Source organism: Rutidosis leptorrhynchoides, chromosome 4 (genome assembly GCF_046630445.1).
Source record: "Rutidosis leptorrhynchoides isolate AG116_Rl617_1_P2 chromosome 4, CSIRO_AGI_Rlap_v1, whole genome shotgun sequence".
Taxonomy (NCBI): Eukaryota; Viridiplantae; Streptophyta; class Magnoliopsida; order Asterales; family Asteraceae; genus Rutidosis; species Rutidosis leptorrhynchoides.
Window position 1 is genome coordinate 429,919,392 of NC_092336.1, and position 72,089 is coordinate 429,991,480.

General features: G+C 32.2%; 2 protein-coding genes across 2 annotated transcripts; one reads left to right on the plus strand and one right to left on the minus strand.

Moving 5' to 3' along the window:
* The first annotated feature begins 37,584 nt into the window (after positions 1-37,584).
* On the plus strand, positions 37,585-40,309 carry LOC139842092 (BTB/POZ domain-containing protein At5g03250-like). The gene is made up of 4 exons (XM_071832268.1): positions 37,585-37,643; positions 37,885-37,954; positions 38,174-39,367; positions 39,932-40,309. Exons 1-4 carry the CDS (start codon positions 37,585-37,587, stop codon positions 40,307-40,309), a joined length of 1,701 nt encoding a protein of 566 aa, XP_071688369.1.
* Positions 40,310-40,796: 487 nt separating this feature from the next.
* LOC139844279 (cytokinin riboside 5'-monophosphate phosphoribohydrolase LOG3-like) lies at positions 40,797-45,112 on the minus strand. The gene is made up of 7 exons (XM_071834496.1): positions 44,715-45,112; positions 44,254-44,351; positions 44,068-44,098; positions 42,908-43,007; positions 41,603-41,673; positions 41,377-41,520; positions 40,797-41,131 (listed from the first exon to the last, which is right to left on the minus strand). Exons 1-7 carry the CDS (start codon positions 44,832-44,834, stop codon positions 41,051-41,053), a joined length of 645 nt encoding a protein of 214 aa, XP_071690597.1. The 5' UTR covers positions 44,835-45,112; the 3' UTR covers positions 40,797-41,050.
* Positions 45,113-72,089: the final 26,977 nt, after the last annotated feature.

Genomic DNA, 72,089 nt, shown 5'->3' on the forward strand with positions numbered 1-72,089 from the left:
ATGCAAAAACAACCGCGCCTAATTCCAAATCATGCGTCGTATAATTCTGCTCGTGAATCTTCAATTGTCTAGACGCATAAGCAATTACTTTCGTTCGTTGCATTATTACACAACCGAGACCTTGCTTTGAGGCGTCACAATATATCACAAAATCATCATTCCCTTCAGGTAATGACAATATAGGTGCCGTAGTTAACTTTTTCTTCAACAATTGAAACGCTTTTTCTTGTTCATCCTTCCATTCAAATTTCCTCCCTTTATGCGTTAATGCAGTCAAGGGTTTTGCTATTTTGGAAAAATCTTGGATGAATCTCCTGTAATAACCAGCTAGCCCTAAAAATTGGCGTGTGTGTTTCGGAGTTTTCAGGGTTTCCCACTTTTCAACGGTTTCAATCTTTGCTGGATCCACCTGAATACCTTCTTTGTTCACTATGTGACCGAGGAATTGAACTTCTTCCAACCAAAATGCACACTTTGAAAACTTAGCGTACAGTTTTTCTTTTCTCAGCAACTCTAGCACTTTTCTCAAATGTTCTTCATGTTCTTGATCATTATTCAAGTAAATAAGTATGTCATCGATGAAAACAATGACAAACTTGTCAAAATATGGCCCACACACTCGGTTCATGAGGTCCATGAACACAGCTGATTCATGAGGTCCATGTTTGATATTGTGTGATAGATGTCTACCTCTAGCACAAATCTCATTGACTCGCCTAATAATAACGAAGAGTCGAATATATATTGGACTGATTCACAAGTTCCCGAAGAGGAACCGGAAGAAGAATCAGAACCGGAAGAAGAATCAGAACCGGAAGAGGAGGAACCAGAGGAGGAAATAGAACCGGTGGGGGAAATAATAAAACGGTTAAGTAAAAGAAAATCCTCAACCAACCGACCAAGGTTAATTATGGTCAATGGTGTTTCCGCCAAGGAAGCAAAATATTGGGAGGATTACCAATTCTCTGATGAATCGGATTCCGACGAGAATTCCGATGCTGTTATAGAAATTACCCCAACTGAATTTAAAAAGGCAAAAGAAAATAATAAGGGAAAGGGCATAAAAATAGAGAAATCTAATTCCAACCCCGATGAACTTTATATGTATCGTCAACCCCCGAAGTCCTTAAGTTATAACAATGACCCGGGAACCTCTAAACCACCAGGTTTTTCTAAACCGTTGTGGAAAACGACAGCTAGTATTAGGGGAACATCATATATCCCTAGAAACTTGGCAAAACGAACCAAAACCGAAGAAGAAGAAATGAGCGAGTTGGAATAAGATAGTTGTATTCGTATGGTGTAATATATGTAATATAGTGTGCTTATTCTTTATGATATATGTAAAAATTGCTTGTATTAATAAGTATTTTTTTTATGAATCTAACTCTTGTCTATTTTACAGTATAACAACACAAAATGGGTAGACAACCCAATATTTTAAGAGACCTACCCGGAGACATGATTGATGAAATCTTGTCTAGAGTCGGTCAGAATTCTTCGGCACAACTATTTACGGCGAAATCAGTTTGTAAGACATTCGAAGAACGTTCCAAGAATGCCTTGGTTTATAAGAGACTTTCGTTTGAAAGATGGGGGATATCACATTGGGAAACCCATAAGTTACGATGTGTTTACTTTGACGCATATATTGCGGGGAACCCAAGTGCTATTTTACGCAACGGGTTAAGAAATTATTTTGACTCAATGTATCCGAACATAGGACTTCATGATTTAGAAAAAGCGGCTAACATGCAACATAAAGAAGCATGTTATGCTTACGGCTTAGTAATGTTCGCTTCTCACCAAAGTGAGAACAAGAACATCGGGCTACAACTATTAAACAAAACATTTCCACAAGTAACGGACTCAGTAGTTGGGGTGAGAAACAAGGTTTTTAGATTGTTACGGGACTGTTGGACATTACGTAACCCTCATCCCTTTGACGACGTTACAACACGCTGTCTTATCAACGGCCATAACGGTTATGTTCCACAAGACCAAGGATGGGAAGTAGTCCTAGTAAAACCAGAATGCATGACTTGTTTCTGGACGTATGAATTACGTGTCTTTATTGCCTTTGCTGAACGACTTATGTACTAGCTAGAATTATCTTCACAACTATCTTGTATCAAAGTTATTGTGTGCTATATTTCATGCTTTATGTAAAATAAACGGTATTGTAAGTTTGTAAAATATTGTATAAAAGTTTGAACGCGAAATATTATTATAATCAGTTTTTCATATAGAATTGTAGTAGTTGAATTGTATATTAGCTACTAAGTATGAACTTAACGGGTAGGTACTACCCGAATTTAAACTTATAAAACGCTAATATGAAGAAAAAGCTTTTATAAATGAGTTCATATTATGCTACGAAATACTATTAACTACTCTTAATATTCTGTATGATTAACTTGTTCCATTTGACTATTTTGAAGGAAATGGCACCGACTACTCGACACACCGTGAATATGAATGAATAGGAATTCCGTACTTTTCTAGCTTCAAACATAGCCGCAGTACAGGCTGCTCTACATACCAACAATAACCTTGGATCTAGCAGTACAGGAAATCGTGTAGGATGCACCTACAAGGAATTCACTGCCTGCAAACCTTTGGAATTTGATGGAACCGAAGGACCGATCGGATTGAAACGATGGACCGAGAAGGTCGAATTGGTGTTTGCCATAAGTAAGTGTACTGAAGAGGACAAAGTGAAGTATGCTACGCATACCTTCACAGGTTCTGCGTTAACATGGTGGAATACCTATCTAGAACAAGTGGGACAAGATGATGCTTACGCACTACCGTGGTCAGCATTCAAGCACTTGATGAACGAGAAGTACCGTCCCAGAACCGAGGTCAATAAGCTTAAGACAGAACTTAGAGGGTTACGAACCCAAGGATTTGATATTACCACGTACGAAAGACGATTCACAAAATTATGCCTATTGTGTCCGGGAGCGTTCGAAGATGAGGAAGAGAAGATCGACGCGTTTGTGAAAGGATTACCGGAAAGAATCCAAGAAGATATAAGTTCACACGAGCCCGCCTCCATACAACAGGCATGTAGAATGGCTTAGATTGAAGAAAGAATTAAAGAACAGACTGCTGAAGATGCCAATGTGAAGCAAGTCAAAAGGAAGTGGGAGGAAAACGGTGATAAGAATCACCAATACAACAACAACAGCAATTACAACAATAATCGCAACAACTATCCCAACAATCGCAACATCAATCGCAACTACAACAAATAGCCCAACAACAACAACAACAACAGAAACTACAACAATTATCTTAACAACAATAATAACCGCAACAACAACAACAATCAGAAGTAGCTATGCCAAAGGTGTGAAAAGTATCACTCGGGTTCTGCACCAAATTTTGCAACAAGTGTAAAAGAAATGGTCATAGCGCGGTGAAGTGTGAGGTCTACGGACCAGGGGTTAACAGAACGAAAGGAACAAATGGTGTCGGAACGAGTAATGGCGGAGCAAGTAGTGTCGGAGCAAGTTATGCCAATGTAGTTTGTTATAAATGTGGAAAACCGGGCCACATTATTAGAAATTGCCGGAACCAGGAGAACACGAATGGACAAGGCCGCGGAAGAGTTTTCAATATTAATGCGGCAGAGGCACGGGAAGACCCGGAGCTTGTTACGGGTACGTTTCTTATTGACAATAAATCTGCTTACATTTTATTTGATTCGGGTACGGATAGAAGCTATATGAGTAGAGATTTTTGTGCTAAATTAAGTTGTCCATTGACGCCTTTGGATAGTAAATTTTTACTCGAATTAGCAAATGGTAAATTAATTTCAGCAGATAATATATGTCGGAATCGAGAAATTAAACTGGTTAGCGAAACATTTAAGACTGACTTGATACCAGTAGAGTTAGGGAGTTTTGATGTGATAATCGGTATGGACTGGTTGAAAGAAGTGAAAGCAGAGATCGTTTGTTACAAAAATGCAATTCGCATTATACGAGAAAAAGGAAAACCCTTAATGGTGTACGGAGAAAAGGGCAACACGAAGCTACATCTTATTAGTAATTTGAAGGCACAAAAACTAATAAGAAAAGGTTGCTATGCTGTTCTAGCACACGTCGAGAAAGTACGAACTGAAGAAAAGAGCATCAATGATGTTCCAGTCGCAAAAGAATTTCCCGATGTATTTTCGAAAGAATTACCGGGATTACCCCCACATCGATCCATTGAATTTCAAATAGATCTTGTACCAGGAGCTGCACCAATAGCTCGTGCTCCTTACAGACTCGCACCCAGCGAGATGAAAGAATTGCAAAGCCAATTACAAGAACTTTTAGAGCGTGGTTTCATTCGACCAAGCACATCACCGTAGGGAGCTCCTGTTTTGTTTGTCAAGAAGAAAGATGGTACATTCAGGTTGTGTATCGACTACCGAGAGTTGAACAAACTTACCATCAAGAATCGCTACCCACTACCAAGAATCGACGACTTATTTGATCAACTACAAGGCTCGTCTGTTTATTCAAAGATTGACTTACGTTCCGGGTATCATCAAATGCGGGTGAAAGAAGATGATATTCCAAAGACTGCTTTCAGAACACGTTACGGTCATTACGAGTTTATGGTCATGCCGTTTGGTTTAACTAATGCACCAGCTGTGTTCATGGACCTTATGAACCAAGTGTGTGGACTATACCTTGACAAGTTTGTCATTGTTTTCATTGATGACATACTTATTTACTCAAAGAATGACCAAGAACACGGTGAACATTTGAGAAAGGTGTTAGAAGTATTGAGGAAGGAAGAATTGTACGCTAAATTTTCAAAGTGTGCATTTTGGTTGGAAGAAGTTCAATTCCTCGGTCACATAGTGAACAAAGAAGGTATTAAGGTGGATCCGGCAAAGATAGAAACTGTTGAAAAGTGGGAAACCCCAAAAACTACGAAACACATACGCCAGTTTTTAGGACTAGCTGGTTACTACAGAAGGTTCTTCCAAGACTTTTCCAGAATAGCGAAACCCTTGACTGCATTAATGCATAAAGGGAAGAAATTTGAATGGAAAGATGAACAAGAGAAAGCGTTTCAGTTATTGAAGAAAAAGCTAACTACGGAACCTATATTGTCATTGCCTGAAGGGAATGATGATTTTGTGATTTATTGTGACGCATCAAAGCAAGGTCTCGATTGTGTATTAATGCAATGAACGAAGGTGATTGCTTATGCGTATAGACAATTGAAGATTCACGAACAAAATTATACGACGCATGATTTGGAATTAGGCGCGGTTGTTTTTGCATTAAAAACTTGGAGGCACTACTTATATGGGGTCAAAAGTATTATATATACCGACCACAAAAGTCTTCAACACATATTTAATCAGAAACAACTGAATATGAGGCAGCGTAGGTGGATTGAATTGTTGAATGATTACGAATTTGAGATTCGTTACCACCCGGGGAAGGCAAATGTGGTAGCCGACGCCTTGAGCAGGAAGGACAGAGAACCCATTCGAGTAAAATCTATGAATATAATGATTCACAATAACCTTACTACTCAAATAAAGGAGGCGCAACAAGGAGTTTTAAAAGAGGGAAATTTAAAGGATGAAATACCCAAAGGATCGGAGAAGCATCTTAATATTCGGGAAGACGGAACCCGGTATTGGGCTAAAAGGATTTGGGTACCAAAATTTGGAGATATGAGAGAAATGGTACTTAGAGAAGCTCATAAAACCAGATACTCAATACATCCTGGAACGGGGAAGATGTACAAGGATCTCAAGAAACATTTTTGGTGGCCGGGTATGAAAGCCGATGTCGCTAAATACGTAGGAGAATGTTTGACGTGTTCTAAGGTCAAAGCTGAGCATCAGAAACCATCAGGTCTACTTCAACAACCCGAAATCCCGGAATGGAAATGGGAAAACATTACCATGGATTTCATCACTAAATTGCCAAGGACTGCAAGTGGTTTTGATACTATTTGGGTAATAGTTGATCGTCTCACCAAATCAGCACACTTCCTGCCAATAAGAGAAGATGACAAGATGGAGAAGTTAGCACGACTGTATTTGAAGGAAGTCGTCTCCAGACATGGAATACCAATCTCTATTATCTCTGATAGGGATGGTAGATTTATTTCAAGATTCTGGCAGACATTACAGCAAGTATTAGGAACTCGTCTAGACATGAGTACTGCCTATCATCCACAAACTGATGGGCAGAGTGAAAGGATGATACAAACGCTTGAAGACATGCTACGAGCATGTGTTATTGATTTCGGAAACAGTTGGGATCGACATCTACCGTTAGCAGAATTTTTCTACAACAACAGCTATCATTCAAGTATTGAGATGGCGCCATTTGAAGCACTTTATAGTAGAAAGTGTAGGTCTCCAATTTGTTGGAGTGAAGTGGGGAATAGACAGATTACGGGTCCGGAGATAATACAAGAAACTACCGAGAAGATCATCCAAATTCAACAACGGTTGAAAACCGCCCAAAGTCGACAAAAGAGCTACGCGGACATTAAAAGAAAAGATATAGAATTTGAAATTGGAGAGATGGTCATGCTTAAAGTTGCACCTTGGAAAGGCGTTGTTCGATTTGGTAAATGAGGGAAATTAAATCCAAGGTATATTGGACCATTCAAGATTATTGATCGTGTCGGACCAGTAGCTTACCGACTTGAATTACCTCAACAACTCGCGGCTGTACATAACACTTTCCACGTCTCGAATTTGAAGAAATGTTTTTCTAAAGAAGATCTCACTATTCCATTAGATGAAATCCAAATCAACAAAAAACTTCAATTCATCGAAGAACCCGTCGAAATAATGGATCGTGAGGTTAAAAGACTTAAGCAAAACAAGATACCAATTGTTAAGGTTCGATGGAATGCTCGTAGAGGACCCGAGTTCACCTGGGAATGAGAAGATCAGATGAAGAAGAAATACCCGCATTTATTTCCAGAAGATACGTCAACACCTCCAACTGCTTAAAATTTCGGGACGAAATTTATTTAACGGGTAGGTATGTAGTGACCCGAACTTTTCCATGTTTATATATATATATTAAATGAAATTGTTATTTTACATGATTAAGTGTTTCCAACATGTTAAGCAATCAAAATTGTTAAGACTTGATTAATTGAAATAGGTTTCATATAGACAATTGACCACCCAAGTTGACCGGCGATTCATGAACGTTAAAACTAGTAAAAACTATATGATGACATATATATGGATATATATATATATATAGTTAACATGATATTATGATAAGTAAACATATCATTAAGTATACTAACAATGAACTACATATGTAAAAACAAGACTACTAACTTAATGATTTTGAAACGAGACATATATGTAACGATTATCGTTGTAACGACATTTAATGAATATATATCATATTAAGATATATTAATACATCATGATATCATGATAATATAATAATTTAAAATCTCATTTGATATTATAAACATTGGGTTAACAACACTTAACAAGATCGTTAACCTAAAGGTTTCAAAACAACACTTACATGTAATGACTAACGATGACTTAACGACTCAGTTAAAATGTATATACATGTAGTGTTTTAATATGTATTCATACACTTTTGAAAGACTTCAAGACACTTATCAAAATACTTCTACTTAACAAAAATTCTTACAATTACATCCGCGTTCAGTTTCATCAACAATTCTACTCGTATGCACCCGTATTCGTACTCGTACAATACACAGCTTTTAGATGTATGTACTATTGGTATATACACTCCAATGATCAGCTATTAGCAGCCCATGTGAGTCACCTAACACATGTGGGAACCATCATTTGGCAACTAGCATGAAATATCTCATAAAATTATAAAAATATGAGTAATCATTCATGACTTATTTACATGAAAACAAAATTACATATCCTTTATATCTAATCCATACACCAACGACCAAAAACACCTACAAACACTTTCATTCCTCAATTTTCTTCATCTAATTGATCTCTCTCAAGTTCTATCTTCAAGTTCTAAGTGTTCTTCATAAATTACAAAAGTTCTAGTTTCATAAAATCAAGAATACTTCCAAGATTGCAAGTTTACTTCCAAGTTTTCTAAATCCATTCCAAGTAATCATCCAAGATCAAGAAACCTTTGTTACTTACAGAAGGTTATCTTTCTAATACAAGTTAATAATCATATTCAAACTTTGATTCAATTTCTATAACTATAACAATCTTATTTCGAGTGAAAATCTTACTTGAACTGTTTTCGTGTCATGATTCTGCTTCAAGAACTTTCAAGCCATCCAAGGATCCTTTGAAGCTAGATCCATTTTTCTCATTTCCAGTAGGTTTATCCAAGGAACTTGAGGTAGTAATGATGTTCATAACATCATTCGATTCATACATAAAAAGCTGTCTTATTCAACGTTATAAACTTGTAATCACTAGAACATAGTTTAGTTAATTCTAAACTTGTTCGCAAATAAAGTTAATCCTTCTAACTATACTTTTAAAATCAACTAAACACATGTTCTATATCTATATGATATGCTAACTTAATGATTTAAAACCCGGAAACACGATAAACACCATAAAACTGGATATACGCCGTCGTAGTAAAACCGGGGGCTGTTTTGGTTGGGATAATTAAAAGCTAAGAAGAACTTTGATTTAAAAGCTATACTTCTGGAAAAATTATTTTTCTTATGAACATGAAACTATATCCAAAAATCATGGTTAAACTCAAAGTGAAAGTATGTTTTTCAAAATGGTCATCAAGATGTCGTTCTTTCGACGGAAATGACTACCTCTTTCAAAAACGACTTGTAACTTGTATTTCCGACTATAAACTTATACTTTTTCTATTTAGATTCATAAAGTTAAGTTCAATACGAAACCGTGGCCACTGGAATCACTCAAAACGGATTAGAAACGAAGAAATGGCGAGTAAAACAAGATTGATAAAAACTACTCATTTTACCTACATGAAAGTTAGTAATAAATCTATTCCAACCATAACCTAATCAACTTATATTGTATATTATGTAATCTTGAGATACCATAGACACGTATACAATGTTTCGACCTATCATGTCGACCCATCTATATATATATTGCGGAACAACCATAGACACTTTATATGTGAATGTTGGAGTTAGCTATACAGGGTTGAGGTTGATTCCAAAATATATATATAGTTTGAGTTGTGATCAATAATGAGATACGTATACACTGGGTCGTGGATTGATTCAAGATAATATTTATCGATTTATTTCTGTACATCTAACTGTGGACAACTAGTTGTAGGTTACTAACGAGGACAGCTGACGTAATAAACTTAAAACATCAAAATGTATTAAAAGTATTGTAAATATATTTTGAACATACTTTGATATATATGTATATATTGTTATAGGTTCGTGAATCAACCAGTGGCCAAGTCTTACTTCCCGACGAAGTAAAAATCTGTGAAAGTGAGTTATAGTCCCACTTTTAAAATCTAATATTTTTGGGATGAGAATACATGCAGTTTTTATAAATGATTTACAAAATAGACACAAGTACGTGAAACTACCTTCTATGGTTGAATTATCGAAATCGAATATGCCCCTTTTTATTAAGTCTGGTAATCTAAGAATTAGGGAACATACACCCTAATTGACGCGAATCCTAAAGATAGATCTATTGGGCCTAACAAACCCCATCCAAAGTACCGGATGCTTTAGTACTTCGAAATTTATATCATATCCGAAGGGTGTCCCGGAATGATGGGGATACCAGGTGTTCACCATATGAATGATTTTTATCTCTATGTATGGGATGTGTATTGAAATATGAAATCTTGTGGTCTATTGTTACGATTTGATATATATAGGTTAAACCTATAACTCACCAACATTTTTGTTGACGTTTAAAGCATGTTTATTCTCAGGTGAATACTAAGAGCTTCCGCTGTTGCATACTAAAATAAGGACAAGATTTGGAGTCCATGTTTGTATGATATTGTGTAAAAACTGCATTCAAGAAAATGATTTCGATGTAACATATTTGTATTGTAAACCATTATGTAATGGTCGTGTGTAAACAGGATATTTTAGATTATCATTATTTGATAATCTACGTAAAGCTTTTTAAACCTTTATTTATGAAATAAAGGTTATGGTTTGTTTTAAAAATGAATGCAGTCTTTGAAAAAACGTCTCATATAGAGGTCAAAACCTCGCAACGAAATCAATTAATATGGAACGTTTTTAATCAATAAGAAGGGGACATTTCATATACCGGGTTCCGTCTTCCTGATTATTAAGATGCTTCTAAGATCCTATGGGTATTTCATCCTTTAAATGTCCCTCTTTTAAAACTCCTTGTTGCGCCTCCTTTATTTGAGTAGTAAGGTTATTGTGAATCATTATATTCATAGCTTTTACTCGAATGGGTTCTCTGTCCTTTCTGCTCAAGGCGTCGGCTACCACATTTGCCTTCCCTGGGTGGTAACGAATCTCAAAGTCGTAATCATTCAACAATTCAATCCATCTGCGCTGCCTCATGTTCAGTTGTTTCTGATTAAATATGTGTTGAAGACTTTTGTGGTCGGTATATATAATACTTTTGACCCCATATAAGTAGTGCCTCCAAGTCTTTAATGCAAAAACAACCGCGCCTAATTCCAAATCATGCGTCGTATAATTCTGCTCGTGAATCTTCAATTGTCTAGACGCATAAGCAATTACTTTCGTTCGTTGCATTAATACACAACCGAGACCTTGCTTTGAGGTGTCACAATATATCACAAAATCATCATTCCCTTCAGGTAATGACAATATAGGTGCCGTAGTTAACTTTTTCTTCAACAATTGAAACGCTTTTTCTTGTTCATCCTTCCATTCAAATTTCCTCCCTTTATGCGTTAATGCAGTCAAGGGTTTTGATATTTTGGAAAAATCTTAGATGAATCTCCTGTAATAACCAGCTAGCCCTAAAAATTGGCATATGTGTTTTGGAGTTTTCGGAGTTTCCCACTTTTCAACGGTTTCAATCTTTGCTGGATCCACCTGAATACCTTCTTTGTTCACTATGTGACCGAGGAATTGAACTTCTTCCAACCAAAATGCACACTTTGAAAACTTAGCGTACAGTTTTTCTTTTCTCAGCAACTCTAGCACTTTTCTCAAATGTTCTTCATGTTCTTGATCATTCTTCGAGTAAATAAGTATGTCATCGATGAAAATAATGACAAACTTGTCAAAATATGGCCCACACACCCGGTTCATGAGGTCCATGAACACAGTTGGAGCGTTAGTCAACCCAAACGGCATAACCATAAACTCGTAATGACCGTAACGCGTCCTAAAAGCAGTCTTTGGAATATCATCCTCCTTCACCCGCATTTGATGATACCCAGAACCTAAGTCAATCTTCGAATAAACCGACGAGCCTTGTAATTGATCAAATAAGTCGTCGATTCTCGGTAGTGGGTAACGGTTCTTGATGGTAAGTTTGTTCAACTCTCGGTAGTCGATACACAACCTGAATGTACCATCATTCTTTTTGACAAACAAAACAGGAGCTCCCCATGGTGATGTACTTGGTCGTATGAAACCATGCTCTAGAAGTGCTTGTAATTGGCTTTGAAGTTCCTTCATTTCGCTGGGTGTAAGTCTGTATGGAGCACGAGCTATTGGTGCAGCTCCCGGTACAAGATCTATTTGAAATTAAATGGATCGGTGTGGAGGTAATCCCGGTAATTCTTTCAGAAATACATCGGGAAATTCTTTTCCGACGGGAACATCATTGATGCTCTTTTCTTCAGTTTGTACTTTCTCGACGTGTGCTAGAACAGCATAGCAACCCTTTCTTATTAACTTTTGCGCCTTCAAATTACTAATAAGATTTTGCTTCGCGTTGCTCTTTTCTCCGTACACCATTAAGGGTTTTCCTTCTTCTCGTACAATGCGAATTGCATTTTTGTAACATACGATCTCTGCTTTCACCTCTTTCAACCAGTCCATGCCGATTATCACATCAAAACTCCCTAACTCTTCTGGTATCAAATCAATCTTAAATGTTTCGCTAACCAGTTTAATTTCTCGATTCCGACATATATTATCTGCTACAATTAATTTACCATTTGCTAATTCTAGTATAAACTTATTATCCAAAGGCGTCAATGGACAACTTAATTTAGCACAGAAATCCTTACTCATGTAGCTTCTATCTGCACCCGAATTAAATAAAACATAAGCAGATGTATTGTCAATAAGAAACGTACCCGTAACAAGCTCCGGGTCTTCCTGCGCTTCAACCGCATTAATGTTGAAGACTCTTCCTCGGCCTTGCCCATTATTATCCCCCTGATTTGGGCACATATTTTTGTAATGGCCCTTCTTCTCGCATCCGAAACAGGTAATGTCTGCATAACTTGTTCCGGCATTATTTGTTCCCTTAGCCATTGATTCGTAGATTTCGCACTTTGTCGCACCATGGCTGTTTCTATTACACTTAGTACACACTGCTGTACAGAGCCCAGTTGGATGGTATCCTTCACATCTCTGGCAGAATTTCTGCCTCTTGTTGTTATTGTTGGGATTGTTGTTGTTGCGGTTGTTATTGTTATTGAAACGGTTGTTGTAGTTGTTGCTGGGGTGGTTGTTGTTGGAAAAATTGGTACGATTGTAGTTATGATTGTTCGGTTGATTATTGAAATTGTGACCCTTGTCACTGGTTTCTTCCCATTTCCTCTTGACTTGTTTCGTATTGGCTTCTTCGGCCGCCTGTTCTTTAATCCTTTCCTCAATTTGATTTATAAGTTTATGAGCCATTCGACTTGCCTTTTGTATGGAGGTGGGCTCGTGTGAACTTATATCCTCTTGGATCCTTTCCGGTAACCCTTTTACAAATGCGTTGATTTTCTCTTCTTCATCTTCGAACGCTCCCGGACAAAATAGGCACAACTCTGTGAATCATCGTTCGTACGTGGTAATATCAAAACCTTGTGTTCGTAACCCTCTAAGCTCTACCTTGAGCTTATTGACCTCGTTTCTGGGACGGTACTGCTCGTTCATTAAGTGTTTGAATGCTGACCACAGTAGTGCGTAAGCAGCATCTTGTCCCACATGTTCGAGATAAGTATTCCACCATGTTAACGCAGTACCTGTGAAGGTATGTGTGGCGTACTTTACCTTATCTTCCTCAGCACATTTTCTTATTGCAAACACAGATTCGACCTTTTCGGTCCATCGTTTCAGTCCGACTGGTCCTTCAGTTCCATCGAATTCCAGAGGTTTACAGGCAGTGCATGTAGTGACCCGAACTTTTCCATGTTTATATATATTAATTGAGATTGATATTTACATGATTAAATGTTTCCAACATGTTAAGCAATCAAACTTATTAAGACTTGATTAATTGAAATATGTTTCATATAGACAATTGACCACCCAAGTTGACCGGTGATTCACGAACGTTAAAACTTGTAAAAACTATATGATGACATATATATGGATATATATATAGTTAACATGATACTATGATAAGTAAACATATCATTAAGTATATTAACAATGAACTACATATGTAAAAACAAGACTACTAACTTAATGATTTTTAAACGAGACATATATGTAACGATTATCGTTGTAAAGACATTTAATGTATATATATCATATTAAGAGATATTCATACATGATAATATCATGATAATATAATAATTTAAAATCTCATTTGATATTATAAATATTGGGTTAACAACATTTGACAAGATCGTTAACCTAAAGGTTTCAAAACAACACTTACATGTAACGACTAACGATGACTTAACGACTCAGTTAAAATGTATATACATGTAGTGTTTTAATATGTATTTATACACTTTTGAAAGACTTCAATACACTTATCAAAATACTTCTACTTAACAAAAATGCTTACAATTACATCCTCGTTCAGTTTCATCAACAATTCTACTCGTATGCACCCGTATTCGTACTCGTACAATACACAGCTTTTAGATGTATGTACTATTGGTATATACACTCCAATGATCAGCTCTTAGCAGCCCATGTGAGTCACCTAACACATGTGGGAACCATCATTTGGCAACTAGCATGAAATATCTCATAAAATTACAAAAATATGAGTAATCATTCATGACTTATTTTCATGAAAACAAAATTACATATCCTTTATATCTAATCCATACACCAACGACCAAAAACACCTAAAAACACTTTCATTCTTCAATTTTCTTCATCTAATTGATCTCTCTCAAGTTCTATCTTCAAGTTCTAAGTGTTCTTCATATATTCTACAAGTTCTAGTTACATAAAATCAAGAATACTTTCAAGTTTGCTAGCTCACTTCCAATCTTGTAAGGTGATCATCCAACCTCAAGAAATCTTTGTTTCTTACAGTAGCTTATCATTCTAATACAAGGTAATAATCATATTCAAACTTTGGTTCAATTTCTATAACTATAACAATCTTATTTCAAGTGATGATCTTACTTGAACTTGTTTTCGTGTCATGATTCTGCTTCAAGAACTTCGAGCCATCCAAGGATCCGTTGAAGCTAGATCCATTTTTCTCTTTTCCAGTAGGTTTATCCAAGGAACTTAAGGTAGTAATGATGTTCATAACATCATTCGATTCATACATATAAAGCTATCTTATTCGAAGGTTTAAACTTGTAATCACTAGAACATAGTTTAGTTAATTCTAAACTTGTTCGCAAACAAAAGTTAATCCTTCTAACTTGACTTTTAAAATCAACTAAAAACATGTTCTATATCTATATGATATGCTAACTTAATGATTTAAAACCTGGAAACACGAAAAACACCGTAAAACCGGATTTACGCCGTCGTAGTAACACCGCGGGCTGTTTTGGGTTAGTTAATTAAAAACTATGATAAACTTTGATTTAAAAGTTATTATTCTGAGAAAATGATTTTTATTATGAACATGAAACTATATCCAAAAATTATGGTTAAACTCAAAGTGGAAGTATGTTTTCTAAAATGGTCATCTAGACGTCGTTCTTTCGACTGAAATGACTACCTTTACAAAAACAACTTGTAACTTATTTTTCCGACTATAAACCTATACTTTTTCTGTTTAGATTCATAAATTAGAGTTCAATATGAAACCATAGCAATTTGATTCACTCAAAACGGATTTAAAATGAAGAAGTTAGGGTAAAACAAGATTGGATAATTTTTCTCATTTTAGCTACGTGAAAATTGGTAACAAATCTATTCCAACCATAACTTAATCAACTTGTATTGTATATTATGTAATCTTGAGATACCATAGACACGTATACAATGTTTCGACCTATCATGTCGACACATCTATATATATTTCGGAACAACCATAGACACTCTATATGTGAATGTTGGAGTTAGCTATACAGGGTTGAGGTTGATTCCAAAATATATATAGTTTGAGTTGTGATCAATACTGAGATACGTATACACTGGGTCGTGGATTGATTCAAGATAATATTTATCGATTTATTTCTGTACATCTAACTGTGGACAACTAGTTGTAGGTTACTAACGAGGACAGCTGACTTAATAAACTTAAAACATCAAAATATATTAAAAGTGTTGTAAATATATTTTGAACATACTTTGATATATATGTATATATTGTTATAGGTTCGTGAATCAACCAGTGGCCAAGTCTTACTTCCCGAGGAAGTAAAAATCTGTGAAAGTGAGTTATAGTCCCACTTTTAAAATCTAATATTTTTGGGATGAGAATACATGCAGGTTTTATAAATGATTTACAAAATAGACACAAGTACGTGAAACTACATTCTATGGTTGAATTATCGAAATTGAATATGCCCCTTTTTATTAAAGTCTGGTAATCTAAGAATTAGGGAACAGACACCCTAATTGACGCGAATCCTAAAGATAGATCTATTGGGCCCAACAAGCCCCATCCAAAGTACCGGATGCTTTAGTACTTCGAAATTTATATCATATCCGAAGGGTGTCCCGGAATGATGGGAATATTCTTATATATGCATCTTGTTAATGTCGGTTACCAGGTGTTCTCCATATGAATGATTTTTATCTCTATGTATGGGATGTGTATTGAAATATGAAATCTTGTGGTCTATTATTATGATTTGATATATATAGGTTAAACCTATAACTCACCAACATTTTTGTTGACGTTTTAAGCATGTTTATTCTCAGGTGATTATTAAGAGCTTCCGCTGTCACATACTTAAATAAGGACAAGATTTGGAGTCCATGCTTGTATGATATTGTGTAAAAACTGCATTCAAGAAACTTATTTTGTTGTAACATATTTGTATTGTAAACCATTATGTAATGGTCATGTTTAAACAGGATATTTTAGATTATCATTATTTGATAATCTACGTAAAGCTTTTTAAAACCTTTATCTATGAAATAAAGGTTATGGTTTGTTTTAAAAATGAATGCAGTCTTTGAAAAACGTCTCATATAGAGGTCAAAACCTCGCAACAAAATCAATTAATATGGAACGTTTTTAATCAATAAGAACGGGACATTTCAGTGCAAGCCTTGTAGTAGCATCCTACACGGTTTCCTGTGGAGTTAACTCCACTGCTAGACCCTGAGTTATTGTTGTTTTGCATTGCAGCCTGTACTGCGGCTATATTTGCTGCAAGGAAAGCACGGTAGTGTTCCTCACTCATGTTCAAGTTCTGACGAGTAGTCGGTGCCATTTCCTTCAAAAATAGCCAAAAGAATTAAGTTAATCATATAGAATATTAAGAGTAGTCAATAGTATTCCGTAGCATAATATGAACTCATTTATAAAAGTTTTTTCTTCATATTAGCATTTTATAAGTTTTAATTCGGGTAATACCTACCCGTTAAGTTCATACTTAGTAGCTAACATACAATTCAACTACTACAATTCTATATGAAAACTGATTATAATAATATTTCACATTCAAACTTTTATACAATATTTTGCAAACTTACAATACTGCTATTTTACATATAGCATGAAATATAGCACATAAAAACTCTGATACAAAACAGTTGCGAAGACAATTCTAGTTAATACGTAAGTCGTTCAACAAAGGCAATAAAGACACGTAATTCATACGTCCAGAAACAAGTCATGCATTCTGGTTTTACTATGACTACTTCCCATCCTTGGTCTTGTGGAACATAACCGTTGTGACCGTTGACAAGACAGCATGTTGTAATGTCGTCAAAAGGACGAGGGTTTCGTAATGTCCAACAGCCCCGTAATAATCTAAAAACCTTGTTTCTCATCTCAACTACCGAGTCCATCACTTGTCGGAATGTTTTATTTAAAAGTTGCAACCCAATGTTCTTTTTCTCAATTTGATGAGAATAGAACATTATTAACCCATAAGCATAACATGCTTTTTTATGTTGCATGTTAGAAGCTCTTTCTAACTCACGAAATCCTATGTTGGGATATGTTGAGTCAAAATAGGTTCTTAACCCGTAGCGTAAAATTGCATTTGGGTTCCCCGCATTTAACGCTTTAAATAAAACACGGCGTAACTTACGGTCTCCCCAATGTGATATACCCCACCTATCAAAGGAAAGCCTTTTATAAACTAAGGCATTTCTGGAAAGTCTTTCTAATGTTTGACAAGTTAATTTCGCCATAACTAAATGTGCTGATGAATTCTAACCGACTCTAGACAAGATTTCCTCAATCATATCCTCTGGTAGGTCTTCTAAAATATTCGGTTGTCTACCCTTAAGGTCAATAGACAAGGATTAGATTCGTAAAAGATAATTAACAAACAATACAAGCAATTTTTACATAGAACAAAAAAGTACAAGCACACTATATTACATATATTACACAACATGATTACAACTCTTTAATCCGACTCACTCGTTTTTTCTTCTTCGGACTTGGTTCGTTTTGCTAATTTCCTAGGGATATATGATGCTCCCCTAATACGAGATGTCATTTTCCACAATGGTTTAGAAAAACCTGGTGGTTTAGAGATTCCCGGGTCATTGTTACGTTTTAGGAAATACGGATGTTGCTGATACATATAAAGTTCATCGGGGTTGGAATCGGGTTTCTCTATTTTTATACATTTTCCCTTATTATTTTCTTTCGCTTTATTAAATTGGGTCGAGGTAATTTCTATAACATCATCGGAATCCTCATCGGGATCCGATTCATCAGAAAATTGATAATCTTCCCAATATTTCGCTTCCTCGGTGGAAACACCATTGACCATTATTAACTTTGGTCCGTTGGTTGAGGATTTTCTTTTATTTAATCGATTTACTATAGGTATCAATATTTCTTCTTCCGGAACCTCTTCTTCTTCCGGTTCCTCCTCTTCTGATTCCTCTTCTTCCGGTTCCTCTTCTTTCGGTTAATCTTCGGGAATTTTGGAATCTTCCCAAATTATATTCGACTCTTCATTATTATTAGGTGAGTCGATGGGATTTGTACTAGTGGTAGACATCTATCACACAATATCAAACACATTAAGAGGTTAATATATCACATAATATTTACATGTTAATAATATATAATTTCCAACAAAAGTGTAAAGCAATCGTTTTTAAAGAAAAAAGGTCGAAGTCCAGACTCACTAATGTATCCTAACAAACTCGATAAGACACACTAATGCAAATTTCTGGTTCTATAAGACCAACGCTCGGATACCAACTAAAATGTCCCGTTCATATTGATTATAAACGTTCCATATTAATTGATTTCGTTGCGAGGTTTTGACCTCTATATGAGACATTTTTCAAAGACTGCATTCGATTTTAAAATAAACCATAACCTTTAAAATATTACGACGATTATCAAATAATGATAATCTAAAATATAGCATTTTTCACACGACCATTACATAATGGTTTACAATAATATTACACATCAACATAAGTCTTCGAATGCAGTTTTTAAACAATATTATACAAGCATGGACTCCAAATCTTGTTCTTAATTTAGTATGCAACAGCGGAAGCTCTTAATAATCACCTGAGAATAAACATGCTTAAAACGTCAACAAAATTGTTGGTGAGTTATAGGTTTAACCTACATATTATTAAATCATAATAATAGACCACAAGATTTCATTTTTATAACACATCTCTTATCAGGCATTTCGCAAACTGCATAGAGATAAAAATCATTCATATGTTGAACACCTGGTAACCGACGTTAACTTAATGCATAGAATATCCCCAAAACAGAACCTCTCGTCTGTATAATAATCTCGAAGTACTAAACCATCCATAACCTGAATGGGGGTTGTTAATCCCAATAGATCTATCTTTAGGATTCACGTCAATTAGGGGCCATTTCCCTAATTCTTAGGCTACCAGACTTGAAGGGCGATATTCGGTTTAATAATCCAACCATATAATGTAATTTTGCATACTTGTGTCTATTTTGTAAAACATTTATAAAGCTGCATGTATTCTCATCCCAAAATATTAGATTTTAAAAGTGGGACTATAACTCACTTTCACAGATTTTTACTTCGTCGGGAAGTAAGACTTGGCCACTGGTCGATTCACGAACCTATAACATGATGTACATATATATCAAAATATGTTCAAAATATATTTACAATATTTTTTAATACGTTTTAATGTTTTAAATATTTTCAGTCAGCTGTCCTCGTTAGTAACCTACAACTAGTTGTCCATAGTTAGATGTACAGAAATAAATTGATATATATTATCTTGACCCAATCCACGACCCAGTGTATACACATCTCAGGCTAGATCACAACTCAAAGTATATATATTTTTGGAATCAACCTCAACCCTGTATAGCTAACTCCAACATTACTGCATATAGAGTGTCTATGGTTGTTCCAAATAATATATATATATGGGTCGATATGATATGTCAAAACATTTGCATACATGTCTATGGTATCCTAAGATTACATAATATATTAGAATACATGTATAATACAATATAAGTTAGCTAGGATATGATTTGTATAGATTTGTTACCAATTTTCACGTAGCTACAACAAGTAAAAATATCCAATCTTGTTTTACCCATAACTTCTTCGTTTTAAATCCGTTTTGAGTGAATTCAATTGCTATGGTTTCATATTGAACTTAAGTTTATGAATCTATACAAAAAAAGTATAAGTTTATAGTGGGAAATACAGGTTACAAGTCATTTTTTTAAAGGTAGTCATTTCAGTCGAAAGAATGACGTCTAGATGACCATTTTGGACAACATACTTCCATTTTGAGTTTAATCATGATTTTTGGATATAGTTTCATGTTCATAAGAAAAATCATTTTCCAAGAAGAACAACTTTTGAATCAAAGTTTATCATAGTTTTTAATTAACTAACCCAAAACAGCCCGCGGTATTACTACGACGGCGTATATCCAGTTTTACGGTATTTTTCGTGTTTTTAGGTTTTAAATCATTAAGTTAGCATATCATATAGATATAGAACATGTGTTTAGTTGATTTTAATAGTCAAGTTAGAAGGATTAACTTTTGTTTGCGAACAAGTTTAGAATTAACTAAACTATGTTCTAGTGATTACAAGTTTAAACCTTCGAATAAGGTAGTTTTATATATATGAATTGAATGATGTTATGAACATCATTACTACCTCAGGTTTTGTGGATAAACCCACTGGAAATGAGAAAAATATATCTAGCTTCAAAGGATCCTTGGATGGCTTAAAAGTTCTTGAAGCAGAATCATGACACGAAAACAAGTTCAAGTAAGATTTCCACTCGAAATAAGATTGTTAGAGTTATAGAAATTGAATTAAAGTTTGAATATGAGTATTACCTTGTATTAGAAAGATATCTTACTGTAAATAAGAAAGATTTCTTGAGGTTGAATGATCACTTTACAAGATTGGAAGTAAGCTAGCAAACTTAGAAGTATTCTTGATTTTATGAAACTAGATATTATAGAATTTATGAAGAACACTTAGAACTTGAAGATAGAACATGAGAGAGAACAATTTGATGAAGAAAATTGATGAATGAAAGTGTTTGTAGGTGTTTTTAGTCGTTGGTATATGGATTAGATATAAAGGATGTGTAATTTTATTTACATGTAAATAAGTCATGAATGATTACTAATATTTTTGTAATTTTATGAGATATTTCATGCTAGTTGCCAAATGATGGTTCCCACATGTGTTAGGTGACTCACATGGGTTGCTAAGAGCTGATTGTTGGAGTGTATAAACCAATAGTACGTACATCTAAAAGTTGTGTATTGTACGAGTACGAATACGGGTGCATACGAGTAGAATTGTTGATGAAACTGAACGAGGATGTAATTGTAAGCATTTTTGTGAAGTAAAAGTATTTTGATAAGTGTTTTGAAGTCTTTCAAACGTGTATAAATACATATTAAAACACTACAAGTATATACATTTTAACTGAGTCGTTAAGTCATCGTTAGTCGTTACATGTAAATGTTGTTTTGAAGCCTTTAGGTTAACGATCATGTTAAGTGTTGTTAACCCATTGTTTATTATATCAAATGAGATGTTAAATTATTACATTATCATGATATTATGATATATTAATATATCTTAATATGATATATATACAATTAAATGTCGTTACAACGTTAATCGTTACATATATGTCTCGTTTCGAAATCATTAAGTTAGTAGTCTTGTTTTTACATATGTAGTTCATTGTTAATATACTTAATGATATGTTTACTTATCATAATACCATGTTAACTATATATATATCCATATATATATGACATCGTATAGTTTTTACAAGTTTAACGTTCGTGAATCACCGGTCAACTTGGGTGGTCAATTGTCTATATAAAACCTATTTCCATTAATCAAGTCTTAACAAGTTTGATTGCTTAATATGTTGGAAATACTTAATCATATAAATATCAATTTCATTTAATATATATAAACATAGAAAAGTTCGGGTCACTACAATAATAATAATAATAATAATAATAATAATAATAATAATAATAATAATAATAATAATAATAATAATAATAATAATAATAATAATAATAATAATAATAATAATAATAATAATAATAATGATGATGATGATAATAAGTGAAACTACCTTAATAGCTTTTCCCTAAAAAAATGCCACGAACGAGGCTCGAACCCAAGACCTCTAGCTAAGCAACCACACTCCTAACCACTGCTCCATTGTCTCATTACTGATTTATTTAATGCCCAATCTATTTTAACTAGACTTCGGCGCGTTTAGTAATTGGATTTTTGGCCCAACATCACAAGGTTTTTACGGCCCAACTTGTAAACAGTTTTCGGTACAAGGCTTGAAGCATGTAAACGGTCAGTTTGGAGTACACAGAAAGTTCGAAATAAAATGGTAGCTAGTCACCCTCAGCTATCATCGTGTCACTATTTTTCATCACCATCTATGTTATCATCATCTTTATGATTCTTGTTCGAAAACCGAAGTAAACAAAACATATTCATCGAATTGATGGGTTCTTGGGTGATGATCGAGCAGTAACTAAATAGTAACTAAAACAGTAGCAGCAACGCAGCACAATCATCCATATTTTATCGATTTATTACTTTCATCCTCTTCACTTTAAATAGGGATAGAACAGAAAAAAAAAATATTGCACCTGCTGCAATAGTGAACGCGTAGCAGACCAGGCACAAGGAGAAGATTGGGTTTCGGCCCAATACTACAAACATGTTATCAGTCCAACTGTTTAAATACTTACATGGCCCAAAGTAAGCTGATGGCCAAACCAGAAATTAATCTGTATCCATTCGGTTTCCTTTTTCTTAAAATCAAACAAGTGGGGTTCGTTTATATTAAAAACACAGAACTATCGTTGTCTCATCTTCTTTACAGCTCATCTCCTTATCAATATATCTTCATTCAATCATCAACAGGAGTAATAATCATGTTCGTTTGGAAACAGAAGTGGGTTGGTTGGATTGGGCGTAACGAAAATAGAGTTTTATATGTGGTTTTCGAGATGAGTTTGGTTCTCGATCATGACAAACAACAAAGGAGCAATTTCAGCAATTAAGTCACCTCACTTTACCCACTATGGTCGGCCACAATATGTTATTAAATCCCACTTGCACTAGATAATGAGTCTTGTAATATACTATATATATATATATATATATATATATATATATATATATATATATATATATATATATATATATATATATTATTAAGTTGATGAACTCCAAACAAATGTGTGGCTGAATTCGGATCTAACCAGAAAACAAGAAAAAGTGTAACAACAGCGAGTTGAAGATGTTTATCAATGGTGATGGTGAGGTCAGGTTCAAAATAGAAAAAAATAATCGTAGTATGAGTTCACGGTGGTTGATTTTCAGTTCACGGTGGTTTAGTTGTACATGGTGGAAAAGGGTAGTCATTGGTGGCTCGAGGTGGCGGTGGTCATGATTGGGGTTAATGGTAAACCGAAACTTAACAGTTTATTTGGGTTTGTTCTAAAAAGGTGATAGGTTATATGTAAGTTTAGTTTGAAATGGAAACAGGAAACAATAAAAAGAAAATATACCCGATCGTATATAGATGATGGTAGAGGTGATCATGGTTGCCTGATGATTGGTTGAACAGAAACGAGTATAGTAGCGGTTTATCAATGTAGCTAGTGGTGGTTGATTCAAGCAGTTTGGGTTAGTGATGGTGGTTTTGAGTTATAGTGGTGTTCTCAACGGGGACAGTAACATAAACGATTTAATTGCTTTTTAAATAGTAGTACTTCTCAATGGGCTGTTCGAAGAAAAAAATAAAAGACAGAAATAGTAGTTATGCAGTAGAGGTGTTCGATTTTGATGGTAGCGTGGTGATTGTTCTTGGTGTTAAGGGTGGTTTTCGTTCAAACTCTAAATGGGAAACAGAACTATGGTGGTGATTGATAGTGAGTGTGCAGCTAGGTGAGTCGATGGATGGTGTTGTGTGTATTCATCATCAAATGCAGTATATGCATATATAGATAATATATTGATATGAGATAAAGCAATGCATGTGTATATGTTTAGCTATCATAAAGTCAGTGGGAATATTTCATATTCTGAACAAACAAGCCCAGCCAAAACATTGTACTAGTTAATATATTAATTATCAATTTCGAATAGAAATGGGAGACAAGGAAGATTCAATCAGGAAGAAAATTTTTAAAAGTGATTAGATTGGAAACCGATTTTGTAACTATCTGTATCCATTAATTTTATTTAATTAATATTAATAATTAATATTAAATATATTAATTATAATATTGATAATATTATTAATACTAATAAATACAAATAATAATAATAATAATAATAATAATAATAATAATAATAATAATAATAATAATAATGTTAATGATAATAAGTTGTATCTTAGTAATAACAATAATTAATAATAATCTTAATAGAAATAAAATTTTATTAATAATGATAATAAAAATAAAACAATAATAATAATGCTAATACTTAATAATAATAATTTTTTTTAATATAACAAAATAATATTTCCACCTAAATATGTATATGAAATGAATTATTATAACTTTCTTGTATATATATTATTTACAATTTGTTGTTCGTGAATCGTCGGGAACAGTCGAAGGTCAATTGATATTATGAATATAGTTTACGTTACTCAACATTACAGACTTTGCTCATCGTGTCGAAATCAAATACGAATTAAGTTTAAATTTGGTCGGAAATTTTCGGGTCGTCACAGTACCTACCCGTTAAAGAAATTTCATCCCGAAATTTGATTGGGATGGTCATGACTGACAATAAGTATGTTTTCATGACACATACGAGCTGAAAATTAAAGTTTTATCATCATCGAGTAATATAGACAAAACAATCTGATTATATGAAGAGTACTTGTGAAGCTATCACCAAAGAGTGAAATGAGTAGGTATAGATTCGTCATATCTTTTGACGTAGATAGGATTGATTTCCAAGTTCAAGAGACTTGGAGAAAATCTTCGTAATGAGATTTGATTCTTCGGTAATCAAAGGAATTAGAATCCGCTTTAAATGCGCTCATCTGTTTTGGATTGCTCTGTCGGATATTTTACTATAAATCCACCTCCTTCGTTTCCTTACAACTCACACCTTCTATTCTTTCTCCCTCAACTCATATTTTAAATATGCTCCATCCAGTACTGATTCTTGATATACTACTAACTTTCATATCTGTTATTCTTCTTTTTCATCTACCGCCGGAAGAATCTATTTACTTCTACTATACTCGTGGTTTTATAGTGTTTTTAGTCCTTCCGTGTCTTTATATTGCTATATGTATTGATATATATGGTTTGTAATTTCGGTGTTGTTGTTGTTGGGCTTTATATTTTCCCTTATATTTTGGAGCTCTTTGCCTTTTTATTATCTTCTCGATCTCTAATAAAGCGAGTAACGGTCCAGAATTCGTAAATATGGAACCTCAAATGAATTTAATGTTCTAAACAAGAAAGAACGTAATCAGACGATTTGATTTGTCAAATTACCTGAATCACTGAGAATAGAAATATACTTTCTTGATATGTTCAGAAGTTAAGCAGAATGAAAGAGTTATGTAACATGGCACGTGATGACGTTATGGTCTGTGAATCATCACGTTCTACTAGAAACTCAGCATGGCTTACTGTAATATAATCACGTTGATCAAGTGTCATTATATTATACTAACTCGTGCATCAATTTCCAACACTACTTCAAAATCATTCATAATTCAAATTCGAATTTTTCAGAATTTTAGAAACTAAAACAGTTTCTTTTATGATATAACACAGATAGAGCGGAGAGATAAGTAATATCGAACAAGAATATTTATGAAGATATCTTCAGAAATATTGAAGATATTAATAAAGAAAGATACGATGATATCTTAGAATTTCATAATCAAATTGTGATGAAGAAATTCATTCATGATGATTTAGAGAGACTAAGGAGTAAGGTATTCGCTAAAGATTTTATCATAAATAGAATCATCAGCATTCTTTATGTACAAGTTTAGTCCTTGTGATTTGTTTAGAGTCTCCTTCATGGTTTGCTCAATCCATTTTTTCAGTGCAAATTTTCCATTGAGTGTTTCCAACACTCCATTCTTTATCATTAAACTTTTGACTGTTAAGGCAGTCTTCAGTTTTCACTGCTTCATCAGCTTTTTCAAAACTTTGGAATATTGATTCGTAGACTTGGTGCTTTTCAGAATTTCAGAATGGAACATCATAATTCTAAGTGATAATTGTTATATGTATACATATAACTGTTGATGTGGAAACGCTACGAGTTTCAAAATACTGATTGCTGATTCTTGATAATTGATGTGGCAATTCTCGTTATAAAATGTGGATGAGTATATGAATAGGTTTTAATGAACAAATATAATGGTTCTTCAGAGAGACTTAAGCCAACGAGTAATGAGGTTGCTGGTAAGTTTACTGCTAATGCGGTGGGATATAAACGGTTCCCCGGTAACGTTAACGAAAGGCAAACTTATATATCAAGGTTATAGTAAGGTTGTTTCGAACGGAAAGTCGAAGTTGACTTGCTGGAGCTATGACAAAATTGCAACGTTATTTTCGGTAATAACAATGCCAAAGGAGCTAGCATAGATACGTGTTAAACGTTTTCTCAGGTTCCGAGTGTTTTCAGGTGCATCAATCTTTTCTTCCGTAGATGAAGTGTGGTTGGTATCCTCTCGACTGAGGTGTTTTCAAGAATCATGAAAGGGTTGAACGTAGATTGTAATCGTCAAGATACAAATGAGGTTTAAGATGAAATCAAGTGGCAAACTTGAAGAATTGTTTAGTTTCATATGTTATAATCAATATTTTAATTCATTTTAATTGTCCAATGTTGGCAGTCCACAGTTAGCAGTCCACAATTAGTAATTCAATAATTTATATATAGTTTAATACATAACATTCGAATCAATTAATACGTATCGTGACCCGTTATACATGTCTCAGACTCGATCACAACTCAAAGTATATATATTATTGTAGAATCAACCTCAACCATGTATAGCTAACTCAAGCATTACTGCATATAGAGTGTCTATGGTTATTCCAAATAATATATATAGATGTGTCGATATGATATGTCAAAACCTTGTATACGTGTCCCGATATTTAAAGTGCGTAAAATAAATAACAGAAATTAAATGACGATAAATAAAATTGCGAGAATTAAAATTGCGATAATTAAATTTAATCAGTTAGCTAGGAATAGTTAGCATTGATTCTTAACAAAATTTCTCATAGTTAATTTGTCTGTTTCTAACAAATTTTATTTTGTCATATGTTTTCTTCATTATGCCACTTGTTGGATTCTGATAGGTTAAAATCCAAATATGAAACTGAATGAAAATGGTTATTCTGTGATGAACGGATTCGTATATCTGTGGATGTAAGTAGGATAGTAAATGACTGTTGAATCAGCTTCGACGAATGTACAGTGTAACTTATTAAGGTGAAATCTAAATATTCCTCGGGTATTACCTACCCGTTAAAATATTTTTTTCATCAAAAGTTTGTACAAAAGAATTTTTTTATTACAATCTTTATGAAAACATATATACATATATATTTTCTTCAGATGTAATTATGGATTTAATGAGTTAATATAATATTAAACTCATTTGCTTTTCGGTTTGAATTAGAGTACATAATCTCTAAAACATTATAGATTACATAATCATCATGTCGAACGAAGATAAATAATGTAGAACGTTACGTAGAACGATGATTATACTCGAGGTACAGAATGAGATGTTGAGGCATGGATTGTTGATGGTACTGGTGCTGTTACTGATGATTGTCGGTCGGAACGAGCGAATGAATAAGGTTTAGAATTTGAGATAGTATTTAATCGTGACGAGATATTCTGGAAATGAGAGAGAAAATAGTGTTACTAACAGGTTCGCCGGTAAGTGCTTCAGGTTCATCGCCAATAGGGCAATGTGGTGGATGGAAGGGATCACCTTCTTCTTGTCTCCAATGATTAAGTAGGCTACGAACCCATCAAATGAATTGGGGATGGCTGATTAGTTGATTCATTCTGGTGATGCTGCTTCCGGAGCTTAGGTGAACATCTATGTCGGAATAGCTGTCGGAATTCGAGGGACTTGAACTAGTTGTGAGTTCCATCAGGTACTGTTAGATAAAGGGTTTTTGATACGAAATGATTTTCAGATATCGGATGATATTCTAATTACATAGAATACCTATATATAGTACAGGAGTTCTCGTAGATTACGGAGGAATTTTCGAAAGCTGTCAGGCAAAGTTTATAGTAACAGATATGATAAGATACGAATTTATCTATACACTATCTATGCAATAGAGGAATTAAGACTTGTCTAGACTTTAAGGATGATAAGCAAGTATTTTTCGACATGAAATGTTAAGCAAAACTTTTGACATGCAGACACGGTCGAAGTCCAGACTCACTAATGCATCTTAACAACTATCAGTTAGACACATTAATGCAAGACCTGGTTCGCTAACACCACCGCTCTGATACCACATGTCATTACCCGTCCAAATCCATAAGGACGAATACAATAACATATGATTACATCGCGAGGTACTTGACCTCTATATGATACATTTTACAAACATTTCATTCGTTTTTAAAAGACAAACTTTCATTTCATCGAAAGTTGACTAGTATGCATACCATTTCATAATATCCAAACTATAAATGACCTAATATGTCATTTACTTAATAATAATCTCAATTGAACATCAACAACTCGAATGCAACGTCTTTTGAAATATGTCATGAATGACTCCAAGTAATATCTTTAAAATGAGCTAATGCACAGCGGAAGATTTCTTTAATACCTGAGAATAAACATGCTTTCAAGTGTCAACCAAAAGGTTAGTGAGTTCATTAGTTTATCATAATCAATCAATTCCATAATTTTAATAGACCACAAGATTTCATTTTCATTTCTCATAAAATCATTCATATGGATTGAACACCTGGTAACCGACATTAACAAAATGCATCTAGAATATCCCCATATATAATCATCGAAGTACTAAAGCAGTTCAAATTCTCTGACTGGGGCGTGTCAAAGCCCATAGATCTATCTTTAGGATTCACGTCAATTGGTGGCAATTATAATAAATACCAATTCTTAGGTTACGAAGTTCAACAAGGGCGATATCCGGTATAACAATTCAACCATAGAATGTAGTTTCGATTACTTGTGTCTATTTCGTCAAACATTTATAAAAGCGCATGTATTCTCACTCCCAAAAATATATATTGCAAAAGCATTTAAAAAGGGAGCAATGAAACTCACGATACTGTATTTCATAGTAAAAATACATATGACGTCACTGAACAAGTGTGGGGTTGACCTCGGATTCACAAACCTATATCATTCGTATATATATTAACACACGTAATTGTAATCGAACAATATATATATATATATATATATATATATATATATATATATATATATATATATATATATATATATATATATATATTATCAATAGTGATATAATTTTTATATTAATAACTTATGTATTTCTTTATTTAGTTAAATATGTTCATTTTATATATTTTGAATAAATTTTAATATAGTTAAGTTAAATATATTTTTATATGGAATTCATTGGTTTGAAATTAATAATTATGATAATGATAGTATTAGTGAATATTATTGATACTATATAATAATAGTAATATTGTTAATAATGATACTTATGTTAATAATAATAATAATACTAGTAATAAAAATGATACTAATACTAATATTAATGAAAAATAATAATTTGTATCATTTTCATAATAATAATAATAATAATAATAATAATAATAATAATAATAATAATAATAATAATAATAATAATAATAATATTAATAATATTAATAATAATAATAATAATAATAATAATAATAATAATAATAATAATAATAATAATAATAATAATAATAATAATAATAATAATAATAATAATAATAATAATAATAATAAAAATAATAATGATGATAATGATAATAAGTGAAACAACCTTAATAGCTTTTCCCTAAAAAAAATGCCACGAACGAGGCTCTAACCCGAGACCTCTAGCTAATCAACCACACTCCTAACCACTGCTCCATTGTCTCATTACTGATTTATTTAATGCCCAATCTATTTTAACTAGACTTCGGCCCGTTTAGTAATTGGATTTTTGGCCCAACATCACAAGGTTTTTACGGCCCAACTTGTAAACAGTTTTCGGCCCAATGCTTGAAGCATGTAAACGGTCAGTTTGGAGTACACAGAAAGTTCGAAATAAAATGGTAGCTAGTCACCCTCAGCTATCATCGTGTCACTATTTTTCATCACCATCTATGTTATCATCATCTTTATGATTCTTGTTCGAAAACCGAAGTAAACAAAACATATTGATCGAATTGATGGGTTCTTGGGTGATGATCGAGCAGTAACTAAATAGTAACTAAAAGAGTAGCAGCAACGCAGCACAATCATCCATATTTTATCGATTTATTACTTTCATCCTCTTCACTTTAAATAGGGATAGAACAGAAGAAAAAAATATTGCACCTGCTGCAATAATGAACGCGTAGCAGACCAGGCACAAGGAGAAGATTGGGTTTCAGCCCAATACTACAAACATGTTATCGGTCCAACTGTTTAAATACTTACATGGCCCAAAGTAAGCTGATGGCACAACTAGAAATTAATCTGTATCCATTCGGTTTCCTTTTTCTTAAAATCAAACAAGTGGGGTTCGTTTATATTAAAAAGACAGAACTATCGTTGTCTCATCTTCTTTACAGCTCATCTCCTTATCAATATATCGTCATTCAATCATCAACAGGAGCAATAATCATATTCGTTTGGAAACAGAAGTGGGTTGGTTGGTTTGGGCGTAACGAAAATAGAGTTTTATATGTGGTTTTCGAGATGAGTTTGGTTCTCGATCATGACAAACAACAAAGGAGCAATTTCAGCAATCAAGTCACCTCACTTTACCCACTATGGTCGGCCACAATATGTTATTAAATCCCACTTGCACTAGATAATTAGTCTTGTAATATGCTATACATATATATTATTAAGTTGATGAACTCCAAAAAAATGTGTGGCTGAATTCGGATCTAACCAGAAAACAAGAAAAAGTGTAACAGCAGCGAGTTGAAGATGTTTATCAATGGTGATGGTGAGGTCAGGTTCAAAACAGAAAAAAAATCATAGTATGAGTTCACGGTGGTTTAGTTGTACATGGTGGAAAAGGGTAGTCATTGGTGGCTCGAGGTGGCGGTGGTCGTGATTGGGGTTAATGGTAAACCGAAACTTAACAATTTATTTGGGTTTGTTCTAAAAAGGTGATAGGTTATATGTAAGTTTAGTTCGAAATGGAAACAGGAAACAATAAAAAGAAAATATACCCGATCGTATATAGATGATGGTAGAGGTGATCATGGTTGCCTGATGATTGGTTGAACAGAAATGAGTATAGTAGCAGTTTATCAATGTAGCTAGTGGTGGTTGATTCAAGCAGTTTGGGTTAGTGATGGTGGTTTTGAGTTGTAGTGGTGTTCTCAACCGGGACAGTAACATAAACGATTTAATGGCTTTTTGAATAGTAGTAGTTCAAAGTAGTAATGATCAATGGGCTGTTCGAAGAAAAAAATAAAAGACAGAAATAGTAGTTATGCAGTAGAGGTGTTCGATTTTGATGGTAGCGTGGTGATTGTTCTTGGTGTTAAGGGTGGTTGTCGTTCGAACTCTAAACGGGAAACAGAACTATGGTGGTGATTGATAGTGAGTGTGCAGCTAGGTGAGTCGATGGATGGTGTTGTGTGTATTCATCATCAAATGCAGTATATGCATATATAGATAATATATTGATATGAGATAAAGTAATGCATGGGTATATGTTTGGCTATCATAAAGTCAGTGGGAATATTTCATATTCTGAACAAACAAGCCCAGCCAAAACATTGTACTAGTTAATATATTAATTATCAATTTCGAATAGAAATGGGAGACAAGGAAGATTCAATCAGGAAGAAAATTTTTAAAAGTGATTAGATTGGAAACCGATTTTGTAACTATATGTATCCATAAATTTTATTTAATTAATATTAATAATTAATATTAAATATATTAATTATAATATTGATAATATTATTAATACTAATAAATAAAAATAATAATAATAAAAATAATAATAATAATAATAATAATAATAATAATAATAATAATAATAATAATAATAATAATAATAATAATAATAATGTTAATGATAATAAGTTGTATCTTAGTAATAACAATAATTAGTAATAATTTTAATAATCTTAATAGAAATAAAATTTTATTAATAATGATAATAAAAATAAAACAATAATAATAATGCTAATACTTAATAATAATATTTTTTTTAATATAACAAAATAATATTACCATCTAACTATGTATATGAAATGAATTATTATAACTTTCTTGTATATATATTATTTACAATTTATTGTTCGTGAATCGTCAGGAACAGTCGAAGGTCAATTGATATTATGAATATAGTTTACAAACTTTGTTACTCAACATTACAGACTTTGCTTATCGTGTCGAAATCAAATACGAATTAAGTTTAAATTTGGTCGAAAATTTCCGGTCGTCACAAAAACCGTCAAGGGAGACTATCACAAAGAAGTCACAACGTTTATAATTCAAAATCATGTAACTTGAGATTCCCCGACCATGACAACCAACACTGCGCCGCAAAATTGACAAACACCTAATAACCCCACAGTCACCACAGCCAAGATTCAAAATAAGGAAGTTTAAAAAGGTAAGAGGGAGCAGTGATTCGTTAAGACGAGCGACGACATAGGTAGGGTCAGTCCTGTCAATTGTGATGTCCAATGCGAAAAGATCGAAAACTTCCCTCCAAAATTTAAACAATGAAGTTATAACTTCAAATTTAAAATTGAATCACTTAAAATGACGTTTGCGTATGCTCTGAAATAAAGAATTAAATAAACAGACTTTAGTAACATAAAATTATAATTATATTTGAATATTAAATTTGTTATGTGTAATATATTGATCTGAAAGCAAGATTTCATTTATTTTTTAGTAACTTTTTATTAAACTTTGTAAATAATACTCAACTAATAAAACTTTTAAGTTAAAAGTAATTTGTTGAAAATAAATTTCAATACCAATAACTTAACTACAACAACAACAACAACAACAACAACAATACCCAATCCCATATGCGTGGGGTATGGGGGAGGTTGGATGTAGACAATCATTCCTCTATCTTAGAATAAAGAGAAATCATTTCTCCACCCCGAGTTAAACACTCACAAGAGCGGAGAAAGTCCTCCCTCTCTCTATTTGACGGGTAAAGAGATTGCTTTCAAGGGGACCTCCGACCATGAAGAATGAGAAAAAGCAATATAAAAAAAATTGAAATAAATAGATAAATATATAAAAAAGTAATAAAAAATAGGAAAATAAAAAATAAATAAAATAAACAGAGACGCCATGAAAATGGTAGAATCAAATTTTCATGGGTTTTACATCGTGCCTGGAGTTCAATTTAGGCTCTAAGCGGCAGTCAAGTCGCCAATAAATCGACGCTTGCTAAGCCTCGCTTAACAGAAACGTTTATGGAAAAGAAAAAAAAAAGGAGTATATATATATATATATATATATATATATATATATATATATATATATATATATATATAAGGGAAAAATAAGACGTACCTTAGACAGTAGGGCGAATCTCAGGATAAAACGAGAGATGCTACAACTAAAAACAAAAACATAATACAAACCTAGAAACACAGACCAACAAACAAACATGCATGCATGCATGCATGCGCACACACACACACACATACATACATACATACATACATACATACATACATACATACATACATACATACATACATACATACATACATACAAACATACAGAAACACAAACAAACAAACACACACACACACATACATACATACATACATACATACATACATACATACATACATACATAGATACATACAAACATACATACATACATACATACATACATACATACATACATACATGCATACATACAATAAACCGTACGTAACCAATCAAAAAACATGAAAACCTGAAACGTACCCGCGAGCAAACATACAAACATACATAATAACAGACCCACATACGCATACAAACAAACATACAGAAACAAAAGATACAAGCCCGCATAAACACCAAACGCAACAAACAAAAAGCAAACAAATAAACATACAAACAAAACATACCCGCAACCACAACCTAATCCCTAAACAAGTAAACAAACAAACACACACAAGCAGACAAAAACCTACCCAGTAAAAAGAAGAGTGCCCGGTAATAAACAAAGCGCAGAAAAACACGCCACAAGACGAAACAAACAAACAAAGACAAACACAAGAAAAACACAATAAAAGAAGACACAAAAACCCAAACACACAGACCCACGAACACACCAACATACCAAACCTACTCGTTAATTCTAATTCTAGTCCTCCACGCATTCCTATCAGAGGTCATGTCCTCGGTCAATAAAAGCTCCTTCAAGTCGAGCTTTATTTTATCCTCACACCTACGAGTAGGTCTACCCCTTCTCCTTACACCGTCAACCGTGAGTGCCTCGACTCTCCTAACAGGAGCGGTAAGAGGCCCCCTCCTCACATGTCCAAACCATCGGAGCCGTTCTTCTCTTAGCTTGTCGATGATGTTTTCAACTTTCAGGTTCTCCCTAAAAACACTATTTGGAATCCTATCCAACATGATTTTACCGCATGTCCACCTAAGCATCATCATCTCTGCCACCTCCATCCTTCTCTCTTGCGCCTTCGTCATTGGCCAATACTCTGATCCGTATAACATGGCAGGTCTAATTACCACCTTGAAGAATTTCCCTTTCAGCTTTAGGGGGATCTTCTTGTCGCATAAGACTCCAGTCGCTGCTCTCCACTTCACCCACCCTACTTTTATACGGTGCGACACATCTTCATCTATCCTACCTGATTTGTGGAGCATCGAGCCTAGGTATCTAAACGAGGTTTGTGGACGCAAGATTTGGTTTCCAATGCATATGTTCACTCCATCATCTTGTTCATCGTCGTTCCCATCGAAATCACCTCTAAGATATTCCGTCTTTTGTCTACCAATAACTTAACTATTATATTTAGACATAACAATAGCTTAATGAGTACCAATTATGAAGCGAACACGTATCATAAAACTTGGTAAAAATATAAGACCGTTGAATGTTGTTTTATTCTAATGAATAGTTAAATAATAGTCTCATGAAATGTTAACATTTGAAAATGAAAAAAAGATCTATGTATATTATCATATAAATTTATAAAAAAATACTGAAATATGACAATAAAAATAGTAAGGTGTAATTCAATAAAGGGTTAAATCCATAAATATGTCTTTTACTTTCATTTTTGTCCCAATATAGGCTATATACCCCCGAAAAATACCAATGTAGGCTATATACTTTCATAAAGTGTACTAATATGAACGGACAAAACTTATTAACCGGATAAACAACTAAACAATGACGTGGCATCTTACATGGAGAATGACGTTGGTGATACATTAGAACAAAACTGAAAATGTATAGCCTACATCGGAACAAAACTGAAAGTATATAGCCTACATTGGAACAAAACTGAAAGTATATGATCTATTTGTAGCCATATAAAATGCAAAAAATGTTAAATAATTAACTTTACCGGTTCAGCATGTAACTTGTTAAATTTGTGTACATCGATACAACTTTTAAGAGTATATAACTTACATTGGTATTTTTTGAGGTATATAGCATACATTGGGACAAAAATGAAAGTATATGACATATTTATGACTTTAACCCTTCAATAAAATAATCTTGGGGCTCACATAAAGTGATGATTAATCCATACAATTATTATCGGGTATAATTTTATTTTATTTACGTATAAAAAATAAATGTTAAATAGAACTCACGTACTGGTGTCAAACTCATAAAGTTACTTTACCCTTTTCTATCACCTTCTTCATGTAACAACTTTTAAAAGTTTCATAGTTGGTCTTAAATATTGATGTCCCTCATCTTGTGTTTCCCAGTGTGATTGCACGTCTCGCCCACCCCGAGGCCCGACCCTGGACATAGGTGAAGGGCCGGAGGTGGAGCCCGTTAAAAAGGAGAAGAAAAAGGGAGTAAAAGCACGGGAAAGCATGCCAGCGAAGGATCTAAATCTAAGGAAACAAATTACAAGCTGATAATGTTTCAGTCGAATGCAACATCTCTAATGACCAACAGCCGCCGGTTGAAAACCCATCATTTTAAAACCTAATGAATTGAATGACATTATTACTAAATAACGGAAGGTCACCACTTTGGTAGATCTGGGGCAAGAAATAAATAAATAAATAAATAAAAAGAGGGAAAACAACGGTGTTGAGAAATGTTTTATGATGGATCAACTGAAAATGAGAATATGGAAACGATAAAATGAAGGGAGGTGAGAGAAATAAGTCAAAACATGAGAAGAGAACAAGGAGATAAGAAACTCCAGGTTACATCGCACATCGTGTTAACCCTTGAATTCCTCCCAAGGGTGTCTTCCGCACATCGAGCTGCGGGGTCAGTGGGGGAGGGGATTTTACCGCCCATGCCCTCGGATTGGACCGAATTTACTCTTGGGTAGCAGTTGGGGGCGAGGTATGCAACCGTGAGAGATGAACGCGTGGTGATCCCGAACTACAGTATAAAAAAAAAAAAAAAACTTCGGGTTACTGGCGAGAAGTAAATTATGATTTCATTTGTTATATGTTTCTTATAAGGAAAAAAAAAAACACAAATTATCGTTTTGTCCGCGGTAAACAGTAATGCCAACCCCCAAACGTCATTCCTATGCGAGTGGACCGAACCTCCAAACGGCACTAACCCAATTTTTTTCTTAAAAAAGCCAGAAACTAACATTAAAGCATGAATATATGGCACTATGTACAATATGTGTGTAGAAAAAGCCGAAATATATACAATTACGAACAGCAACGTGAGTACGAGACATCACTAAACTAACAAAATTAGCCAATACCACACGAAAATTATAATGTATGTAATAACACCAATTATATTTTCAACTTGATTTTTAATTAATCTGCTATAAAATACAATTATTTATGCATGTAATTAAGTTACTTATTGCGTAATTTTTATAAATTTGTTAAAATATCATTGGCAATGTAATAAGCAAAGATAGTAATTAAGTAATTAAGCGTTAACCAGTTAATCAATAATAAATACACCCAAAATCCAAACAACCACTAATTTGTAGTAAATTCTGACTAATTTTGCCCGTGTGCATAAACCTAGCAACTGAATCTTTAGACTCGGACACCCCTACAAATCATATCACACAATTATCAACTTAAATTATAATTAAATTAAATTATAACAAATTACTAAATCCTTTAATTTCTTCACTAAACCACCACTATACATACTTAGAGACTTAATCCATGCAAATCGTTTTAAAGTTGCTCACCAAGTACTACTTACAAATGGCATGCATGAAGCTAGGCACCAAGACTGATGTTTTCAGACATGAAGAAAATACATGGTATACTTTTATAAATTTTGAAATCAGAATAATGTTATTTGTTGTTTTGACTGAATTCATGATCTATATTAACCCAAAATTGTTTGCTGTGATGTGTTATTGTGATCATCATAGTTACATGGCACTTAGAATAATGAACACATCATATATTATGTTGTCGAATTCGTTCTTAGATCTATAAATTAAGAGTAATTTTGTCCGTTATATATCTAAGAATTCGATGATGTATGATTTGTTTCAGGCAGTGTACAAGTGGACTCCCAAGTGATGTAACGATTGAGATCGGAGAAGAGACATTTAATCTTCATAAGGTTCGTTTCGTTATTATCTAGTTTTGTAATTGTTTAAAAAAAAAAATCAACTAATTTGAGGATTGAGAAATATTAATAAAAGAACATGATAAAGAATGCATGTAACTTGTGTTACATGAATTGTTAACATGTGATTTATATAAGTTAATGCATATAAAGTCATATCAGATTGTGATTACTTACTTTACTCTCTGTTTTTGCATCTATATGTTGTTACAGTTTCCTTTGATTACAAGAAGTGGCCTATTAACCAAACTTATTGGAGATTTTTCAAGCGAAGACGAGCATGTTTGCAACGTACGTCTCGACGATATACCAGGTGGATCTAAAACATTCGAGCTTATAGCCCGTTTCTGCTACGATGTAAAAATAGAACTTACAGCCCATAATGTTATCAGCCTAAGATGTGCTGCAGAGTTTTTAGAAATGACTGATGATTATGCAGACGAAAACCTAATAACAATAACCGAAACCTTTTTTATTGAATGTTTAGCCACTTGGGCCGATACAATGAAAGCTTTAGAAAGTTGTGAGCAAATTCTTGCAGAATCAGAAGAATTATTCCTCGTGTCGCGTTGCATTACTTCTTTAGCAACAAAAGCTTGTATGGGTTACAATGAAGCAATAAACGAGGATGAAATCGCGCCAACTTCAACTGTTTGGAACGGGATTTGTACGTCTGATAAGCCCGAAATAATGTATGATGATTGGTGGCATAAAGATGTATGTTTTCTTGGTTTACATTTGTATAAACGGGTCATTCGGGCTATTGCGTCACGAGGTATGAAAGCAGAGACTATAGCAGGGTCTCTTGTGGGTTATGTTAAAAGATATATACCTTTATTGAATAGGGAAGCGGGTTTTAACGACGCTAATTACTATAATACAATTTCGCCTTCTGAAGCTGATCAAAGGAGTCTTTTCGAAGAGATTGTTGATTTACTTCCAAATCATAAAGGGATTATTTCGACCTCGTTTCTTTTAAGGCTTCTTCGTACTGCAATGATCTTGCACGTGAGCCCATCGTGTCAAGAGAATCTTGAAAAACGGGTTGGGGCCCAGTTGGATACTGCAGTTTTAGAGGATATCTTGATACCAAATCAGGGGTTTAATACAGTGGAGACATTGTATGACATAGATTGTTTTCAAAGAATACTTGAATATTATATGTCTATGGATCATGGTGCACTTTATTCACCAAGCATAGTTGAAGAAGGGTCGGAGAGTGGGACCGGGCCCCAGTCTTTGGCTTCAATGACATCAGTGGCTAATCTTGTTGACTCATTTCTTGCTGACGTGGCGGCTGATGTTAATATGAAAATCCCGAAATTTCAGGCTCTTGCAGCTGCTGTCCCTGACTATGCTCGACCAGTTTCTGATGGCATTTATCGCGCGGTAGATATATATTTCAAGGTACACACTTTCTTACTCAATACCGTTTAAGCCTAAAGCCCTGCATCATATGTTTTTCAACCCTGCAGACACGAATACACAAAACACAGTAATAAAGTTGTTTCCTTTTTATGCAATCGTCTCATAACTGAGAGTTTTAGAAGTTCTGGCATCACAATTCGTTCATTGTTCATCCCTGGAGCGTCATTTTAATTTTATGGGCACTGCTCAATAAGTAAAAAATAAGCCTTTTTTATAAAAAAGTTTTTCATATAAAAACAAGAAATGAATTGATGAATGTTGATGTTGAAATCGAGGTGGAGACACGAAAGACAAGTCGATAATGTGTGAGGGCTACTTTAGGATTTAAATATATGTAGCTTTTAAATTTTTAATCTTTAAATCTTGATAAACAAATGGTCTAAACATATATATTGTTGGGCTATATTTTTGGGGCCTTTTGAATATTGGGCTATATTTTTGGGGCCTTTTGGATATTGGGCCATGTGTAAATGCACATTGCAGCCCAATATCCGGCCCCGGTCTTGTTTAATATTTGATATACAAATTGTAAAAACCATACAGGCACATCCTTGGCTTACAGACGGTGATCGAGAACAAATGTGTAGACTTATGAATGTTCAAAAGCTCTCATTGGAAGCCAGCACTCATGCAGCTCGTAACGAGAGGCTCCCAATTCGTGTCATTGTTCAAGTCCTTTTCTTTGAACAACTACGCCTTCGAACATCAATTGCTGGATGGTTTTACGTGTCTGAAAATGAAGTTGGTGATGTGGCACGCTCACAAGAAAGGGGTGGTGTGAAAATAGGAATGGGTGAGATGAGGGAACGTGTTCTTGGGCTCGAAAAAGAGTGTGAAACCATGAAGTATGAGATTCGGAAAATGGTTAAAACAAAGAGACGCTGGAACTTTTTTTGCAAGCGAAAAAGTAAGAAAATTTGATCATGTTATGTTCTGAAACAACCTAATTGTGTTTCGAAATATTCCACTTGTTTTCTTTGATGAAAAGACTGATAATGTATGCTCTTGAATTTCAGTTTACGTGCGATATTCAAAAATTTGAAAACCTGATTTACCAATGATCCATTGCTGTGATCCTTCAACGATTTCACTTTGTTGCTCTTGGATCTCCAAACATATAAGGTTTGTTCTGTTCGTTTTGTGTTTTACATTTTTGTTTTTGCTCAAGAAACTGTCACTTTTTAGTTCAATATAAGATACTATCGTTAAGAAATCGGTTTGTTTTTCTTCTTATGATAATTTTAGTTTCAGTTGAGATGATGGGTTGTTATTCAAGTATAAATGTGCTTGGATTTATTCTGTTTTTGTCATCAATTTCTGGGTTATTAAGCTGTTCGATTAACGACTTGGTTCATAATCGAGTTGATTACTAAACGAAAAACTAAACAGGCAAGGATAGACATTAATATGCATAAATAAGGTATCTTTACACCCTGTGAAATAAACCAGAGTTGCAAGTGAAGGGGGGTTACAAATGAGACATGTTTTTAGATCATTTCCATCAAGAATATACAAAACTAAAAAAGGATTAATGCCCTTCACATCAAAATCTAATTAGAACAAAAGCCCTTTTCAAAGTTAGCACCTTTTTTCAACTGCAACAGATCCTTCTTTAAAACTAAACATATTCCTGTGCAGCGAAAATATCCCATTTTTCTTTCATCATCTAGAGACGGTAAAATCAAGTTGTTGCTCTATTTCCCAGTTCAACTTTATACCTCCATCATAGCACGGAACGTACTCCTGTAATTCACCATTTAGACAATTCAGTTTATGACAAGTAGTCAAACCGGCTAACTTTTGACTTTAAAAATCCATGAAATTTTAAAGTTTGTTTCTTAAGCACTTAAGCAGAGAAATTAATAACAGTGTCCTTATACCAGATGATAAGTATAGGAGGGTTGATATACAATTTCTAGTGAATCTATAACAACATTTGTAAGTGAAAAGTCAATTGTTTGACTTTGAAAGCAACTGTATTGCCTTACCTCCAATTTTCGGACCAGAACCTTAGCAGTTGGAGCTGAGACAATGATGTGTCGTGCACTCGGGCTAACAAAGCCTTCTTCCACTGCTTTGTCAATAAACATCAACAAAGAGTTGTAGTATCCATCAACATTTAGTAAACCAACCTGCAAGTTTTTTCGACATCTTAATTGCTTTCTTTAGGGTACAAGATAAGCTACGAACTTCAAATTCGAAAGAATATTATACCGGCTTTTCATGAATTCCAAGTTGAGCCCAGGTTATCACTTCAAGAAGCTCTTCAAGAGTGCCATACCCACCTGCAGCAAACATACAAAAAGTCAACTACTTGCCAAATATAAATGTAGGTGAACAGTTTATCAAACTACAATGATCAAACAAAACAATAGTAAAGCTTTTTTTAAGAAGTAGGTTCCATTTAAAACTCAAAAAAAAAAAAAAAAAAAAAAAAAGTCATTGGATGATATTTAATCTTTGTTGTCCACCAATCAATGCATCATTTGTATAATATACTACTGAAATTAATAGAGTTTTAGTCATCAAGAAGCTTTTTGATTTTGTGTTTTATGATGTTGATAGACTGGTCCAAGAAATTATGGTTATAAAGCTCGGATCTTTTAAATTTTAATCATGAATCTTGTGATGTGGGTTGTTAAAAAGTTCAGAGCTTTCTTTGACCATAAAGCTTCTGGTACAAGTTGTTTTCATAGCACTACAAATAGGAGTAACAAAAGTGGTTATTTACTCAATAACAATCTTAAAGTAAAAAGAATATTTCTGTTCTGCTAAACCAAATGTGGCTTCTATGGTTTGTACTGTTATGCATGAGCAGTTGTACTTTTGACAAAGACCAAAATCATCAATTGTGAGATAAGCATCCTCTTAGTCACCGCTAATTACTTTACTTTCTTGATGATAACTCTACTAAAAGGACTCCATTATGACATAAAACATAAATAAGCAAGCTTTGTCAAAAATGTCTCTTTTGAAAGGAAAATTATTTCCTATATTTTATAACTACTATATTCGCGCGTGATTTTTCACTTTGTAATTTATATGCAAGTGGGATACTTTGTTTGTAAACAAAGGTAAATGTACAATGATACAAAGTTAACCATTCTTTAAATATCTTTAAGTATTAGAAGTTAGAACAAAGCCAAAGAGTCTTGCTGCTCATCTCTCTTAACACTCATTTGCATAGGGAAAGACTCATTTATCACATAAAATAGGTAGATTATATTTGACTTTTCGAACTCACCGCACTTTGCAAATAACCATTGTTCTTACGTAAATGTAAGTAAACACTACAAATTGCATGAATTAAACAAGGCCATAAGAATGTAAATGTGAAATACCAAACTAGCATATTATATTAATTCCAAATATAAAATTGTTAATGTAAAAGTTAAGTTTACAAGAAAAATGGTGTGTATGCAACCAAAAAAGTATTGACTTAAAAAGTAATCACAAAACTATGAATTTTTAAGAATGAAAATGAAGTATTAATTTTGCATGATAATAGTGATAACAAACCTGGTAAAGCAATAAAAGCATCAGAATGCTTAGCCATTTCTGCTTTCCTCTGATGCATATCAGCCACTGCTTTAACCTCTCCTACAGTTTCACCAGTTAACTGCAGACAATAATAACAGCAGAAACAAAAAAAAACATTAACAAAAATCCAAAACTCAATCAAAATTACACTAATTTGGGACACAAGTTATGAAAATGTTGCAGTTTTAATTATCCTTTGCAGAATCATTATTCAGACCTTCCTGAATACATTTGCAGTTCATGATACATACAAGTCCAAAATATGCTAAAATGACTAAAACAACATACATCAAAACTTATCTATATGAATTTGGCATTTTCTGTATCAAAAAAAGTAAAATTCAGATTAGCCATATTTTGAAACAAAAAAAGACATATAACAGACAAGCCACCCGAAATGTTATCTGGATAAGGCTACAGATTACAAGGACCAATAAGGAAACACATCTCTTTTTTCTTAACCAATTGTTCCATAAAATATAATCAATCACAAGCCACCCAACTTCATCTTTTTCTATGAAGTGCCTTTTTTTTTATGGGTGATGATATATGTACACAACCATCATACTTTACAACGTTATACTGTACAATATTGTAAAACATGATAGTTGTATACATAATAAAAATGATATCACTCCCCTTTTTTTATATGAAGTTCTAGTTTTTTCAACAAAAAGAATAACTATTATTTTGTTTATAAAATTTAGAAAGGTTGAACTCCAAGAACCTTCACAAATAGTCAAATATGCAAGATTCTTTTTTTAAGAGTTTAACATATTCAAGAAACTTCCCAACCAGTGCAAGAGTTTTGTATTCTTTTAACATTATGTTATGAGTTTTGATAACGACATCTAAATGTTGTGATTAAAACTTAAAACATCATTAACTAATTGTTGTACTTAAACATAACTTAAAAATAGTCAATGATATATGGTTTGCGCCATCAGTTAGTGATGTTTTAAGTTCTTAAGCAGGACTGTTGTTAAAAGAATATTTTATTAACTATATTTAAATTCTGCACAAATCCCAAATGTTACACAAACTTGATACTTTATTACTCAGTATTAATATATTATTAATTAATTATTAATTGTGTAAATTAGAGTTTCAAGACTTTTGTGTAAAAATGGCAGACATACCTCTCGAGGCATGAGTGTTTTGGGAATGACCCTGCAATAGAAAGACAATAACATGACAAAAACATTAGATTTATACAAATGGAACCCCCCCAAAAACACACTAATTTTGTTCCATAATCATACCATATTTTAGGTTTTCAAGATTATGAATTGAAACAGACAATACATTTTGTTAATGTATCTTACCCAATAACATGGCGACCACCATCATGAACAGCTTGTGAAACCAATCCCATTAACCCAATGCTACCTCCTCCATACACCAAGTCAATGTTTCTTGAAACCTGGATAATTATTACAACATTACTGAGTCAACTCAGTCCTAACAAAACACACTTTCATTTGATGATTTGATCATCTTTTACAAGCTTTTTAGAGAATCTTGAAACAGGGTTTCACTCTGTTTGTCTATATAACTAACAAAACACGTTAAAGATTGAAACTTTATGGTAAATAAACACAAAACCAACCTAAATCTTGAAACGCAACAAGTTAATTTCTTGATTGTCATATTCCAAACGTAAAAATATAAAATATAAAAATAAAAAACCTAAACTGAGAAATGCAAATAAACATGATTTAAACAAACCCCAGTTTCAATATTTAAAAAAAAAAAAAAAGAGAGAGAGATTAAACGAAAAAAATACCAATTCTTTGCCAAGCTCAATTGCAGCATCTTGATAGCTACTTTTCTTGCCTTGACTGCTACCACAAAAAACACAAATTCTTTTAAACTTTGACACCTTCATTTCACCATTAAGCTCCATTTTTCACTTGTTTTGTATCCACTGTTTCTATTTGAAAGAATAGGTAATAGTAACAAAATTAACCAAAGAAACTGCTCTGTTTTTTTTTTTTCACCAGCAAAAGTGAAGAATAGACAGTTATTAAAACACTAGACAAACTTAGCCCCAAAAGGAAAATAGGATTTGATGTAATAATAGGGTGTGACACAGGGATATAGTACTAGTACTCCAATGGATTTGTGTCAAATCAAAAAGGAGGTGGGAAAGAAAGAGAGAGATTTGTGTGTGTATTATTTTAGTCCTTTCTTGCTTTTGTTGTAGCTTGTTGTCTAACCATGCTTGTATTTATAAGGATAATGGCACGTGACCAACCCCACCCCCATTCCCTACTCAGCCTACCACCATATGGCCATCTTGCTATTTTACATAAAATGGACTTGTGTTGGGTCGTTTAATACCATGTTCATATTATGTGTTAATATAATATAGGTTGTTAGGTCTAGTTTACAGTCTTTCAAGTCTTATCCATGCTTGCGCCTTGTATCTTGTTTTTTTTTTTTTTTTCCCTTTCTCAAGGAAAAAATTTGATTATAAAATTTTCGTTTTTAGTTAAAAGAAATCTTCATGTAAGTATGTGAATATATTTTTTTTTGAACGGCGATTTTTTGCCATTAATAAATTATTTATTTCAACGACCTTCACGTAACACACACGTTCGGGCGAAAACCCGAACCCGATCGACGATACCCGAGAAAACATCCATTCGAGGCGAAAATCCGAACCCGATCGACGGTACCCGGAAACACATCCATTCGGGCAGTGTTCAGGGTAGAGGTCCGTGAACGAATCCGGTAAAACCTCTCCATAAGGTCAATATATACCACCATTATTAGTGTTCAATTGTTTTAAAAAAAAATTATGTCATCTCTAAGGATCGAACTCATGACCTCTTTTTATCACATGACTCAAAGGACATGAGGAAAACCGTTGTGCTATGACCGCAAATTCAAATAGATAAATTTAATTGTCTTATTGATAAACAATTTCATGAGATTGACAAATAAATAAATTAATATAATTTTAAATCTTACATTTATAAAAAGGGTAAGCAAATGATAAATCTATAACTAGTATTCATAAATCAATCAATATGCGTTTACAAGTTATACAGTAATGTACATATATACTCCGTAATTTGGCTCTATTAATCAAAACACCAAGCGTTTATTTATTTACGACTTGACTGTCGCTTAGAGCTTAAATTAAGCTTAAGAAAACTCATGGAAGTTTGATTCTACCATTTTCATGACGTTTCACACTCTTTTTTATTTTTTTTATTTATTTATTTTAACCTACTTATTGGCCGGAGATCAATTCGGAAGCAATCTCTCTATCTATAAAACATTGAGGGAGCAGTTTCTCTACTCTTTGGGTGTTTCACTGAGTGGAGAAATGATTTCTCTTTATTCTAGGATATATGAAGGATTGTTACATCTTACTTCTCTCATATCCTACTTTTGTGGGATTGAATTTTGTTGTTGTTGTACATATATATACTTAGTACTCCCTCCGTCCCAATTTAATAGTCCACAGACAAAATGGCACACAGTTTTAGGAAATTTCACTAACTTCATTTATTCACCAATGAAATATTTTCTCTCTCCAGATCCACCAATCAAATATCCTCTTTCCTTTCTATTTATGGAAGTGGACTATTAATTTGGAACATCCTAAAATGGAAAAACAGGACTATCTAATTGGGACGGAGGTAGTAATAGATGATGATTAGGGTTTACTTTTGGCCTTACATTTAAACTTGGTCATGAGCTACTACAAAAACTTAATCTTTTCCCTATAATAAAGGGTAAAATCCTATGCACAGGACAAGTCTCCTACGGTTTTACACTTGACATTCGGGTTTTACTATATGCAGGTTTTTCTCGTGGGTCGCGTAATATGATCATTCGCTGACGATAAACTCTTTACCACCCTTAATAAGTTTCTCGGTGATAGGGTTAGACACATTATTCGGAAACGGTTGATCAACTCCAAAACTCTTTTTTGTACTCAAGTAATTTATTGGCTGATATCACTAGGTATATTACAATGAATAGGACTGCTATAACATGTGTCGGACTTGATGAATAATGATGTTAAATTGGAGGACTATTTTGTAAAGAGTAAACTTTGGTTGCTTGTTTTGACCAATTACTATATTAAAATCCATAGTCCTATATTTTCGACCTATAAAATTTTAAGAAATAAAAAATATACTGTATAGAGATATTTTAGAAGTCGTGCAGGCTGCTTGGGAAATTTGCAAAAACCAAATTTCCCCTTTATAACTAGGAACGGGCTATAAGCCCCTTTATTTATAGCTAATTCAATGATTAAAGTAATTGTTTACAAAAAGATCAAATAGATTTCCTTATTAAAAAAAACAAACAACCTATATAGAACCAATGATCTTTCATTGATAGACGAAACAACCAAAATCAAAATAATGAGACTGACCCAAGCATACCGACAAAAGGGAACAAAGCTAGAAAAACAACTAAGCCTTAACCAAACCAAACTGAAGAAACACAAAGCAATCAAAAAGTCTCCAAAACAAAAAGACCAAACTAAAAACCTCTGAAGTAAACCAACCAAAGAAACATAAACGAAACACCGAACTACCAAGCATGCGACATGCAAACAAAAATTAACAACCAACATCAAGCCAACGAGAAATTACTTATTGTGCGAAGGGAAATCTTCGTCTTGGTACCTGTCTATAAAAGTCAAACCTTTTCAATTCACTACCACCTATCTTCTTCTTCTTCTTTTTCGGATTGATCAGCTTCCTTTTGACTTTTAAAAAACAAAAAAAACTGGCCTGACTTGGAAGAAACCAAAACCTGGAAGCAAAGGAGGTCGGCCTTACTACCACGTCACAACTATCATCCTCATTGATATCAACACGAACATCATTCTCTAAAAGCTGCTCCTTATGCAACTGGACATTCGCTCTAAACGTATCATGAGGGCCAATACACGCATTACCAACATAGTGCCTTTCTATAACTGCCCTCTAAAGTCATACCAAGACCATAATTAATCAAATTCAAGCGCTACAAATAAAACATGGAACCACGAGAGGACGACAGCCCAAACTCCACCACCCCCACTACTGATCCACGGGCATGAAACTTAATGATACGCTATTCGGTTAGCGTACAAAAAAACACATTTTAAAGAAGAATCGAACACCATAAACGTGAATAAAAGCATCAAAAAACAATCAAGTATAAGTACATTTGCGCTGCGGATAGAGCTGGCGGATAGCGAATAAAGACGAAATTCATATTCCGAATATTAAGGGTTGATTGGTCAGAATTCCGAATAATGAGGATTGACCCACCAATCAGAACATGACACGTAGAAGAACCTTTGACCTTTTTGTCTATTGCTAGGCCACCTGGACTTTATTGATAGGCAGATTACATCACTTTGTCAGAGCAGAACTTTCTCTCTCTACAGAAGAACTTTCTCTCTCTAAGTGGTTGACCAAGTTTGACCTTGACTGGATTCGCAGTTTGACTCTGGATCCGGTAATCATTGTTATTTCGGAGAGCTTTCAACGCTCACCGTTAACGTGATTATGATTTGCACTCGTATCCTATCCGCGATCCGGATTTGGTACGATCATTTGGCGCCATCCGTTCTATATTTAGTTTTGAGCTTTTTTCTGTAAATAGAAAAGAGAACAGCACAAGAAGATAGGAGGAGAACAAGGCAAAACAATTACTCAAGAGTTGTGATGATCCGTCCAAATCCATTTTGGATGAATACATCATCCATCGATTTCACAGTGAGGTACTGACCTCTACATGATACGTTTTGTAAACATTGCATGCTTTTGAAAAGGCACACCATAAATGAATATTTAAATCCAAGGTTTTCGACGTTTGATGATTTCTACATATAGAAAATCACCGTAAATGATAGTTTACAATACTACATCCGTTGACAATGCAGTCAAAATAAGATACATGGTGATGATTTTGTAAATGCAACATTTTCTCGAATAAAGCAGTATGACTCCATGCACATAGCTTGTATCACATATAAGCAAATAGAGGAAGACTTCTAGGAACCTGAGAATAAACATGCTTGAAAGTGTCAACACAAACGTTGGTGAGTTCATAGTTTTAATGGTTCGCATAATCTGTATATAAAGGTGGATCACAAGATTTCAGTTGTTTCATCCAGAAACGTTTATTAAAAATATTCTACGAAATTGAGCAACCTGGTAACTAAACTTTAACGTTATAATAAGTACCCCCTGTTTTAACATACATGCAACCAACATGTACAATACACGCAATCCAACGTGTACTAATCTCAAATAGCATACGTCTGTTTTATAGTTCAGGCTAGGGTTTCTATACCTGAAACAGACGGGGATGTCAAGCCCTATGGATCCATATATAACTACTTGCGCCCACCAGTTCTTATAACCGGCAGTTACTAGTTACCAAAGCTAAGGGATTTTCGGTTCAAACTCGGTGTAGAATTTAGTATGTACTTGTATCCATTGCGTTTAAAATAAAGTGCATGTATTCTCAGCCCAAAAATATAGATTGCAAAAGCAATTAAAAAGGGAGCAAATGAAACTCACCTTAGCAGCACATAAATTCATTCATCGAAATGTGACCGAAACTCAGAATGCAAAGTAACCATAGATCTCAACCTAGAGAATAAATGTTGGTCAATAGATGTTTAACAAGCTAGGTCAGGTCATAGTGTATCACCTTCCTAATGCTCGAGACCGTCATACAAAAGTTAACAAAAGTCATCTCATAAGTCAACCTGACCCAATATGATCTTTAAATTTATACATGTTTATTAATATAGTATAAGTCTTGGTAATTGAATGAATTATTAGTTTATCAAACTCAAAATATAATTTATTTCAGGAGCTATATTATATTTGAATTATCATGGCAATCTAAAGTATTTTATTATTTCACATAGTTTTCCAATACTTGTAAAATCATATTATAGTGTTTTATAAAGCTTTAAAACATGATAAGACAGTCAACTTTGATAATTGTTCAACAAGACGAGACGTGCCTTATATAGAAATTCCTTTACTCGATTGGTAATATTTGAAAATCCAATTTATCAATCTTATAGACAAGTTGTTTAAATATCAATTGCAGATTCAAAAGCAATTTCAATTAATGTTATTCATAATTCAAATGATTATAACTTCTAATCGGTTCATCGAAACCATTCGATATCTAAATGAAAAGTTATTGATTTTTCGTCAGCTTTCCAACGACATGCATATCATATACCTTATCCTAGCAGCATATGTATTAAATTCAGGATTCATCATAAACTATCTATCGACAAAAATAAAGCATACTAGCATGCATAAACATATTTACTCGAGCACTAGACAGGGATAAACTATTAATATATAAAAGATAAAATATGAGTGCTCATGTATCAATATTGAGATTCAATATTGTAGGAAAGTACGTAGACGCAACGGAGATGATAAACGCTAGGTTGACCTTTGACTCATGCTCATAACCCCCAAGCAATACCCATAACCTCCATAGCAATAACCCATAACTTCCTTAGCTTTGACTCACTCGAAAACCATTTTTGAAATCGCTTGGACATAACCTCGTCGTAGTATTTTATGTATAATACTAATAATAATACAAATACTACTAATAATAATAAGATTAATAATAATATTAATCTTAATAATAATAATAATACATAATAATATATATAGAGAGAGATTAGAGAAGATGAGTGAATTGAAAATGAATTCAGACGAACCGAATTGCTCAAGCTTTATAGCATCTGACCTTCTCCCTCTTGCCATGCGATCACATGGGTCTAGAGGGCAATGGCCATGTGATCGCATGGCCTAGCTGTCCAGCACTCCAATGTTTTGTTTTCTTGTTTGTCGACGTATTATTATATAATATATATAATTTATATTAATTAATTATATATTATATTATATTCTCGTGCCTAGTTAACTTGTAATTTTGATTCCGATGTCTTGTACATTTACGTTCGACTTATGTCCCGGTTTCGATTTTTCGAACGACGTTTCGTATGCTTAGAAAACTAGCATTTTACATTACGCGACGTGTACCATTATCAATAATTAGACTTAAATTAATGAAAAACAATCTCACTCAAAGTGTAACTTATTCATTTGAGTGTTTTGGTCATTTGCTTCTTTAAATCATTTTCTCGTTATTTATCAAAGTATATTTAATAATATTGTTAAAATCTAAACATTTTATGACCAAGTTAATATTATATTTTATCACTTTGTAAAATATATATTCAAATTACGTTACTTAATTATGAAACAATAAACGAGTGCTATAAACCTTTTTAAAAAAAAATATTTCGAACCCATATATATCTAATATATATACAATATAAACACGTTGCAAGTTATATTATATATCTAATTCCAAATACAATCAAAAGGGAATGATTTTCTAAATCGAAGTGAACCTCACAACAAAGACCCGTAACAATTGTAATAGCTATGTGATTGTTAGATGCTATCAAAATATCTTCTACTTCGATCGTTTGATAATATCCTTTAATTCTGTCGATACACATATAAAACATATATTGAGACAAATACGTTTAATGTAAAGTATTATACACTTAATACTTTGTTAACGTTTTCAAGTTATAACACACACACACACACACACACACACACACACACACACACACACACACATATATATATATATATATATATATATATATATATATATATATATATATATATATATATATATATATATATATATGTATATGTATATATATATGTATATGTATATATATATGTATATATATATATATATATGTATATATATACATATCTTATGTTTATAATCGTTCGTGACTCGTTGAAATTTGGTCGAGGTTAAATGAATACATGAACACAATTCAAAATGTTTGAGATTTAACTTATCAGACTTTTCTTGTCGTGTCGGAAACATTAAATCATTTAAGGATTAAGTTTAAATTTGGTCGGAAATTTTCGGGTCATCATAGTACCTACCCGTTAAAGAAATTTCGTCCCGAAATTTGATTGGAATGGTCATGGCTGACAATAAGTATGTTTTCATGCGCATACAAGCTGAAAATTAGAGTTTTATCATCATTGAGTAATATAGATAAAACAATTCGATTTTGTGAAGAGTACGAGTGAAGTTATCACAAGAGAGTGAAATGAATAAATGTAGATTCGTCATATCTTTTGACGTAGATAGGATTAATTTCCGGAGTTCAAGGGATTTAGAGAAAATCTTCGTAATAAGATTTGATTCTTCGGTAATTAGAAATTAGGATCTTCTTTGATTAAATGCAATAACCTGTCACGATTGCTCTGTCAGATTTTTCGCTATAAACCCACTCCCTTCGTTTCTTTATTTCCACAGCTCACCTTCTATTCTTCCTCCCTCAACTCATACTTTAAAGTATTTGTCAATATGCTTCATCCAGTTCTGATTCTTGATATACTCCTAACTTTCATATCTATCATTCTTCTTTTTCATCTGCCGCCGGAGGAATCTATTCACTTTTACTATACTCTTGGCTTTATAGTGTTTTTAGTTCTCCCGTGTCTTTACGTTGCAATACTTATTGATATACACGGTTTGTAATTTATGTTTTGTCATCAGGCTTTATATCTTTCCTTATTTTTCAGAGTCCATGCTTCTGTTTTTCTATAATCATCGACATCCACAGTTAATGCTCTCTCCTTTTTGCTGCGATTTATACCCCCTTTTCTATTTCAGAGCTTCATGCTCTGTTTTCTCTTCTATCCATTAAGCACATCAAGTAATGGTTCAGAATTCGCAGATATGAATTTCGGAATGAACATAGTTAATGTTCTAAGAAGGAAATTGTAATGGCACGATCTTGATTTGTCAAATTACCAGAATACCTCGAAAAAGGCCGAATCATCAAGAAAATATTTTCTTTATATGTTTAGAGTTTAAGTAGAATACAGGAGTCGTGTAACATGGCACATGATGACGTTATGATATGTGAATCATTAAGTTCCACTTAAAAAAACTCAGCACGACTTACTATAATATAATTACGTTGATCAAATGTTATTATATTATACTAACTCATACTTCAGTTCCCAACACTACTTCAATAACATTCATAATTTGAGTTCAAACTTTTCAGAATTTAGAACCTAAAACAGTTTCCTTTCTGATGTAATACTGATATCGCGAAAAGATAAATGATTTCAGATAAGAATAGTTATGAAAATATCTTCAGAAATATTGAGGATATTTATAATGAAAGATACGATGATATCTTAGAATTTCTAATATCGAAAGATGATAAAGAAGATTTGTCCATAAAGGTTTAGAGTCAGGAGCAAGGTATTTGTTAATGACTTCAGCAGACACTGAATCATTTAGATTCTTTGAAGGTAGGTTTAGTCTTTGTGATTTGTCCACAGCCTCCTTCATAGTTTGCTCAATCAATTTTCCAGTACCAAACCTTCTCTTTTTCTGAGCTTTGCCAACACACTATTCTTTATCATCAAACTTTTGATTGCTACGGTTGTCTACAGTTTCTGCTGCTTCATTCAGCTTTTTCAAAGTTCCAAGAACTAGTTTGCAGTTTAGGGTGTTTTTCAGAAACTTCACATTCGAAGTATGTAAGTCTTGGAAATAGACGTTATATGTATATGTATATGTATATATATATATATATATATATATATATATATATATATATATATATATATATATATATATATATATATAGGGGCAGGATCAATGGGGAAGTAACCAATCGGGGGGAAGCAAAAAAAATTTTTTTTTCGTTTTTTTTGAAATTTTTTTTTCCGGCATCAAGATCACACGAAAATATGAACATTTAGAAGAGACACTTCGTGATGAATGTTATTATTTAGGCGGGAAAACGATCGACAAAAATAACATTCAAGATAATATTGTTCGTGAAGAATATGAACGTTTTTTTTTCATGTTTTGTGAAGTAAAATTTAGCCCGATTTAGAGTTTAGGGTTTAGGGTTTAGGGTTTGGTGTTTTGGGTTTATTCCATAAACCCAAAACACCAAACCCTAAACCCTAAACTCTAAACCGTTCGTGTTAAAAACTCAATCTAAATCCTAAATCTAAACCTTAAATCTAAACCCTAAACCCTAAATTTCTAAACCCTAATATCTAAACCCTATAAACCCTAATATCTAAACCCTAATATCTAAACCCCAATAGCTAAAACCTAAAAATACGCTCGAAAAACACGATAATTGTTATATATTACTTCTTCGAGCGTTTTCCCTCCAAAATAAAAACATTTATCACAAAGTGTCTCTACTAAATGTTCATATTTTCATCTCATCTATAATGTTCGTGAACCAAGTTTTTTCAAAAAACGAAAAAAAAAGTTTTTGCTTCCCCCCGCTTCCCCCCGAATGGTTACTTCCCTCTTGATCATACCACTATATATATATATATATATATATATATATATATATATATATATATATATATATATATATATATATATATATATATATATATATATATATATATATATATATAACTGCTGGCATAGAATTGCTGTGAAATTCGAGAATAATGATTCAAGCTTTTTGGTATGGCTACTACCATTACAAGATACAGATAAGTACATGATAGGGTTTCAATGAATAAGTATAGTGATTTTTTGGAGAGGCTTAAAGATCAATAAAGTTGTTGGTAAGTTTACTTCTAATGTGGCGAGATATAAAAGGTTCCCCGGTAACAATGACGAAGGGAAAACTTATATATCAAAGTTATAATAAGGCCTATGAAAGGTCGATGTTGATTTGCTGGAGATATGACAAAATTGACTACTTTGGAGAGGGATTGTAAAGTTATTATCGGTAATAACAACGCCAAGAGATTATAGATGCATTTTAAACTTCTACTTAGGTTCCGGGAGTTTTCCAGGTGCATAACTGTGGATAACATGTGGTTGGATCATCATCTCGATTGTTTCTTAATTGAGATGTTTTCAAGAATTATGCAGGGTTTGAACGCAGATTGTAATCGTCATTATTTTTCTGGGTTTTATGAATATGAGTGATGTTCTAGCATAGTTTTGAAATCAAAGTACATATTTGAAAGATGTAGGGATCTAAGAGTGATGATATCAGTTATATCTTGACTTGACTTCTGATATGTTAAAATCAGAATATGTAATTGAATTTGAATGAGTATGGTTGTTTTGATTTCTATGAAAGAATATATCTCGTTATGAAAGTAGTGAGTATAGTTGATGATTTGTTGAATCAGAATCGAAGAATGTAACATATTAATTGTGAATTTATATATCTCTCGGGTATTACCTACCCGTTAAAATATTCTCACCATTAACAGTTTGTACAAAAGAATTTTCTTAATTACAATCTTTATGAAAATATACCTACATATATATTTTCTTTAGATGTAATAATGGATTTAATGAGTTAACCATAATATTAATCTCATCTGGTTTTCGACTAGAACTAGAATATATAATCTCTAAAACTTTTAGAAACTACATATTCTCTGCAGAATATTTCAATACTTCATTGTTTGTTGTTGTTAGTATTCCTTGGTATCTACAGGGCGTATGACACTGGTGTTCATGGGACGGATTGTAAAGTTGAGGTTTACGACGCGGTTGTGGTTGGTGGTGGTAATGGTACTGTTGGTGTTAGTGGTACTGTTGATGCCGGTGATGCTTCTGGTGCTTGTAACCTTTGCACCATATTCTCTAAAGCCACTACCCGAGCGCGAAGCTCTTTGATTTCTTCTATTACACCAGGGTGGTTGTTGGTTCGGATGAGCGGGTGAATAAGATCTAGAATCTGAGATAGTATATAATCATGACGAGATACTCTGGAAATGAGAGAGAAAATGGTATTACGAACAGGTTCGCCGGTAAGTGCTTCAGGTTCTTCGCCAAGAGGGCAATGTGGTGGATGGAAGGGATCACCTTCATCTTATCTCCAATGATTAAGTAGACTACGAACCCATCCCCAATTCATCCAGAATAGATGATGGCTAATTGGTTGATCCATTCCGGTCACACTGCTTTCGAAGCTCGAGTGGAAATCGATATCGGAATAGTTGTCGGAATCTAAGGAATTTGAACTAGATACATGATCCATCTTGTATAATCAGGGAATTGATTTTTGATATGAGATAGATTATAGGATTTAGTTTGGTATTCTATGATACATAATTATATATATATATATATATATATATATATATATATATATATATATATATATATATATATATATATATATATATATATATATATAATACCAAAATCCCATAAATTACGGAGAAATTTTCGGAAGATGTCAGGAAAAGTTTACAGTAACCAATACGCTAAGATATGTAATAGTAGATACGTTAAGATATGAATTTTATCTATACACTATTCATGCAATAGTTGCAGTTAAATGTGTCTAAACTTAAGAATGATAAGCATGTAATTTCTGACAAGAAATGATAAGTAAAAACAGATACGGTCATAGTCCAGACTCACTAATACATCCTAACAATTACCAGTTAAACACACTAATTGAAACAACCCGTCCATATTACTATAAACGTAGTACGTTATTCATTGGTCCCATAGCGATGTATTTGACCTCTATATGATACGTTTTAGAAAATATTGCATTCGTTTCTTAAAAAGCACACCATTATTATACATAATGCATGTTTTAAACAAGTGGGCGATTATTTAAGAAATAATCCTCATAATACATCGGTTTAGAAATACTACACACGTGACATAAAAGTTGAATATAATACATGACAAAGGTTTTATTGAATGCAACACTTTATTTAAACAAAAAGCATGAGACTCCATGCACAGCTTGCTCAGATAATGCAATAGCGGAAGACTTTCTTAAGGACCTGAGAATAAACATGCTTAAACAGTCAACACAAAGGTTGGTGAGATATATAGGTTTAGCATCGATATAAATATAGACCACAAGATTTCATAGTTATAAATATATGTACACTCGCAAGTGTATAAAAGTATTCTATAAGTTCTTGAGCACTTCGGTAACCATACTTAACCATTAATGTGGCATATTCCCTTTATTATGAAATCTCCCTACATTGTACCAAGTATAGTAAAAACGAAGTACTATGTAACCCGATAGAGCGACTAGCCCAGTTGGGGTTGTCAAACCCGATAGATCTATCAATAGGATTCGCGCTTACATGTTCTTACAACATGTAAATATTAGTTACCAAGCTATTAGGGAAGATATGCAATGTGGTACAACTCAACGTAGAATATATTTTTAGTACTTGTGTCCATGGCGTAAAACATAAAATGCATGTATTCTCATCCCAAAATATTTTTAGAGTTTAAAAATGGGACTATATACTCACGGTAGTAAAAGAATATTAATAATAAGTTTTCAGCTTATTAAAAATATGGTTGTCGTCCTTGGATTCACGAACCTATAACAATAATAATGATTCAGATAATAATACGACATGTGAATAAAATAAAACAAGTTCATAGAATACTTATATATTAATTTTTAACATTTTAATGTTAATAGTCCTTTGTTAGTAGTCCAAAATAGTCCGAAATATCCAACAGTCCAATAATCAGTATATATATAATCTTAAAATTACCCCACGGCGTATTGTATACGTATTGTCTTTGCATCAACCCAGAGACATATTGTATACGTATTGTCTTAGAATTTATCATAACGTATTGTATACTTATTGTCTTAGGATTTATCAAAACGTATTGTATACTTATTGTCATGGAATGTACCAAAATTATTATATATATATATATATATATATATATATATATATATATATATATATATATATATATATATATATATATATATAAAATCTTTGAATTAACTAAGATTATAATATTTTGTTATACTAATAATAACATGTCCAAATATATATAGGATATAGGAAAATTTAGCAAGGAAATGGTTAATATAGTTTTTACAATATAAATTTCGTCCATACAACGTTAATTTTAGCAGATTTTGTTTTGCTCGCCAAATATTCATTACAACTCCGTTTAAAGTGAATCAAATTGATATGGATTCCTTAAGAAGTTTATTTTTTAAAAACAATTCGAAAAGTTCAACACATGTATTAATATTCAGAGTTTTACCCTCTTTTTGTTCCGGTGGACAGATTTGGAAGAATCCCGACACCCACCCAATATATGATTTTTGATAAAATACTTCCATTTTGTCTAAAATCATGATAAAAATACTGGAAGTCTTATTTAAATATATTAATATATTTCCAAAGTCTTAGCCTCGAACTCAAAGTCTAAGATAGGTTTTTAATTCCCAACCCAAAACAGCCCGCTTTTTACCGAATGGAGATTAAACGATATATGTTAAGTTTCAAGGTGTTCTTCATATGTACAAGTTATAAGTTCTTATATTAACTTAATATAACATCATAATACATATAAATAAGTGTTATTAGAGTTCAGTTAGAAATATTAGATTAGTTCTTCAAACAAGTTTAGAATCAACTAAACTATATTCTAGTTTATAAACTCTTATATAGATAGCTATAAACATATGAATTGAACAAGAGTTGAAGTAGAGTTTTACCTCAAGTTTAGAATGTAAAGTTGTTAAAAAGAAGTAGTAGAACAAAACTTGAGAGATTTCTTGCAAGTGTGTGTGAAAATTGGAAGTAAAATTTAGAAAATGAATGTATAAAAATGAGTTAGAAATGGTGCTTATTTATAGGCTTGAAAATTTGGTTTTTAGTGAAAATATCTAAGATAAGTTAAAATGTATTAATTCATGGATGACATATTAAATTGATTAGGTCATGGATGACATATTACACAAATAATTGCAGATTTCTGTTGGTATATACCAATAGTAAATACTTCTAGAATCTGTGTATAATACGATTAAAAATACCGTTTGAATGCGAGTAGAATTCTTGAGGAAATTGAACGAAAATACGAGTTTAGCTATCATTTATATGTATTGGTATATTATAAAGTGTATTTAATACTTGTAAGGATGTATTTACACTCGTAATACTTTATATGTAAATACATTTTAACATAAGTTAATTACGTCGTTTAAATAGTAACATATATATTGTTCAAAAACTCTTTAAATTAGTAGTATGAAAATATATATATAATACTTTGTTAATATACTTAATGAGATATTTAATTATCATATTTTCAAGTTAAATCTATATATATATATATATATATATATATATATATATATATATATATATATATATATATATATATATATATATATATAATTAATACAAGTTATGACGTTCGTGAATCGTAAGAATAAAAGGGTGGTCAAACGTTTACATGAATTCCGTTTCAATTAATCAAGTCTTAACAAGTTTGATTGCTTAACATGTTGGAAACATTTAATTGTGTAAATATTAATCTCATATATATTAACGGAAAAATTCGGGTCGTTTTACACATAATTGTTCGTGAATCGTCAAGAGCAGTCGATGGGTAAATGAATACATGAGCACAGTTCAAAGTTTTTGAGATTTCAACATTACAGACTTTGCTTATCATGTCGGAAACATATAAAGATCAAGTTTAAATTTGGTCAGAAATTTCCGGGTTGTCACAGTACCTACCCGTTAAAGAAATTTCGTCCCGAAATTTGATTGGGATGGTCATGGCTGACAATAAGTATGTTTTCATGACTCTTATGAGTTGGAAATTAGAGTTTTATTGTCATTAAGTAATATGGATAAGACAATGTATTTATGTGAAGAGTACGAGTGAAGCTACCATAAAAGAGTGAAATGAGTAGGTGTAGATTCGTCATATCTTTTGACGTAGATAGGATTGATTTCCAAGTTCAAGAGATTTGGAGAAAATCTTCGTAATAAGATTTGATTCTTAGGTAATCAAGGGAATTAGGATCCGCTTTAAATGCAATCATCTGTTTTGATTGCTTTGTCGGGTATTTTACTATAAATCCACCCCCTTCGTTTCCTTACAACTCACACCTTCTATTCTTTCTCTCTCAACTCATAATTTAAAGTATTCGTCATTATGCTCCATCCGGTTCTAATCCTTGATATACTCCTAACTTTTATATCCGTCATTCTTCTTTTTTCATCTGTCGCCGGAAGAATCTATTCACTTCTACTATACTCTTGGTTTTATAGTGTTTTTAGTTCTCCCGTGTCTTTTCGTTGCAATACATATTGATATAAACGGTTTTTAATTTATGTATTGTCGTCAGGCCTTATATCTTTCCTTATTGTTCGGAGTCTCTGCTCCTGTTTTTCCATAATCATTGACATCTACGGTTAATGGTCTTTTCTGTTTGCTGCGATTTATACCCCATTTCTATTTCGGAGCTTCATGCTTTTATTTTCTTTTCACAAGTAATGGTCCAGAATTCGTAGGTACGGAGTTTCGAACTATCATAATATACAAAGTAGAAAGGAAAGGTAGTAGCACGATTTGATTTGTCAAATTACCAGAATATTCGGAAAAGACAGAATCATCAAGAAAATATTTTCTTGATATTTTTTAGAGGTTAAATAGAATGCAAGAGTCATGGACATGGCACATGATGACGTTATGATCTGTGAATCATCACATTCCATTTAGAAACTCAGCATGACTTACTGTAATATAATCACGTTGATCAAGTGTCATTATATTATACTAACTCATGCTTCAGTTCCCAACACTACTTCAAAAACATTCATATTTTAAACTCGAAGGTTTCAGAATTTAGAAACTAAAATAGTTTCTTTTATGATGTAACACAGATAGCGCGAAGAGGTAAATGATTTCAGATAACAATAGTTATGAAGATATCTTCAGAAACATCGAAGATATTTATAATGAAAGATATGATGATATCTTAGAATATCTAAGATCAGAGGATGATGAAGAATATTGTCGGCAAGAGTTGAGAGTAAGGAGCAAGGTATTCGCTAAAGACTTCAGCAGACACTGAATCATTTGGATTCTTTGAAGGCATATTTAGTCTTTGTGATTTGTCCACAGCCTCCTTCATGGTTTGCTCAATCCGTTTTTCAATTCCAAACCTTCTCTTTTTCTGAGCTTTGCCAACACACTATTCTTTATCATCAAACTTTTAACTGTTACGGTTGTCTACAGTTTCTGCTGCTTCATTCTGCTTTTTCAAAATTTAGGGTATTGATTCGTAGACTGGGTGCTTTTCAGAAATTCAGAATTGAAGATCAAAATTTCCAGGAGTTACACATTATATGTATACATATAATTGAAGTGAAAACGCTGCGAGATTCGAGATTGATGATTGATGATTCCCGGTAATTGGTATGGCAATTATTGTTACAGGATATAGGTGAGTACATGATGGGGTTTCATGAATAATATAGATATTTTTCAGAGAGACTAAAGCCGAAGTTGCTGGTACATCTGCTGATAATATAGTGGAATATAAAAGGTGCTATGGTAATGATGGCGAAAGGGCAACGTATATATTCAGGTTATAATACGGCTAATCCGATTGAAAAGTCTAAGTTGACTTGCTGGAGCCGTGACAAAACTGGCTACTTTGAAAAGGAATTGCAAGGTTATTTTCGACAACAACAACGCTAATGGCTCACAGATTTGTGTTAAACTGGGAGTTTTCCAGATGCATGATTGTGGATAACATGTAGTTGGATCATCATCTCGATTGTTTCTTAATTGAGGTGTTTTCAAGAATCATGAAGGGTTTGAATGTAGATTGCAATGAATTTTTGAATAACACCAAAAATTATTTTATGGGTTTAATGAATAGAAGTGATATTTTAGCACAGTTTTGAAGTCAAAGTATAGCTTTAAAAGATGTAGAGATTTAAGAGTGATGTCTCCCATTGAGTCTTGACTTGGATTCTGATCTGTCAAAATTAGAATATGAAATTGAATTTGGATGAGAACGGTTGTTTTGATTTCTATCAAAGAATGTATATCGTTGTGAAAGTAGTGAGTATAGTTGATGATTGCTGAATCAGATTCGAAGAATGCAATATATTAATTGTGAATTTATATATATCTCGGGTATTACCTACCCGTTAAAAGTTTCACAATTATATTTTGGTACAGGAGAATTTTTATTACAGTCTTTATGAAAATATATGTATATTTTCTTCAGATGTAATACATATTTGATGAGTTAATATTAAATTAAGCTCATTTGATTTTCGGCTGGAATTATAAATGAATAATCTCTAAAACAATAGAGATTACATAATCTTCGCGGAGTATTTCACTAATGTAATCAATACTTTATTATTTATTCTTATTGACATTCTTTGTGACAGATGTTGATGCTTGTGAATTCTTGTGAACTTCGTAAGATATGATTGATGTTTTCTAGAAAGCTTCAAGTATATCTAAGTGTAAAATCAAACATGTAATCGAATAATACACTTAGTTTATTATGAAACGGAATTCATGGTGTTGAAACAGAGGTCGTAGTTAACGATGGTTAAGTTGTTAAGGAAGGATGTACATCATAGCATATTAGTAATATGAATTTAACCGAGTAGTATCTACCTTTATTTAATTCATACATAATAGCTTAGTACGGAAGGATATATTTTGATCTCAAAATTCATATATATATAAAATATACATATAATTTCTTCAGGGGGAATGAGTTAATACTTCATAACTCGTTGATACAATATACGCGTTGTTGATTTGTGATGATGTTGATGATTATGGAATTGGCGGAGCTCGTAGTGCTACAGGTTTTGCCGGTGTTGGTGATCTCGATGGTGATGCTGGTGGTACTACCGGTGGTGCTTGTATAACAAGTCTAGCTTGTAAACCATGCACCATTCTTATCAGGGTTTCTACTCTTCCTTCTATCATTTCGGTCCACTTATCTGATTTATGGTTAAGGTTGGAATAGATAATCTCTAAGACTTTAGAGATTACATAATTGCCGTAGAATTTTTCTCCAATGAAGTTATGAATCAACACTTCATCGTTGATTTTTATTAGTACTCCTTGGTATCTATGGTGTGTATGATGTTGATGCTCGAGGTACAGATTGTGACGTTGAGATGTGGGATGCGAATGTTGTTGTTGATGGTGGTAATGGTACTGTTGATGTTGCTGATGGTGGTACTGTTGATGCTGGTGATGCTGCTGGTGCTTGTAACCTTTGCACCATATTCTCCAAAGCCACTACCCGAGTGCGAAGTTCGTTGACTTCTTCTATTACACTGGGATGATTGTCGGTTCAGACGAGCGGATGAATAAGATATAGAATGTGAGATAGTATATAATCGTTACGAGATACTCTGGAAATGAGAGAGAAAATAGTGTTTCGGACAGGTTCACCGGTAAGGGCTTCAGGTTCTTCGCCAAGAGGGAAATGTGGTGGATGGAAGGGATCACCTTCTTCTTATCTCCAATGATTAAGTAGACTGCGAACCCATCCCCAATTCATCCAAAATAGATGATGGCTAATTGGTTGATCCATTCCAGTCACACTGGTTTCGGAGCTCGACGGAAACTCCATATCGGAATCCGAGGGACTTGAACTAGTGTCGAGTTCCATTTCGTACGATTGATTAAAGGATTTTTTGATATGAAATGATTTACGGCAATCGGATGGTATTCTAATTACATAGAATATCTATATATATAGAACAAAAGATTTCGTAGATTACGGAGGAATTTACGAAATATGTCAGGCAAAGTTTACAGTAATAGATACGCTAAGATATGATTTAGCAGATATACTAAGATATGAATTTTGTCTTTACACTATCTATGCAATAATTGCAGTAAGACACGTCAAGACTTAAGATTATAAACAGGTAATTTCCGACAAGAAATGATAAGCAAAACTTTTGACATGTAGACATGGTCGAAGTTCAGACTCACAAATGCATCCTAACAACTATCAGTTAGACACACTAATGCAAGACCTGGTTCGCTAAGACCACCGCTCTGATACCAACTAAAATGACCCGTTCATATTACTATAAATGTAGTACGTTATTCATTGGTCCCATAGCGATGTATTTGACCTCTATATGATACGTTTTAGAAAATATTGCATTCGTTTCTTAAAAAGCACACCATTATTATACATAATGCATGCTTTAAACAAGTGGGCGATTATTTAAGAAATAATCCTCATAATACATCGGTTTAGAAATACTACACACGTGACATAAAAGTTGAATATAATACATGACAAAGGTTTTATTGAATGCAACACTTTATTTAAACAAAAGCATGAGACTCCATGCACAGCTTGCTCAGATAATGCAATAGCGGAAGACTTTCTTAAGGACCTGAGAATAAACATGCTTAAACAGTCAACACAAAGGTTGGTGAGATATATAGGTTTAGCATCGATATAAATATAGACCACAAGATTTCATAGTTATAAATATATGTACACTCGCAAGTGTATAAAAGTATTCTATAAGTTGTTGAGCGCTTCGGTAACCATACTTAACCATTAATGTGGCATATTCCCTTTATTATGAAATCTCCCTACACTGTACCAAGTGTAGTAAAAACGAAGTACTATGCAACCGTTTACGATACTAGAGCGACTAGCCCGGCTGGGGTTGTCAAACCCGATAGATCTATCAATAGGATTCGCGCTTACATGTTCTTACAACATGTAAATATTAGTTACCAAGCTATTAGGGAAGATATGCAATGTGGTACAACTCAACGTAGAATATATTTTTAGTACTTGTGTCTATGGCGTAAAACATAAAATGCATGTATTCTCATCCCAAAATATTTTTAGAGTTTAAAAATGGGACTATATACTCACGGTAGTAAAAGAATATTAATAATAAGTTTTCAGCATATTAAAAATATGGTTGTCGTCCTTGGATTCACGAACCTATAACAATAATAATGATTCAAATAATAATACGACATGTGAATAAAATAAAACAAGTTCATAGAATACTTATATATTAATTTTTAATATTTTTATGTTAATAGTCCTTTGTTAGTAGTCCAAAATAGTCCGAAATGTCCAACAGTCCAATAATCAGTATATATATAATCTCAAAATTACCCCACGGCGTATTGTATACGTATTGTCTTTGCATCAACCCAGAGACATATTGTATACGTATTGTCTTAAAATTTATCAAAACGTATTGTATACTTATTGTCTTAGGATTTATCAAAACGTATTGTATACTTATTGTCATGGAATGTACCAAGATTATTTTATATATATATATATATATATATATATATATATATATACATACATATATATATATATATATATATATATATATATATATATATATATATATATATATATACATATACATATATATATATACAATCTTGGAATTAACTAAGATTATAATATTTTGTTATACTAATGATAACATGTCCAAATATATATATGATATAGGAAAAGTTAGCAAGGAAATGGTTAATATAGTTTTTACAATATAAATTTTGTCCATACAACGTTAATTTTAGCAGATTTTGTTTTGCTCGCCAAATATTCATTACAACTCCGTTTAAAGTGAATCAAATTGCTATGGATTCCTTAATAAGTTTATTTTTTAAAAACAATTCGAAAAGTTCAGCACATGTATTAATATTTAGAGTTTTACCCTCTTTTTGTTCCGGTGGACAGATTTGGAAGAATCCGGCACCCACCCAATATATGATTTTTGATAAAATACTTCCACTTTGTCTAAAATCATGATAAAAATACTGAAAGTCTTATTTACATATATTAAAATATTTCTAAAGTCTTAGCCTCGAACTCAAAGTCTAAGATAGTGTTTTAATTCCCAACCCAAAACAGCCCGCTTTTTACCGAATGAAGATTAAACGATATATGTTAAGTTTCAAGGTGTTCTTCATATGTACAAGTTATAAGTTCTTATATTAACTTAATATAACATCATAATACATATAAATAAGTGTTATTAGAGTTAAGTTAGAAAGATTATATTAGTTCTTCAAACAAGTTTAGAATCATCTAAACTATGGTCTAGTTTATAAACTCTTATATAGATAGCTATAAACATATGAATTGAACAAGAGTTGAAGTAGAGTTTTTACCTCAAGTTTAGAATATAAAGTTGCTGGAAAGAAGTAGTAGAACAAAACTTGAGAGAGTTCTTGCAAGTGTGTGTAAAAATTAGAAGTAAAATTTAGAAAATGAATGTGTAAAAATGAGTTAGAAATGGTGCTTATTTATAGGCTTGAAAATTTAGTTTTTAGTGAAAATATCTAAGATAAGTTAAAATGTATTAAGTCATGGATGACATATTAAATTGATTAGGTCATGGATGACATATTACACAAATAATTGCATATTTCTATTGGAATATACTAATAGTAAATACTTCTAGAAGCTGTGTATAATACGAGTAAAAATACCGTTTGAATGCGAGTAGAATTCTTGAGGAAATTGAACGAAAATACGAGTTTAGCTATCATTTATATGTATTGGTATATTATAAAGTGTATTTAATACTTGTAAGGATGTATTTACACTCGTAATACTTTATATGTAAATACATTTTAACATAAGTTAATTACGTCGTTTAAATAGTAACATATATATTGTTCAAAAACTCTTTAAATTAGTAGTATGAAATATATATATATATATATATATATATATATATATATATATATATATATATATATATATATATATATATATATATATAATACTTTGTTAATATACTTAATGAGATATTTAATTATCATATTTTCAAGTTAAATCTATATATATATATATATATATATATATATATATATATACACACACACACACACACACACACACACACACACACATATATATATATATATATATATATATATATATATATATATATATATATATATATATATATATATATATATATATATAATTAATACAAGTTATGACGTTCGTGAATCGTAAGAATAAAAGGGTGGTCAAAAGTTTACATAGATTCCATTTCAATTAATTAAGTCTTAACAAGTTTGATTGCTTAACATGTTGGAAACATTTAATTGTGTAAATATTAATCTCATATATATTAACAGAAAAATCCGGGTCGTTTTACACATAATTGTTCGTGAATCGTCAAGAGCAGTCGATGGGTAAATGAATACATGAACACAGTTCAAAGTTTTTGAGATTTCAACATTACAGACTTTGCTTATCATGTCGGAAATATATAAAGATCAAGTTTAAATTTGATCGGAAATTTCCGGGTTGTCACATTAATGCAAATTCTGGCTCCCTATGACCTCAGGCTCTGATACCAACTGTGATGATCCGTCCAAATCCCTTTTGGACGAATACATCATCCATCGATTTCACAGTGAGGTACTGACCTCTACATGATACGTTTTGTAAACATTGCATTCTTTTGAAAATGAACACCATAAATGAATATTTAAATCCAAGGTTTTCGACGTTTGATGATTTCTACATATAGACAATCACTGTAAATAATAGTTTACAATACTACATCCGTTGACAATGCAGTCAAAATAAGATACATGGTGATGATTTTGTAAATGCAACGTTTTCTCGAATAAAGCATGTATGACTCCATGCACATAGTTTGTATCACATATAAGCAAACAGCGGAAGACTTCTAGGAACCTGAGAATAAACATGCTTGAAAGTGTCAACACAAAGGTTGGTGAGTTCATAGTTTTAATGGTTCGCATAATCTGTATATAAAGGTGGATCACAAGATTTCAGTTGTTTCATCCAGAAACGTTTATTAAAAATATTCTACGAAATTGAGCAACCTGGTAACTAAACTTTAACGTTATAATAAGTACCCCTGTTTTAACATACATGCAACCAACATGTACAATACACGCAATCCAACGTGTACTAATCTCAAATAGCATACGTCTGTTTTATAGTTCAGGCTAGGGTTTCTATACCTGGAACAGACGGGGATGTCAAGCCATATGGATCCATATATAACTACTCGCGCCCATCAGTTCTTATAACCGGCAGTTACTAGTTACCAAAGCTAAGGGATTTTCGGTTGAAACTCGGTGTAGAATTTAGTATGTACTTGTATCCATTGCGTTTAAAATAAAGTGCATGTATTCTCAGCCCAAAAATATAGATTGCAAAAGCAATTAAAAAGGGAGCAAATGAAACTCACCTTAGCAGCACATAAATTCATTCATCGAAATGTGACCGAAACTCGGAATGCAAAGTAACCATAGATCTCAACCTAGAGAATATATGTTGGTCAATAGATGTTTAACAAGCTATGTCAGGTCATAGTGTATCACCATCCTAATGCTCGAGACCGTCATACAAAAGTTAACAAAAGTCATCTCATAAGTCAACCTGACCCAATATGATCTTTAAATCTATACATGTTTATTAATATAGTATAAGTCTTGGTAATTGAACGAATTTATAGTTTATCAAACTTAAAATATTATTTATTTCAGGAGCTATATTATATTTGAATTATCATGGCAATCGAAAGTTGTCACACCCCCAAATAGGGCCAGGGGTATTTGTGACCATTAATATCATAACACATTTGTATAAACGAGAATGACTCTATATGAGACGTTTTGAATAAAACATTTATTAATAAAACAGCGGAAGCATTAAAAGTTTTTACATTAAATTCAAACTGAAATAATAAAAAATAGTCTTAATGCGAAGTAAATGTAATGAAATGAAGACTCCATGTAGCAGCATTCAATTCATCAAGTAGCAATCATGGCAATCATCTTATTCGTCACCTGAGACAAAACATGCTTAAAGTGTCAACCAAAAAGGTTGAGTGAAATTCATAGGTTTATATAATATGCATTAGACCACAAGATTTAGTTTAAAGTTGATTGATACCAAACATATCAATCTAAAAGTGTTGCTGAAGTTTGTAATATCGCGACTAAACAAAAATTACCTCGTGACACTTTGTTATTCAGTGTCGTTGAATCATTATTATGTAACCAAAGACCAACGGTCAAATGGTTAGAGACGTTACTCTCAATAGGCCTATTCACAATAATTAAGTTTGCCTTTTATACGCAGTAATTGACGATATTACGGTGAGGATTTGCATGAATCAAAGCATGACAGCATAATAACATTTGAGTACTTGTGTCTAAACGTAAAACAGTTATAAAGCAAGCATGTGTCTCACCCCAAAAGTTATAAATAATTTAATAAATAGTAAAAGTGGGGCTATGAAAATCACCTTAAATAGCAGTTGAAGTATTCCACGCAAGAAAGGAAAGTAAAGCAAGTAAGTGACCGGGATATCAACCTAAAGTTATAACGTTCGATCAGTAAATGTCTAATAGACCAAGTGTATGTTTATTAATATAATGAATTATATTAATAGTGACAGTCCAAAATAGGAAGGTTTCAACTTATGGAAAGTTTATAAGTTCATGTTATATTCATTAGTAAGACGTTGTACAACTTTACTCAAACTTCGTTGCTATCAAATAAGTCAGGAATGAAAAGATGTAACCGGGGGCCCAGGACTCTTGACCAGAATCTAAGTCATGGCATTTGAGATCCACAAGCTTACCCATAAATGGCAACCTAGACATCATTCACTTACGACTGTAAGTAGCGATGAAGTTTATATATAGTGCACGTTATCTTTAGAGTATAACCTTCACGTTATGTGCATATAGAATTACGACACATTGATATAATTTACTTATACAGTAAATATATATTATGTTAAGTTTGAATATATTTAATGTATTATCATTATTAATTTATTTTAAAATTAATCTTATAACAAAGTATTATAAGTTTAATTATGTAGATAGGTTAAATATGTAATAATTATGTCTTATATATATATATATATATATATATATATATATATATATATATATATATATATATATATATATATATATATAGATCTTAAATTTATATAATATTATTTGATTAATATAAATCTTATATTTATTATATATATCGAAATTTATATATATAAACTATCTAAATTCAAATTTATATATCAATAAATCATCTAATAATTCTAATTAATATTTTATTGATTTCACAACAGTAGGTAAACTAAAAAAAATGTTTTATACATTGAAACTAATTTTTATGCTTTAATTATTATTTTACTTAATCGATTAGTATCTAAAATACAAAAAAATAGATAAATGAATAGAAATTTATATTTTACATTTTTATCAGTACCTAAATATCACAATAAACATATAATAATTTTATGAAATTATTCCCATTACGTTTTGTATTTAATTTGTATTTATTTTTATTTTTAAATCGTAAACAAGCTTAAATAAGAAAAAAATATAATTTGACAAAACAATTAGTTTTTATAAATTTTCACTTGTTTATATAAGTTTTATAATCCCATAAAAATTATTTATATATATATATATATATATATATATATATATATATATATATATAATTGTTTTAACTATTTATTACAAATTTTACCTTATTTTTACATATAAATAATACATAATTCGAAATTATTTTTAATATAATATGTATTGATCCAATAAATTAAGTTTAATATTCTACTTTATTAGAAAAATAGTTTCATAATTTATTTAACCCTTTTACTAATTTATTTTAAATTTTTATTTATATACCGATTATGTATATATATTTAATAAACTGTTTTATTTATTTAAAATATAAAAACATGATATACATTCGAAAAAATATTTTTCTCAGATCTCATAATACTTATTAATAATTATCATGTACAAATTATAATTTATTAAATTCATTATATATTTATTAAAATAAATAAAAAATAGCGGCTGGAATAATAAAAACTAAATTAATTTTTAAAAATACAATAACGAATAATTAATCTGGAAAACTAATTTTTATAGATCATAATCTTCATGTTGATAATTTTCATTCAAAGTTTTTATTTAATTATGTTATAGATTATTTAAAAAAATTTGTTTGTGTTACTAGTTTCGACCGAAAAAAATAAAAATAAATTGGAAATAAATAAAAATATGGAGAGAAAATTTACCTCAATTTTTTTTTTCAAGTTTTAGAGAAGGAAATGTTCAAATGTGTGCAAAAATTTATAACTAGAGCCTTGTATTTATAGTTGAAAAAGATGGATAAAGAAATAATAAAAAAAATAAAAAGAATTCCTAGTTAATTTGTAAATGGGTTTAAAAAATAAAAAGTATACATGTCTAGTCATTTTGGCATGTTACTAATTAAAATAAGGAAAAGTAATTTTTATCTTTTATTTATTTATTAAAAGTAGATCTAAAAATTAAAGTAAAAAAAAGTAGTTTTTACCTTTTTATTTATTTATTTATTAAAAGTAGATCTAGAAGTTAGAATAAGAAAAACTAGTTTGTATCTTTGTGTTTATTTATTAAAAGTATATCTAGATCTAGTTTTAATTTTCTCTTTTTAAAAAAAAAAAAAATCAGAAAATTAGTTTAATACATTTCTAAGAACATTTAACATTTTATTTCTATTTTTGTTTAATTATTAAATACGAATTTTATATAAAAATTATTATTATATTCGGTTTTTATATTTAAAATTAAAAATTTTGATTATTACTTTATAGTTTTTATTAGTTTTATAAATGTTATTGCATTTATATATAATATTATTTATTATTTAGTTAATTATATATTCTATTAACTAAATAAAAAAAGTAATATAAATATTATATATATTTCTTGATGTAATTATGTTATATTATATAACATAACCTTATTTGTAATATTTATATTTATTTTAAGCGTACGTTTATTCGGTCAACGTTAAATTTATTCGTATATAACAATTCTAGGTATTTTAGTAAAATCGGAAGTCGAAAAGTGAGGGTTGTTATAAAAGTATTTTATTATTTTACATAGTTTTCCAATACTTGTAAAATCAGATTATAGTGTTTTATAAAGCTTTAAAACATGATAAGACAGTCAACTTTGACAATTGTTCAACAAGACGAGACGTGCCTTATATAGAAATTCCTTTACTCGATTAGTAATATTTAAAACTCCAATTTATCAATCTTATAGACAAGTTGTTTAAATATCAATTGCAGATTCAAAAGCAATTTCAATTAATGTTAATCATAATTCAGTTGATTATAACTTCTAATCTGTTCATCGAAACAATTCGATATCTAAATGAAAAGTTATTGATTTTTCG

Bases quoted from the DNA above. Each gene is read 5' to 3' on its own strand.
- LOC139842092 (XM_071832268.1), top strand. From the start codon at position 37,585: ATGGCATGCATGAAGCTAGGCACCAAGACTGATGTTTTCAGACATGAA. The intron at 37,644-37,884 runs GTATACTTTTAT...GATTTGTTTCAG, and splicing joins AGACATGAAGAAAATACATG to GCAGTGTACAAGTGGACTCC. The intron at 39,368-39,931 runs GTACACACTTTC...AAAACCATACAG, and splicing joins CGGTAGATATATATTTCAAG to GCACATCCTTGGCTTACAGA.
- LOC139844279 (XM_071834496.1), bottom strand. From the start codon at position 44,834: ATGGAGCTTAATGGTGAAATGAAGGTGTCAAAGTTTAAAAGAATTTGT. The intron at 44,352-44,714 runs GTATTTTTTTCG...ATAATTATCCAG, and splicing joins TTGAGCTTGGCAAAGAATTG to GTTTCAAGAAACATTGACTT. The intron at 44,099-44,253 runs GTAAGATACATT...TTTCTATTGCAG, and splicing joins GGTGGTCGCCATGTTATTGG to GGTCATTCCCAAAACACTCA.